The sequence below is a fragment of the Scyliorhinus canicula genome, chromosome 4 (genome assembly GCF_902713615.1).
Source record: "Scyliorhinus canicula chromosome 4, sScyCan1.1, whole genome shotgun sequence".
Classification (NCBI taxonomy): Eukaryota; Metazoa; Chordata; class Chondrichthyes; order Carcharhiniformes; family Scyliorhinidae; genus Scyliorhinus; species Scyliorhinus canicula.
Genome location: NC_052149.1, coordinates 105129915 through 105201162, shown reverse-complemented (window position 1 = coordinate 105201162; position 71248 = coordinate 105129915). Strand labels below are relative to the sequence as shown.

General features: G+C 49.9%; 3 protein-coding genes across 3 annotated transcripts; all 3 read right to left on the bottom strand.

Moving 5' to 3' along the window:
- Positions 1–15529: 15529 nt before the first annotated feature.
- Positions 15530–19287, bottom strand: LOC119964886 (tumor necrosis factor ligand superfamily member 6-like). The gene is made up of 4 exons (XM_038794972.1): positions 18814–19287; positions 18683–18725; positions 18482–18541; positions 15530–18122 (listed from the first exon to the last, which is right to left on the bottom strand). The coding sequence occupies exons 1-4, from the start codon at positions 19048–19050 to the stop codon at positions 17725–17727; spliced, it is 738 nt and encodes a 245-aa protein (XP_038650900.1). The 5' UTR covers positions 19051–19287; the 3' UTR covers positions 15530–17724.
- A 14006-nt stretch (positions 19288–33293) lies between these two features.
- LOC119964230 (tumor necrosis factor ligand superfamily member 6-like) lies at positions 33294–37847 on the bottom strand (the record flags this gene model as incomplete). Its single annotated transcript, XM_038793514.1, has 3 exons — positions 33294–33994; positions 37159–37297; positions 37782–37847. Coding segments are annotated over 3 exons (597 nt in total), but the record flags the coding sequence as incomplete, so codon positions are not given.
- A 5571-nt stretch (positions 37848–43418) lies between these two features.
- Positions 43419–63534, bottom strand: LOC119964885 (tumor necrosis factor ligand superfamily member 6-like). Its single transcript, XM_038794971.1, has 4 exons — positions 63202–63534; positions 63100–63124; positions 62830–62877; positions 43419–44073 (listed from the first exon to the last, which is right to left on the bottom strand). Exons 1-4 carry the CDS (start codon positions 63400–63402, stop codon positions 43670–43672), a joined length of 678 nt encoding a protein of 225 aa, XP_038650899.1. The 5' UTR covers positions 63403–63534; the 3' UTR covers positions 43419–43669.
- Positions 63535–71248: the final 7714 nt, after the last annotated feature.

Sequence of the window (71248 nt, the reverse complement as noted above, 5' to 3'; positions counted from 1 at the left end):
TGCGTGCAGGGGGTGGGGTGAAGAGTGGCCACCAATGTGTGTGAGGGGCGACAGAAGGTTGAGCTCAGGTGAGTGAGGCGTCCGACACCCCCCCCCCCCCCCCCCCCCCCGGGTCGCCCTCGCCACCCCGCCCCCTGGCAGACGACGGGTTCGTACGGTGCAGTGTCCAGGCCACATGCAGGGACGGTCCAGGTGGAGGGTGTTACTGTGGCCATGAATCAGACATTGTTTAACGATGTAGAGCCCGGAGCTCATCGCAGAGCGGGTTGTCATCATCCTCCATCCCATGGACCAGACCCGCTTCCACTGGAGAGCATGTGAGCCCTGCCCGTTGTGCTGCAGGTGGATGTGTGATGGAGGGGTGGTGTGCATGCGGGTGGTCAGTGGTGGGCAGGGTGAGGGTGGTGGGGTGGTGCGGTACTGTGCCGTCCATGCCCATGCTCAGCGATTCCCCCCTCCTCTAGGCTGTGAACCGTGCGGCTATCAATTCCTCCTGTGCCCTTCCTGTATCATCCCTGTCCAGCCCATATGTCCCATGCATCCCCCCCCCTCCACAGCCCCCTCATCTAAGGAGGCGTGCCCATTGTCGTGGTCCCCCTCCTCCTCCTCTTCCTTTGCCTCCAGCACATCGCCCCTCTCCTGGGCTATATTGTGCAGGATGCAGCAGACCACAACGATGTGGCTGACCCTCTCCGACGGGTACTGTAGGGCCCCTTAAGAGCAGTCCAGACACCTGAAGTGCATCTTCAGCAGCCCAAAGCACCTCTCGACCACACCCCTGGTCGCTGCATGGGCATCGTTGTAGCGGTTCTCCGCATCGGTCTGCGGCCTCCGTATAGGCATGACCAGCCACGACTGCAACGGGTCGTGTTGCCCAGAAACCAGCCCCACGGCCGGGGGGAGGTGTCCCTCGAACATGCCGGGGATGAAAGATTGTGCCAATATAAACGAGTCATGCACACTGCCCGTGTACCAGGCGCAGACGTGCAGGATCCTCATCCGGTGGTCACTGATCACCTGAACGTTCATGGAGTAGGTCCCCTTCCTATTCATGATCATGACTCTGTTATTCGCTGGTGGCGGAAGGGCGATGTGCACCCCATCGATCGCCCCCTCGACCAAGGCCGTGAAGCCCGCTGCCCGGGCATCCTGGTGGGCGCGGTCCACAGGGAACTGGATGTAGCGGTCCCCGATATCGTACAGGGCGTCAGTCACTGCACGGATGCACCGGTGCACCGATGTCTGTGAGATGCCGGAGAGGTCCCCACTCGGCGACTGGAATGACCCGTGGCGTAGAAGTTCAGGGCCATCTTCACCTTGATGGCCAACGGGAGAGGGTGTCCACACCCAGTCCCATGCGGTGCCAGGTGTACCATCAGGTGGCAGATATGTGTGGCGGTTTCCAGCCTCACCGGGAGTCTCCTCCTGCATGCCCTGTCCGTGAGGTCCTGGTAGAACATGCGGCGCCGGTACACACGGGGCCTCATTGGGTGCCCAGTCACCGCGGCACCACCTCCTCCTCCTCTTCATCCTCCTCCTCGTCCTATCGGGCGGCCAGCCATCCAGCCTGGGCGCCTGCCACCCGCCCCTCTGCAACACTCTCCTCTGCGTCAGCTCCGTTACCTCCCTGGCACGTCCCTGCTCCAGCTGCCAAAGGGCTACATGCAGGGCAGCAGCCCCCACCATGGCGGCCAACATTGCTGAATGATGACCAAACATAATGGCCTGCAGGTGATGGGGATAGGCGGCATATCATCATTGCACAAACCCACCTCCGCAACCAGGTGCCGTGGGCTGCATGGTCGCCACTGCTGACAGGTGCCACCTGGCCACACAAAACAACCCCACCCCCAATCCCAGACACTCTCTATCCCACCCACTCCCTCCCCAGACACCAGCCCCAACACACCCCACCCACCCCCACCAGAGACACCAACTCCGACAAGCCCAGCACCCCCGGCCCTGGGCAGCCTCCGCCCCCGCGAAACACACCTCAACCCCAAGCCACGGCACAGCCTTCCCAGTTCGGAGCATCACAGTCCCGGCATCGAAGCGGCGTGGCGGGATTCGCATGCCCCTCCCCCCGACGATTCTTCAACCTGGCGCGGCATCGGAGAATCCTGCCCATTGTCTAAGAAAACCTCGGTGAGTTACAGCAGTGCGTCTTGTAGATGGTACACACGGCTGTCACTGTTTGGCGGTGATGGAGGGTTTGAATGTTTGTGGAAGGGGGAAGCAATCGAGCGAACTGCTTTGTCCTGGATGGTGTCTAGCTTCTTGAGTGTTGTTGGAGCTGCATTCATCCAGGCACGTGGAGACTATTCTATTACACTCCTGACTTGTGCCTTGTAGATGAGGGGGTCAGGAGGTGAGTTACTCCCCGTAGGATTCCTAACCTTTGACCTGCCCTGGTAGCCACAGAATTAATGACTCAACCAGAGACAGAGGCCAGCCAGGCAGAACTGTGAACTGAGAGTGAGAGGGCTGGGCAGCGAGGGCGAAAGACAGCAGAGTCCAGGCCAGATAGCCAGCACAGCAGCCAGTCAAGAGCACATGCAGTTGTTGAGAGTCAAGGCTCGAGGCCCAGACACTCGAGAGGTGAGCAGAGCAGCAATCGGAAGGTGCAAAGAAGGCCAGGAAAGCACTGGCATCATGTCTCAGGGCATCGAGGAGCATATGACCAGTGGGAGCGGGGTGACTGGACCAGAGCCAGAGACCAGCCAAGCAGGAGCGAGTGAGAGGGCTGGGCAGCAACAAACATCTTCTTTCTTCTTGATCCTGAGAGACCAAGACAGCCTTCTGGAACTGTCCTGTGACAGTGCTTTAAAGCTGGATTTCTCTCCGAACTCCCTAACTGATATTTGGCTTAAAGTTGCCTCGGAATATCCAGAATTGTCCCATGAGGCAGTAAAGTTTCTGATGCCTTTTCCTACAACCTACCTGTGCGAGACTAGATTTTCAGGGCTTGTCACATTGAAGATCATATATGGAATACACTTACCACTGAACCAAATCTCCGAGCGAGACGGTCATTTCTGGATGAGTGTGATGTATTTGTGAGTGTGCATTATAAACTATTAGAAATAGCTTTGTTTTTATAACGTCTTGATATATTATGTAAGTTCAGGTCCCGTTGCCATAGGCTACTTCAAAGATAATGTTTAAAATGATTTGCAAACGTGGTGCCCCCCAAAAGCTTTTGATGACAATCGGTGGTCCCCATAAAGGAAAATGTTCGGAACCATTGGGCTAGCTCTTTGAAGGAGGGAGCTAACATTCCTTGTGAGGGAGACAATGCTCAAGATTTTTTATGATTCACAGTGATGACTGTCATCTGGACACGAGAAAATACTGTCTTGGTGTCTGCCATTTAAGGTGCGTTTATGGCGTTTAACTCCACAGGTTGCCTGTCAGTTCATGTTTACCTCATTGTAATTCAGGATATTAGAGCAGTGTTCTTCAAAGTCGGTGGGTCACGGGCGGGTGTCGGGAGGGTCGTGGAGCCATTGTCCGCGGCGCTCCCGATCGCAGAAATCCCCGCGCAGGAGCCGGCTTTTCATAGCGCCGGCTGCAAGCCGCCGCGAACATGTTTTTTTTTTTAAATTGCCCGCATTGCGAATGCGCACACGATGATCGGCATGCATGCGCATTCCGCGAACGTGTTAAAACAAAAATCAGCCGCATTGCGCCCGCTATTTTTTTAAACAGTTGCAGCTTTTTGTTTCACAAGTTCTGTAGTGGTTTTTATTCATTTATTTTATTCATTTGATTTTTTTTCATTTATTTTATTCATTTGATTTTTTTTCATTTATTTTATTCATTTGGTTTGTTTTCCAAGTTCGGGGGGGGGGGTGGGTTATTCATTTTTTTTCATTTATTTTATTCATTTTATTTTTTTTACAAGTTCAGGGGGGTTTTATCCATTTTTTTCATTTATTTTGCTCATTTTATTTTTTAATTTTTAATTACAATTCGGGGTGGGGGTTTATTTGATAAAACTTTACAGGAAATAAATTCAGAACTTTGGACAGATGGAGACTCCATACTTTCTGACACCAGAAGGCTTCCCCTTCATCCAACAGGTTCCATTGGAGGAGCGTGTACGAGGGCCAAAGGGACCCAAAACCATTTCCACAATTTTTGGCAGCAGCAAACAAGGTAAGAGAAAATGATGGGTCACGCAGATCGGCTGCCGTGGGTCGCGAAGGTCGGCCGGCGTGGGTCGCGAAGGTCGGCCGGCGTGGGTGGCAAAGGTCGGCTGGGTTGGGTCCCAAAGATTGGCCGGTTGGTAAAAATGGGTCCCCAGAAAAAAAGTTTGAAGAACACTGCAAAAGAGTATAAGATAGACAGTGTTGACTGCTGCTTTGCTACTTTACGTATGATAAAAGTTATTGGCTGGGATTTTCCAGCACTGCCGGATGCAGCGAGCCATTCAAATGTACATTAAGATCTCACTTGTGATTTCGGCCAAAACATTCCAGCCATTGTGTTTGCTTAACACTGTGGAATCATGAGGCTTCATTCTCTTTGAAAGTGGCTGGGAGTTCTAATTTTGATACTGTGGTGAATTATATGCCATCGTAATTCACACTGTATTGCCTTGCATGTATTGTGTCCTTGTGGGCTCTGTATGTGAGCCGTTGCTCGGCTCTGCCCATAGGGGGAGATGAGGAGTTTGTACAGGGCTCCACCCATGGTTACGCCCATGGCTCCTCCCACTAACCGGAAGTATAAAGCACTGCAGCCATAAGCCTGCTCTCAGTTCCTCAGGTCGCAGGCTGGCTTAGTTGTAAGACTATTAAAACCGCAGTTTGCTTCCAATCACGTGTCTAGTGAATTGATCGTCACATCAATTTAATAGTCTTAGAAAACTTGGAGAAAACTACTATGGAATCAGCCCTTAAACCTGACCGACTAGAACTCGACCCACAGGCTGCAGAAGCGAAAGAAATCTTTCTACACTGGCTCAGATGTTTCAAGGCCTACCTGGCTGAATCAAGCACTTCAGAAAATACAGAGGAGCAGAAACTCAGCCTACTGCACGCAAGGGTGAGCCATCGTATCTCTACGCAACTTAACTGTACTACCTCGTATACGGAGGCCCTGGCCTTGCTCGATCGAATGTATGTGAGGCCCATCAACGAGGTCTACGCGCGCCACATTTTTACGACCCGCCGCCAGCGCCCGCGGAGTCGCTGGAAGACTTTCTGCGCGATTTAAAAGCCCTAGCTCGGGACTGCAATTTTCAGGCTGTATCAGCCGCCCAACATATGGACCTCGCTGTCCGTGATGTATACGTGGCAGGGCTCAGGTCCAACTATGTGCGCCAACGGTTGCTTGAGAAAGGGGCCCAGAACTTGGAACTTGGAGAACTTGGAGTTTGCCGATGATACAAAGATAGGTGTAGGGGCAGGTAGTATTGAGGAGGTGGGGAGGCTGCAGAAAGATTTAGACAGTTTAGGAGAATGGTCCAAGAAGTGGCTGATGAAATTCAACGTGGGCAAGTGCGAGGTCTTGCACTTTGGAAAAAAGAATAGAGGCATGGACTATTTTCTAAACGGTGACAAAATTCATAATGCTAAAGTGCAAAGGGACTTGGGAGTCCTAGTCCAGGATTCTCTAAAGGTAAACTTGCAGGTTAAGTCTGTAATTAAGAAAGCAAATGTAATGTTGTCATTTATCTCAAGAGGCTTGGAATATAAAAGCAGGGATGTACTTCTGAGGCTTTATAAAGCACTAGTTAGGCCCCATTTAGAATACTGTGAGCAATTTTGGGCCCCATACCTCAGGAAGGACATACTGGCACTGGAGCGGGTCCAGCGGAGATTCACACGGATGATCCCAGGAATGGTAGGCCTAACATACAATGAACGTCTGAGGATCGTGGGATTATATTCATTGGAGTTTAGGAGGTTGAGGGGAGATCTAATAGAAACGTACAAGATAATGAATGGCTTGGATAGGATGGACGTAGGGAAGTTGTTTCCATTAGCAGGGGAGACTAGGATGCGGGGGCACAGCCTTAGAATAAAAGGGAGTCACTTTAGAACAGAGATGAGGAGAAATTTCTTCAGTCAGAGAGTGGTAGGTCTGTGGAATTCATTGCCACAGAGGGTGGTGGAGGCCGGGACATTGAGTGTCTTTAAGACAGAAATTGATAAATTCTTGATTTCTCGAGGAATTAAGGGCTATGGGGAGAGAGCGGGTAAATGGAGTTGAAATCAACCATGATTGAATGGTGGAGTGGACTCGATGGGCCGAATGGCCTTACTTCCACTCCTATGTCTTATGGTCTTATGGACACTGTAGAGTTAGCTACAACCATGGAGATCTCGTTCCGCAGCCTCACCTCGTTCCCCGCGGACCAAGCGACCCCATCATGGGCCCCCGACCAGCGACTGCCCCAGGCCTGCGCCGCGCGGCCACCCACTCACTATGCAGCACCAGCGTGCCATTTTTGTGGACAGCCCCAACACCCACGGCAGCACTGCCCGGCCCGCAATGTAACCTGCAGCAGCTGCGGTCGCAAAGGACACTATACCCGGGTATGCCTAGCGAAGAATACTCCAAACTATCCCGCAGCCCAGAACACTCGATTCCCAAACTCACAGGCCCGCAGGCCCTGTAATGCTGCAGCGTGTATGCCGACATGTGCGACTCATGGGGGCCGCCATCTTGGCAACCCTCCTCCACGCGGCCGGCCACGTGCGACTCATGGGGGCCACCATCTTGGATGCCATCTTCCTCACCGCCCGCCACGTGCGATCCACAGGGGAAGCTCAACGAGCCCCCAACTGCCCTGTCCGGCAGCACATGCACCAGCGCGCAAGACAACCGCCTGAAAGCTATCCACAATGACCTCTGCCACCCGGGGGTCACCCGGCTCGCCCACGACGCCAAAGCCCGAAATCTGACATTCTCCACCGAGGAAGTAAAAGCCACTTCTATAGACCAGACAAGGCCCACTTGGTAAAGGCATCCCGGCCCTTTGAACGCCTGAGCATCGATTTCAAAGGGCCACTCCCCTCGACCAATCAGAATGTGTACTTTCTGAACATCATCGATGAGTTCTCACGCTTCCCGTTTGCCATCCCGTGCCCCGATATGACCTCCCACACAGTTATCAGAGCCCTGCACAGTATCTTCACCCTGTTTGGTTTCCCCAGCTACGTACACAGCGACCGGGGTTCGTCCTTCATGAGCGACGAGCTGCGTCAGTACCTGCTCGACAAGGGCATTGCCTCGAGCAGGACTACCAGCTACAACCCCAGGGGGAACGGGCAGGTGGAGAGGGAGAACGCGACGGTCCGGAAGACTGTCCTACTGACCCTACAGTCCAGGAATCTCCCGACCTCCCATTTGCAGGAGGTCCTCCCCGACGCGCTCCATGCTATTAGGTCCCTCCTATGCACCGCCACCAACCAGACCCCTCACGAACGGCTATTTATTTTTTATTAGGGGCACTACCACGGGGGTTTTGCTCCCAGCTTGGTTGAAGACACCGGGCCCGTTCCCCTCCGGAAGCACGTCCAGGCACACAAAACTGATCCGCTCGTAGAGAGAGTGCTCCTACTCCATTCGAACCCCCAATACGCATTCATCGAATACCCTGACGGCCGTCAGGACACTGTTTCCCTCCGGGGCCTGGCGCCTGCAGGATCCAACTCCACCACCACTACCGCCGAGGTACCCCTCACACTACACCCCACCCAACCCTCCGTGCCCTGTGCCCCCGTACTTATAGGTTCACCGCCCATGCTCCGCGCCCCCATGCCAATAGGTTTCCGGCGCTCCCCATTGCCCGTCGCACCGGTCGGGTACGAAGCTCGGACCGAATCACCCCCAGAGTCCACCATGGTACCCTCACCGACCGCCACCACCCAGCCACCTGAAGAGGCTGCAACCCCATGCTCTGCCGATCCTAAAGGACGACTCGGCCACCGGACCGGCTCAATTTGTAGACCCGTCACCCCCGCCGGACTTGATTTTTTTACAGGGAGTGAATGTGGTGAATTATATGCCATCGTAATTCACACTGTATTGCCTTGCATGTATTGTGTCCTTGTGGGCTCTGTATGTGAGCCGTTGCACGGCTCTGCCCATAGGGGGAGATGAGGAGTTTGTACTGGGCTCCACCCTTGGCTCCTCCCATGGCTCCTCCCACTAACCAGAAGTATAAAGCACTGCAGCCGTAAGCCTGCTCTCAGTTCCTCTGGTCACAGGCTGGCTTAGTTGTAAGACTATTAAAACCACAGTTTACTTCCAATCACGTGTCTAGTGAATTGATGGTCACATCAGATACTTTAGCCATAAAAAGTTGCTGATAAAAGGGATGAAAAATGGTGCTGCTGGAGCAGGGGTGGGGGGCTAGCTCTCCCGAATTTCATTAATTACTACTGGGTGGCGAAGCTTGCGATGGTCAGGAAGTGTGACGTGGGGGAGGGGTTGGTATAGAACATAGAACATACAGTGCAGAAGGCGGCCATTCAGCCCATCGAGTCTGCACCGACCCACTTAAGCCCTCACTTCCACACTGTCCCCGTAGCCCAATAACCCCTCATCACCTTTTTTGGACACTAAGGAAATTTAGCATGGCCAATCCACCTAACCTGCACATCTTTGGACTGTGGGTGGAAACCGGAGCACCCGGAGGAAACCTACGCAGACACGGGGAGAACGTGCAGACTCTGCACAGACAGTGACCCAGCGGGGAATCGAACCTGGGACCCTGGTGCTGTGAAGCCACAGTGCTATCCACTTGTGCTACCGTGCCCCGTATTGGAGCGGGTAGAGGCGGCCTCATGTAAGGACACAAGTTTGGGGGCATTGTTAACGGCACCTCTGCCGTTCTCGCCAGCTCGGTACTCCACAAGCCCGGTGGTAGTGGCAGCCCTGAGGGTGTGGGGACAGTAGAGGCAGCACATGGGGTTAGAGGGGGCGTCGGTGTGGGCACTGATATGTGATAACCACCGGTTCGCTCCGGGGGGGGGGGGGGGGGGGGGGGGGGCGGGGGGCTGTACGGGGGGTTTCGGAGGTGGCAGCGGGCAGGGATTGAGAGATTTGGGGATCTGTTTATTGATGAGGGTTTTCCAAGTCTGGAGGAGCTGGAGGAGGAGTTTGAGTTGACAGGGTGGGAATGAGTTCCGGGTGAGGGATCTTATGCGGAGGCAGGTTTCGACCTTCCCGCACCTGCCGCCCCAGGGGCTACAGGATAAGGTGCTGTCGAAAACAGGAGTAGGAGAGGGGAAGGTCTCAGAGATCTCTAAGGAGCTGATGGATTGGGAGGGAGCCCCGATAGGGGAGATGAAGAGCTGGTTGGGGAGTTGGAGGCCGGGTTATGGGAGGAGGCCCTGAAGAAAGTTAATGCGTCCTTGTTGTGTGCCAGGCTCCGCCTGATATAGTTTAAAGTGGTCCACAGGGCACACATGACTGTGGCCCGGATAAGCAGGTTCTTTGAGGAGGTAGAGGATAGGCGTGGGCGCTGTGCGGGGGTCCTGCGAACTATGTCCATATGTTTTGGGTGTGTCTGAGACTGAGGGGTTTCTGGCAGAGGTTTGCTGATGTCATGTCATGTCAGAAGTCTTACAAATGAGGGTGGTGCCAAGTCCAAAGGTGGCGATCTTCGTTGTGTCGGAAGACCCACGAGCCCAGGGGTGAGAGAGGCCGATGTCCTGGCCTTTGCCTCCCTGGTGGCCCAGTAACGGATCTTACTAGGGTGGAGGGACTCGGAACCCCCATAGTTGGGGGTGTGGGTTAGCTACATGGCGGGGTTTCTCAAACTTGTGAAAATTAAATTCGCCTTGAGGAGGGGTTCATTGCAGAGGTTTGCTCGGAGGTGGCAGCCGTTCGACATCTTTGACAAAAATTGAGTTGTCAGAACTGGGAGACGGGGGGGGGGGGGGCTTGGAAGGAGAGGCATGGGAGAGACGAGTAAGGACAAGACAACCAAGTGGCTGGGGAAGGTGGCACTGTTTGTGTCAGCCATGTTGGCTGGGGTTTGTGCACGAGGTGGGGGGGGGGGGGGGGGCTGTTGTTACCATGTACTAGATGCTGTGGTATGAAGAGGCAAGAGTTCAGCTCCTTTTTCACCAACATACCTTCAATGGTTCAAACTCACTCTGCACAGATCATCACAAGCTCCAGAGTCCACCTGAAGCCCCTTTACATATCAGTGTCAATTATTGAACACTTAACATAAATGAGATAACTAATTGCAATGTCTCTTAACCCATTACCTAACAGCTGTTGGTTATATTGTTGTGTTTTTATTTTTGTTGACATTTGATGTTGGAAATTGTTAAAATTATAAATGCCTTAAAATACTTTCCAAAACACAAAAGGTTGCTGGTTCCGAACCAGATCCTAAAACACTTTGGGGCCTTGTCCAGAATCGTAATTAAATTTTGGAATCCAGTCTTGTTATGCAACAAGTTATAATGATCTGGATTGGTGGTAGATACAGACCTAATAATATCATGGGAACTAAGGGCAAGAGTAGGCCATTCAGCCCCTCGAGCCTGCTCTGCCATTCAATAAGGTTGTGGCTGATCTGATTGTGGCTCTAACTGTATTCTCCTGCCTGCTGCACCACCACCGCCCCAACCCCCCAATAACCCTTGATTGTCTCGCAGATCGAAAACCTGTCTAACTCAGCATGGAATATACTGAATGACCCAGTCTCTGCTGCTCGCTGTGAAAGAGAACTAACAGCAACAGGCAATTAAACTCATACTTGCAAAGCAAAATGGATTAGCAGCCCATCACCTTAAGCACTCAGCCACTTCACCCTATAATAATAACTTTCAAAAGGAGATTGGCGAATTACTTGCTGCCGTAATGTCCACATTTTGGGTGCATAACCAAATGGGAAAAATGTGCATTGCTATTGGGAATGAGCTGGGAAGTGGGATTAATTGGATAGCTTTACAAAGAGCTGGCACGGCCATCATTGACTGAATTGCCACTATTGGTGCTGCGCGATGCACTGATTCCACATTCAAATTGGACAAATGGCACCAAAGAATATTCATTACCATTCTCATACATTGTCGCCCCACTTATAGTGAGTTAAACATACCAGCCATTTCAGGCTGAAACAGGTCTTAAGTGAATAGATCACATCATGTTACAATGGAAATTAAGTGACAGAAATCAATTCAGGTGTAACTAATTGCACCAGCATTTTTAATAAAAGTTCATTTTTAACATCTGTACTTTTTTGCCATCTGCTCAACCTAAAACTCCCCTATTGCCAAACCACCCAGCATGCTTCATTCCTGTACTATTGCTTCTGATGTTCTTCTGCAGGCAATGTGAGAGATAATGAGCACTGTAATTAAATTGTAATTTGCAAGTTCTCCTGAAGGAATTTCTACTGTTCTCTTCAAGGTTAAAGTCATGTCAGAATAATTATTGTCATATTTGTCAACCCTGGCCTCGGGTGACTGTGTGGAGTTTGTATGTTCTCCCCATATCTGCTTGGGTTTCCTCAGGGTGCTCCGGTTTCCTCCCACAGTCCAAAGATGTGCAGGTTAGGTGGATTGGCTATGCTAAATTTCCCCTTAGTGTCCAAAGGATGTGCAGGTTAATTGGGGTTAAAAGGTTACAGGAATAGGGCGGGGAATGACCTTCGGTAGGGTTCTCTTTCAGAGGATCAGTGCCGAGTCGATGGGCCGAATGGCCTCCTTCTGCTCTGTAAGGGTTCTATGGTTTTATAAGTCGTCCAGGACCTGTACAGCCTATAGACCGACAATGTTACAAGAAAACCCATTGCAAACTGAGGTCTGTTGTGGATATGCTCTAAGGTTCTGTCACACATTACCTTTTATCTATTTTCATGATGGCATAACCCAAAAGTATAACCATTGTAAGCCCTTGTGATCTGAATTGGATATGCGTTTTTTGTATGTGTATTTTTTAAATCTCTCCAAAAACAAACATTTGGCTCGAGAAGTCATGATAAAAATCGATAAGCTGTTTTACTTCACAGTAATTTCAAAACAAAGAACGGGTTTTATGGTCAGACTCAGTTAATCAGTGCATCTTTATGCAAAAATAAAAAACAAAGACTGTACCAGTCTTCAGTACACTAGTGGGTATTCTAGCCTTACCGATAGAAGATTCATTCCAAATGTCTTCCTTGAACCGATAAGCATCTTGGTTTCGACCAAAGCCCTCACTGTATAACCGCAACATAAGTGTTGCTAATCCTAAAATAGAAATCTGAAAATTGGGATGAGAGAATGAAAGAAAAAAGAAAAGACGGGATGACATGAAAGGAAGGGAAAAAGTAAGAAAGGAAGGAAAAGTGCCTTTTTCCTACCAAGAGCGATGACCAAACACATAAGAAAACTCTAAAAGTGCTGCGATAATTTGAAACCACGCTTTGATCGATAAGCAGTGCCTTGGTTCGTGCCTGAAGGGTGGTTACTCTGCTGTACCAATGAGACCCTGCCATCCTCATCACTTCAAAGCAACTTGTGAAAAAACTAAGAGATTCATCTATTGGAATATACCAGACACAAAATAAATGAAGGGAGGGATTCTCCGAGCCCCCCCCCCCCCCCCCCCCCCCCCCCCCCCTCCCCCCCCGGCCGGGTCGGAGAATCGCTGAGGGGCAGCGTGAATCCCGGCCCCACCGGCTGCCGAATTCTCTGGCGCCGGGAATTTGGTGGGGGTGGGAATCGCGCTGCGGCGGTCAGGGGCCGTTGGCAGCGCCGCCCCCCCCCCCCCCCCGGCGATTCTCCGGCCCGCGATGGGCCGAGTGGCCGCCTGTTTTTAGCCAGTCCCGCCGGTGTATGTTACGCCAGATATTTGCCGGTGGGACTTGGCTACGCGGGCGACCTCGGAGGGGGGTGCAGGGGATCTAGCCCCGGAAGGTGCCCCCACGGTGGCCTGGCCGATCCGCGGGCAGGACTGTGCCATGGGGCACTCTATTCTTCCACGTCGGCCTCTGTGATCCTCGGCCATGGCCGACGTGGAGATGTTCCCCTCCTGCGCATGCGCTGGGATGAAGCCAGCACATGCTGGCGCTCCCGCGCATGCGCCGGCCAGCGGAGGCCCTTAGGCACCGGTTGGCGTGGCGCCAAGCCCCTTCTCCACCGGCCGGACTGGCGCAAACTACTCCGGTGCCGGCCTAGCCCCTGAAGGTACAGAGGTTCACGCCACTCCTTGGCGCCAGAGCTGCCCACCCCACCGATCCCATAGAATCCCGCCCGGGGATTTTGGTTTCCAATTAATTGCTTTTGGAGAGGGGGCGGGGAGGTATTTGGGTAAAATTAAGAAAATAGCCTCAAGAATTTAGGGTTTTGCTTTTCCAGCTTTATAACACCACTGCTAAGGCCAGACCCTCCCTGCCCAGCCATTTAGAAAAGTTTATGAGCTACAATCTGGTTTGGGGCGGCATGTGACACAGTGGTTAGCACTGGGACTGCACCACTGAGGACCTGGGTTCGAACCCCGGCCCTGGGTCACTTACCGTGTGGAGTTTGCACATTCTCGCCGTGTCCAGGTGGGTTTCACCCTCACAACCCAAAGATGTGCAGGTTAGGTGGATTGGCCATGCTAAATTGCCCCTTAATTGGGAAAAAAATAATTGGGTCGTCCAAATTTATTTTAAAAATACTACTTCTGGTTGTCTCTACAGTTTCCACAGAGAGTAATACTCCTTTGACTAGATGAAGCATATTTATGCCTATTCATTGGTTATACATATCAAAATCTTTTTCTGGCACAGTGTCCTGATTCACAGTCTATCATACAGCGGATGATATTTTTTTGTATATCTATAGTTGGCTGTGTATAATCCTGCTCAACATTTCTTCCTAACTTAGTAACAAACTATGAGAGTCTCTATCAGGGATAGTCAGCACGGATTTGTGAGGGGTAGGTCTTGCCTTACAAATCCTATTGACTTCTTTGAGGAGGTGACCAAGCATGTGGTTGAAGGTAAAGCAGTGGATGTAGTGTACATGGATTTTAGTAAGGCATTTGATAAGGTTCCCCATGGTAGGCTTATGCAGAAAGTAAGGAGGCATGGGATAGTGGGAAATTTGGCCAGTTGGATAACGAACTGGCTAACCGATAGAAGTCAGAGAGTGGCGGTGAATGGCAAATATTCAGCCTGGAGCCCAGTTACCAGTGGCGTACTGCAGGGATTAGTTCTGGGTCCTCTGCTGTTTGTGATTTTCATTAATGACTTGGATGAGGAAGTTGAAGGGTGGGTCAGTAAATTTGCAGATTATACGAAGATTGGTGGAGTTGTGGATAGTGAGGAGGGGTGTTGTCGGCTGCAAAGAGACATAGATAGGCTGCAGAGCTGGGCTGAGAAGTGGCAGATGGAGTTTAACCCTGACACGCATGAGGTTGTCCATTTTGGAAGGACAAATATGAATGCGGAATACAGGGTTAACGGTAGGGTTCTTGGCAATGTAGAGGAGCAGAGAGATCTTGGGGTCTATGTTCATAGATCTTTGAAAGTTGCCACTCAAGTGGATGGAGCTGTGAAGAAGGCCTATGGTGTGGTGCTAGCGTTCATTAGCAGAGGGATTGAATTTAAGAGCCGTGAGGTGATGATGCAGCTGTACAAAACCTTGGTAAGGCCACATTTGGAGTACTGTGTGCAGTTCTGGTCACCTCATTTTAGGAAGGATGTGGAAGCTTTGGAAAAGGTGCAAAGGAGATTTACCAGGATGTTGCCTGGAATGGAGAGTAGGTCTTACGAGGAAAGGTTGAGGGTGCTGGGGCTTTTCTCATTAGAACGGAGAAGGATGAGGGGCGACTTGATAGAGGCTTATAAGACTGTTCTCTTATAAGACAGTCAGAGAACTTTTCCCCAGGTGGAACAAACCATTACAAGGGGACATAAATTTAAGGTAAATGGTGGAAGATATAGGGGGGATGTCAGAGGTAGGTTCTTTACCCAGAGAGTAGTGGGGGCATGAAATGCACTGCCTGTGGAAGTAGTTGAGTCGGAAACGTTAGGGACCTTCAAGCGGCTATTGGATAGGTACATAGATTATGGTAGAATAATGGAGTGTAGATTAATTTGTTCTTAAGGGCAGCACGGTAGCGTTGTGGATAGCACAATTGCTTCACAGCTCCAGGGTCCCAGGTTCGATTTCGGCTTGGGTTACTGTCTGTGTGGAGTCTGCACATCCTCCCCGTGTGTGCGTGGGTTTCCTCCGGGTACTCCGGTTTCCTCCCACAGTCCAAAGATGTGCAGGTTGGGTGGATTGGCCATGATAAATTGCCCTTAGTGTCCAAAATTCTATGATCTATGATTAACCTAGGACAAAAGTTTGGCACAACATCGTGGGCCGAAGGGCTTGTTCTGTGCTGTATTTCCCTATGTTCTATGTTCTACCTTGAACCAAAGACATGGTAAATTCCAAGCTGGGCTCCAGAATCATTTGTTACTGCTCATTTCTGAATATTTTACTGCCATATGGCATCTAACTCGCTGCTAACATAATGTTAACAAGTATCATCTTTATGAATTCCAAGTCTTCACATAAAGATACAAAAAAAATGCAACTATTAAAGCTTTATTTTGAAATTACATCATATGCACTTTTTCCTATTACAAAGTGACCTGAGGACATGCAATAAATTTGATCATGAATATTGCTTGCGACAGTATAATAAAGAGCAAAGTTAGCAAAATATAAAACCATTCCGGTAATGTCAGAGCTTAACCGACATGTGCAAAGAGCTAAACCTATTTAATCTACCACCCTGGAAAGACAGTATGGAAATCAACCCCAGCCCCATCTCAGCATTCAGTTGTGGCGTGATGATTTGTGTTGGAAGAAAGCATTATCACCGTGTGAGACATTGAGGAGGAATGTAATGTGTGGCAGCTCCCATCAGCTTTTCTTACCCTGGATGGCAACAATTCCTGATTGTGCGATCTGTCCATAGACAGTACAATGGTGTGGCGCACTGATGCAATGCCATTCCAGGTTCCTTATTTACGCAGGAGTCAGTGAGTGAATTTTAACGGCTGTCCCAGGCTGGGAGACAAAAGAAAGCTCTGTTGCCATGGTATCATAGCACACCTTTTGGCAGCTTGGGAGATGTTTGGAGGCTGATTGCCACCCTGTCTAGGGAAGGTGGAAATGGTCCAGCACAACCCCGATAGGTAGGAAAGCAGGAGGATCACATAATCCTATTTTAAAATAAATCTTTAAAAAGGTGAGGCACTTTAGAAGTGATGGATTTTTGTTTCAATTGCTTTTTGCAAATTCACATTGAATCTTTGACTGGCTTTGAATTTGTGAAGTTCCCCCACCTCCAAATCATAGAAATCGATAGCACTGATGGAAGCCAATGAGCCTATCATATCCTTGCTGGCCAGCAAGTAGTCATTCAGTCTTAACCAAGTAAATCAGGAAACCACTCTTTCTGGGTCTGTGTTCTCCAAGTCAATAGTGTAATCATTCCTCAGTGCTGTTAGAAGTGTTGAATAGAAATCAGAAAACAGTACGCTCCATAAAAAGTAAGGACCTTGTGGTTGGAGCACTATTTAGGGGCAATCACATCAAGGTGTAACCTGCATTGCTTTGGAGTCGACATTCTTTACCCACACTGTGACACATTGTGGCACACAGGTTATCGACCTTTGTATCACCCAGCCAATTGACTTTTTTTTCTGAAGCACTTTCTTCATACTCTGTATAAAAAGTTTAGAACTACTGAGGAGTACAAAGATTTAGGTGTCCATGTTCAGGAATCACTAAAAGGAAGTGGACAGATACAAAATTGAATTATAAAGGTTAATGGAATGTTAGTCTTTATCTAAAGTAGGTTAGTCTACAAATGGATTGAAGATACATTTTAGTTGCATGCTTCATTAGACCTCACCTTGTACACTGCATTCAGCTCTGGGCACCACTACTCAGGAAGGATATATTGACAATGGAGTGGGTGCAATGCATATTCACCAGAATGGTACCAGCAGGGTTAAAAGGCTTAAATTAGGCTTGCATTCCCTGGAGTATTGAGGGGATATAGCAGAGATACTTAAGAAGATTTGACAGGTTGATAGAGAGAAACTATATCCTCTGATGGGACAGACCAGAAAAAGGGAGAATAACCTTAGCATTAAAACTGGACTGTTCAGCGGTAAAATCGGAAAGTACAAAAGATACCAAATATCTGGAAATCTCGCCGCCAAAAAGCTGCTGTGACATTGGCAGTTGAAAATGTCCAAACTGTCATTGATACGTTTCTGTTAGGCATAGATATTAAATGTTACTGAACTAAGGTGGGATGGATACAATAGACTACAGGGTTCAAAGATTATGCCCCCTACCTCTGGTGAAAATAGTTTGATAATGCACACTGTCTAAACTCACAGAAGAAAAATTATCACTATATTGGACACTTTTGAAGGCTATTCGTGTCCGTTGAACTGTACCTCAACTTAAGTTCTAAAGATCAAAAATTAGAAATGAGGAAAGTGTAAATGGACTATATATTCGCCTGAAGTATATATTTTAATTGCTAGATTACAGATGCTTAAATCTTACATACGTCTCAAACCGCAAATACTTCTCAAACTTGAAATACTCTTCTGCTTGTAATGATCATTTTTAAAAAGCGCGTGAGGAAAACAATTAGAAGATGGACACAGCGCCATCAGAACCTTTTGAACTGGCTGGTGTCACATTAATTATCACGCAGCATTGTGATTTGAAGTTTCATGGTCCACACGGGCCTGATCTAAAGCTTGTATACTCCAAAAAAAGTCATTAACTCATCAGTACTAACCATTCTTGGATGTGAGACACTGACAAACAGTTGCACTCCTTCACTCAGATGGAATATTCCTGCCTGGAAGGTGCTTTTCCCCCATGTTCCTATGCCACTGCAGTAGTTCATGACGTTGATTGTCATCAGATTCAGGTCGTTTAGGTAATACTCATTGCGCTTGACTACAGTTTGTTGCAACGGGACTGTCTCACATTCCATTCCACGGAAATAGATTTTTGCGTAAATAAAGTACTGTCCAGTTTCATTGATGATCAACGCTCCATCCTTGTACTGAATCCCTTGTAGAAATGCATGACCCAAAGAAATCTCCCACTTCAATCTTCCGGAATGATCAGTTGTTGTTTTTCCTGAAATTGCATATCAAAATTAGACAAACACATTATCTAATGCTTCTTTAAACATGTTGAATAACCATAACTGCTTTGGATATATACACTAACCTTTTATGGCCAAGCAGATTGAAACAATTGTCCAGAGTTTCAAGATATATATATTTTAATGTTTTCTGCTTAAAATAATCACCATTTCCCTTTTGTTTCTTTATATGGTTGTTCTGAATTTTCTTCAATTTTTTATTCTGCGATTTTCAGTCATCCACATTTTACTTAATTTTTTCCAGAAATTTATTTCCCCTTATTCTTTCCCAGTAACTGGCTTCCTCTTTCACTTGTCCATCCCTATGAAACACGCACGAATATCTACAAACCTGTGAGGTGGGCAGCCATTTTAACTTCACTCTTTGGCTTATCGGTCCTCTCCTCAGATCCTACAATGTAGCAAATTTAGATCTCATTAGCTTAATAGGTCATCATATCACCATTGAGAAATAAAGGCATCAGTTGCATGATTTCCTCACTCACCATGAATTTATCTTCATTCAAAATGTTTCTAAAAAATGAGTACTCACCAATTTGCTTCTCTCGTCTATTCTGTGGCGTGCCATCAATTTTCTGGAAATATTACAAATGTTTAGCCCAACCAGTTCTGATCTCTTCCTTTGTATGTACATTTTCAATACTCTACAAATTGATAACTTACCAGCTTCATCCCCTCAACTTCTTGTTGGAGTTGGTGTAAGTAATATGTACCAAACATAAGCCCAGCCAGTGCTATAAAAAGCATACTGACAATCACAAAATGGCAGATTTTCAGCCAGCCCAATTTCTTCTCAATTCTGAGCTCTTGAAGGGGCACAGGCCATGCAGTTGTCGGGTGACAAGAAGGGGGGTTCTCACCGTCAAGCATTTGCAAAGAATAAAGGTTCCTTCGCTGCATAACCTAAGACCAATTTCGATACGGACACAGGATGGTCCACTTCCTATTGAAGCTGCCTCTCGCTCTGCCGCTAGTCTGTTGTAAATTGTTTACAGTGACCTAATTTGTTTCCTTATTATCTCTTTGTAAATAGGTGACCTTTGCTAAAACAAAGATCACATGGGCCAAGTTTCCTTTGAAGCACATTTCGGCTCAAGCACCCATCTCCACCTTTCATTGCAAACAGTTGCACAAGACCCAAATGATAACCACATATATCACATGTAACAGTAATTCAGGCAACCGCCGCAACCTTTATTAATCTATTTGCTTTCATAATTTAATAATCCTTCCCAACATTAATTTTGGATACAATTTTACAGCCTCCTTTGTACAATGGTCTTTTTAAATTTGCATTTAGTTTTTAAAAAAGTATTAGCTTTTGTGCTGCTTTCAATTTTCATTCTTTATAACACTTGGGTTAAGGAAGGAAATAAAAGTGATGACTGATGTGGTGGATAGGCTGAGTCGATGTGGACTGTGCTTGATGCAGTGTAGCGAGAGACAGACTTCCAACACTTGATCAGTTACAACACAATTTTATTTAACATCTAAACTATAATACATGTTCAACTGTGGGTTGACACTCTGCTGACTTGAATGGAGACCTGACACTAGCCTGACCAGACTTACTAGCTGCCACACGGTGTTTGCACTGGCTAGCTCACGAGCTCTGACTGTCTCAGAGGCTGGGTCCAGAGAGAGCGGGAAAACTGGCTTTATAGTTGATGTACCATCAATTGGACGCGAGACATGATGAAGGTCCAAACTTAGGCTTTAATCAGCTAGAGGTTAGCCCGATGGTCGACTACAGAGAAAGGCCGACCGCCAGGAACTCTGGGTACTTATACCCCGCCTCGGAGGCGGGGTCTACTTGCCTCTCGACCAATTGGTGAGCAATCACATGACTAGTCCCAGCCAATCAACCGAGAGACACATGACCAGCCAGAGCCAATGGGAAACCAGTGCTCTGCACCAATGGCAGTGCTCGTATCCATACCACCACATTCACCCCTCGTGGAGAAAGAAGCCGGGGGGTGGGGGGGGGGGTTTGCAAGGGGAAGAGCTAGGGGGGGGGGGCGAGAACTGGTGGTATGAGTAGAGACAATCGAGAAGATGGGGGCTGCCCACTGGCTCGTGGCAAGAGTGAACAAAACGAATACAGTTGGTTGCAAGAAAATTACAATAGAGTCCAATAAAGTCCCATGGTTGCATCAGATGGACACAATCAGCCTGTTGGGTGCCCCTGGTGTTCTGGTGGACCGTCGCAGTGGAGCCAGTGACGTCGGGCCGGTGGTCGTCCTTGACTCCGGGAGCGTCGGTCGTAGATGTGTCTCCGTATCTCGGTCCGGTGGTGGAGATGCTGTGATCGGGGAAGGGGGGGTTTGTGCGCTGGGTCCGGGGGGCACGGGGGGCGCTGGGGGGAATTGGGGTTGGGGGGGAGGTGTTGATGTAGGGGGAGAAGGCCGCACGCCGGCGGGTGCCAGGTCCCGAAGCGAGATCGTATCCTGCCGACCGTCGGGATACTCCACGTACGCATACTGCGGGTTGGCGTGGAGTAACTGGACTCGCTCAACCAACGGGTCGGACTTGTGCACCCGCACATGCTTCCGGAGCAAGATAGGCCCGGGAGCGGCCAGCCACGTCGGGAGAGGGGATCCTGAGGACGACTTCCTAGGGAAAACAAGAAGATGTTCATGAGGTGTTTGATTGTTGGGAGTACAGAGGAGAGACCGGATTGAATGGAGGGCGTCGGGGATGACCTCTTGCCAACGGGAGATAGGGAGATCTCTGGACCATAGGGCCAGCAGGATGGTCTTCCAAATGGTGCCATTCTCCCGCTCGACCTGCCCGTTACCCCGTGGGTTATAACTGGTCATCCTGCTAGAGGCTATGCCCCTGTTGAGCAGGAATTGACGCAGTTCATCGCTCATAAAGGAGGACCCCCGGTCGCTGTGGATGTACGCGGGGTAACCGAACAGGGAGAAAATGGACAGGAGGACCTTTATGACGGTTGTTGTGGTCATATCGGGGCAGGGGATGGCGAAAGGGAAGTGGGAGTACTCGTCAATAACACTCAAGAAATATGTGTTGCATTTGTTGGCGGGGAGGGGACCCTTGAAGTCTATACTGAGACGCTCGAAGGGGCGGGATGCCTTGATCAGATGCGCTCGCTCGGGGCGGTAGAAGGGCGGTTTGCACTCGGCACAGACGTGGCAGTCCCTGGTGACGGCCCTGACCTCCTCAACTGAGTAGGGCAGGTTGCGGGTCTTGATAAAGTGGTAAAAACGGGTTACCCCTGGATGGCAGAGATCCGTGTGGAGGGGGCGGAGGCGGTCAATCTGCGCGCTGGCGCAGGTACCGCGGGATAGGGCATCAGGAGGCTCATTGAGCTTCCCAGGACGATACAAGATGTCGTAGTTGTACGTGGACAACTCGATCCGCCACCGCAAGATCTTGTCGTTCTTGATATTGCCCCTCTGTGCATTATCGAACATGAAGGCTACTGACCGTTGGTCCGTGAGGAGGGTAAACCTCCTGCCGGCGAGATAATACCTCCAACATCGCACAGCTTCGACTATGGCCTGTGCCTCCTTTTCCACCGAGGAGTGGCGGATTTCGGAAGCGTGGAGGGTCCGGGAGAAGAAGGCCACGGGTCTGCCCGTTTGGTTCAGGGTAGCCGCCAGAACTACATCGGACGCGTCGCTCTCGACGGTGTACTTGCGGTCACTCGCGCGGATGGGGAGCTGGTGGTAGGCAGACTTAAGGTCCGCTGTGGAAAAACGTTGTATTTCGCGATCCTGTTAACCAGGTCGGAAATACGGGAGAGAGGATAAGCGTCCAGCTGCGTAAACCTGTTGATGGTCTGACTGTAAAGAATGACCATCCGGTTTTTCTCCCCAGTCCAAACCACCAGCACTTGGGCTCACCAGGGACTGTTGCTGGCCTCGATAACTCCTTCCTTAAGGAGCCTCTGGACCTCGGACCCGATGAAGGTCCGGTCCTGGGTACTGTATCGTCTGCTCCTCGTTGCGAAAGGTTTACAATCTGGGGTGAGATTAGCAAACAAGGAAGGGGGGCCCACTTTGAGGGACACGAGGCTGCAGACAGTAAGGGGGGGAATAGGGCCGCCGAATTGGAAGGTCAAGCTCTGCAGGTAGCACTGGAAATCCAGGCCCAAGAATTCCGGAGTGCATAGACGGGGGAGGATGAGGAGTTTGTAGTTTTTGATAACCCTCCCTAGACCGTGAGGTCGGCTATGCAGCACCCGGTGATCTGGACGGGGTGCGAACCCCAGGCTAACTCGATCTTCTGTTTGACTGGGTGGAAGAGGAGCGCGCAGCGTCTTACCATGTCGGGGTGGACAAAACTTTCCGTGCTCCCGGAGTCCAGTAGGCATTTCGTCTCATGCCCGTTGAGCTGGATCGATGTCGTTGTCTTGGCGAGCGTGTGTGGTAGCGACTGGTCGAGCGTGATGGAAGCAAATCGTGGCGAGAGTTCCAGATCGTCCTCGGTGGCAGAGTAATCGCTGGCAAGGCCTTCCGTGTTGGCCCAAGATGGCGGCACCCAGGACCCGCACATGGAGTCGGGCCCCAAGATGGCGGCGCCCAGGACCCGCACGTGGAGCCGAGGCCCCAAGATGGCGGCGCCCAGGACCCGCACATGGTGTCCGGGGCCCAAGATGGTGGCGCCCGTGGGACCCTCGTGACGGCTGGAGGCCGAGTCAGCGGCGTCTGCGGGCCGGTCAGGGCAGCCGGGAGCGGGGTAGGGAGGACCGTGGGCCTATTGCGGGGGCCGGGAGGCGGGCCGGAGAGGTCGGTACGCGGCGCTGGGCCCTGGGGGGGCCTGGGGGGGGGGGGCGATCCGTGGTCGCTGCGCGGAACAGCAGCAACCGAGTTGATCTGGCAGACCACAGCGTAGTGGCCCTTCTTCCCGCAGCTCTTACACAGAGCGGAGGGGGCAGCGCGGGTGGGGGTGCTTGGAGAGACCACAAAAATAGCAGCGGGGCCCCGCTAGCTTGTCGGAGCGTCCCGCAGCGCAGGCCTGGGTGTGTCAGGGTCAGCGAAGGATGGGGGTGGCGCGTGCCATGAAGTCCAAGGGGTTACCGCGCGGCCGGGAGCGTATGCGCGGGCATTCAGGTCGGCGACCTCCAGGGAGGTTGCGAGAGTCCGTGCCTCAGCTAGGCTGAGGGCGTTCTTCTCCAGCAATCACTGGCAGATAGAGGAGGATTGCATTCCGGCAACGTAAGCGTCTCTAATTAGAAGTTCCATGTGCTCTGTCGCAGAATCTTGGGGACAGGCGCAATTTCTCCCCAAAGCCGTGAGGGCCTGGTAAAACTCGTCGAGGGACTCACCAGGGAACTGTTGTCTAGTAGTCAGGAGATGCCGTGCATATATTACGTTTACCGGCCGGAGAAAGTGTCCTCTTAGGAGATCCATGGCCGCGTCATAATCTTTTTCGTCCTCAATCATTGAGTATACCGCCATGCCCAGGCACGGGTGGAGGATGTGGAGTTGCTGCTCCTTGGTGGGCTGGCTGCCTGCAGTCGTCAGGTAACTGTTGAAACACGCCTGCCAATGTTTAAAGGTTGCAGGCGCTTTAGAAGCATGATACGGAGGCAATCAGGCTTGATGCGTAGCTCCATTTCAAAATTCTAGCTGATAAATTGATGTACCATCAATTGGACGCGAGACACGATGAAGGTCCAAACTTAGGCTTTAATCAGCTAGATGTTAGCCCGGTGGTCGACTACAAAGAAAGGCCGACCGCCAGGAACTCTGGGTACCTCTACCCCGCCTCGGAGGCGGGGTCTACTTGCCTCTCGACCAATTGGTGAGCAGTCACATGACTAGTCCCAGCCAATCAACCGAGAAGCACATGACCAGCCAGAGCCAATGGGAAACCAGTGCTCTGCACCAATGGCAGTGCTCCTATCCATACCACCACAATAGTTGTCGTGTCCTGTCTGGTGATTGGCTGCTCTGTGCTGTGTGCTTCCTGGTCATCCTGTGTGTCAAACACTGCCTGTCTGTACTCCATTATATACATAGATGTATATTATGACATCTCCCCTCTTTTTTGTTACATTGTTTGTGTTCAGATAATAAATATTAAGGTGCATGTGCGTGTGGATGTGTATATGTGCATGACTATATACAGAATATTCAAAAAGGAACTTATATACATAGGAAGGTGTCGCTAGTGCAGATATAGGGCAGATGAAACAGTAGAAACAATATTTACAGAGGTCAAAATGATGAGGTAACAAAATTGTGCAAAAGTTCAGTCTATAAGTTTAGTCTTTGTGGTGGGCGATGAATTCTGGTTGACCACCTCAAGGGTGGATCAGGGGCCGCCTGCACTTGGATGGGTGGGTCTGCTGCCAATGCGGCGGGCGCAGAGGTCGGCAGGGTTGCTGGTAGATCGGTGGCCTCGTGGTAGGGCACGTCCGGAGGAAGCATTGTGTGAGGTGGGACATCACGGTTGGGTGACGGGCGTGGAAGTCTGCGTATGCAGCGCCCGCCTGTTGCGTCGTAGGAAGAAGCCATCAGCCAGGCGGACAAGGAACGATCTCGGGGCCACTTGCTTGACCACCACAGCTGTGGCGGACCAGCCGCCGTCAGGCAGCTGCACACAAACACGATCATTTTGGACCAGCTCGGGGAGATCTGTGGCATGAGCGCGTATGCTGATTTCTGTTGGGTCCGAGACTGCTGCATCTTTTGTATGACCGTGAGTTGGTCAAGGTCTGGAATGTGGATGGCTGGAACCGTGGTTCGCAGAGTGTGGTTTATGAGCATCTGCGCTGGAGACAACCCAGTGGACAGCGGGATTGCCCTAAATGCCAGAAGCGCCAGGTTGATGTCGGGACCTGAGTCTGCGGCCTTGCATAGTAATTTCTTGACGATATGGACCCCTTTTTCGGCCTTCCCGTTTGACTGCGGGTAGTGGGGGATGGAGGTGACGTGACGGAAATTGTACAGCTGGGCAAAATCAGACCATTCCTGGCAATACAAACAGGGGCCGTTGTCACTCATCACAGTGAGCGGTATCCCATGTCTGGCAAATGTTTCTTTGCATGCTTTAATCACCGCCTTCGACGTGAGATCGGACAGTTTCACCACTTCTGGGTAATTGGAAAAGTAGTCGACCAGGAGGACATAGTCACGCCCCTTGGCGTGGAAAAGGTCGACACCGACTCTGGACCATGGGAAGGTCGCTATCTCATGTTGCTGCAGAGTTTCTTTGGGTTGGGCGGGCTGAAATTCTGACATGTAGGGCAGTTGAGGACCGTGTTGGCAACGTCCTGGCTGATGCCCGGCCAGTAGACTGCCTCCTAAGCTCTGCATTGACATTTCTCGACCCCCAGGTGACCCTCATGGATTTGGCCGAGCACCATAGCTCGCATGCTGTGCAGAATCACGATCCTATCGAGCTTCATGAGGATGCCGTCCACCACTGTCAGGTCGTTCTTGACGTAAAACTGGGGACACTGTCCCTTCTGCCAGCCATTCGTGATGTGCTGTATCACCCACTGGAGCAGAGGATCCTTGGCTGTCTCCTCACGAATTTGAACGACCCTCTCATCAGAGGCCGGAAGGTTGGAGACACACAATTGCACCTGCGCGTCGATTTGGCAGATGAAGTCAGTTTGCTCACACGGTGTGGTGATAGACCTGGAAAGGGCATCTGCAACAATGAGTTCTTTGCCTGGCGTGTACACAAGTTCAAAATCGTAGCAGCGGAGCTTGAGAAGTATTTGTTGTAACCGGGGTGTCATGTCATTTAAGTCCTTCTGGATTATGTGGACTAATGGCCTGTGGTCCGTCTCAACCGTGAATTTTGGGAGGCCATACACATAGTCGTGAAACTTGTCGATTCCCGTTAGGAGGCCCAGCCATTCCTTCTCAATCTGAGTGTACCGTTGCTCAGTGGGTGTCATGGCTCTGGAGGCATACGCAACTGGGGCCCAGGAGGAGGAGTCATCCCGTTGGAGGAGCACCGCCCCAATATCGTCCTGGCTCGCGCAGTGGATATTTTGGTCTCTTTGGTAGGATCGAAAAATGCCAGAACCGGGGCTTTGGTGAGTTTTTCCCTCAGCTCATGCCATTCTTATGAGCGGGCAGCCACTGGAATTCCTTTGACTTTCTGACAAGATGGCGGAGGGCTGTGGTGTGGGAAGCCATGTTGGGAACGAACTTCCCGAGGAAGTTGACCATCCCTAGAAAGCGAAGGACCGCCTTCTTGTCCTCTGGGGTCTTCATGGCGTTGATCGCCGAAACCTTGTCAGCATCTGGCCGCATGCCTTGCTGCGAGATGTGGTCGCCAAGGAATTTGCTTTCTGATTGACCGAACGAGCACTTGGCCCTGTTGAGTCGGAGGCCATGCTCGTAGATTCTGTGGAATACTCGCTTGAGGCGTTCGATGTGTTCTTGAGGAGTTGTGGACCAGATTATGACATCATCAACATACACGCGCATCCCCTCGATACCCTCCATCATCTGTTCCATGATGCGGTGAAATACCTCTGAGGCAGAGATGATGCCAAAAGGCATCTGGTTGTAGCAGTAGTGACCAAACGGGGTATTGAATGTGCACAGCTTGCGATTGGATGCGTCCAGCTGTATTTGCCAGAATCCCTTGGAGGTGTCCAGCTTCGTAAATAATTTGGCATGAGCCATCTCGCTGGTCAACTCTTCTCGTTTTGGTATCGGGTAATGTTCCCTCATGATGTTGCGGTTTAGATCTTTGGGGTCGATGCAGATTCGAAGCTCCCCTGACGGCTTCTTGACGCAAACCATGGAGCTGACCCAGTCGGTGGATTCTGTGACCTTTAATATGACGCCCTGGTCCTGGAGGTCCTGTAATTGTGCTTGAGGCGGTCCTTGAGGGGTGCCGGCACCCGGCGTGGGGCATGAACCGCAGGGGTGGCGTTTGGTTTGAGCAGGTTTTTTATTGGTATGGGAGTGTGCCCATTCCGGCGAACACACTGTGGTAATGCGTGATGATGTCATCAATTTCAGCCTGGAAGTTTTCATCAGGTGAGGCCGTCTCCTGTGAGGATGACATGGTGTGGACTCGTTGAACCAGGTTCAGGAGTTTGCAGGCCCGAGCACCGAGCAGGGAAGCTCTGTCAGGTCCTACAATCTCAAATCGCAGTGTCGCTTTAAATGATTTATTGGAAACTCCGAGTTGGCATGAGCCACTGGCAGCTATGGCATTGCCATTGTCGTCAAGGAGCTGGCAGGCCGGTGGAAGAATGCTTGGCTTGACGCGGATGGTGTCGAGATCGGATTTCGAGATGAGGTGCGACGATGCGCCGGTGTCCAGTTTGAACCGGATGCGAGCCTTGTTAACTGTGAGGACAGCACACCACTCATCGCCGGGATCCACGCTGAGGATGGGGAGGTGCTTCACTATCTTGGAGAAAGGCAGCGCATGCTTTGTAACGATGCCCACCCGGAATGGGGATTTGAGGCACTCGGCATCAGGATCTGTTGGGCTGTCGGGGTTGGAGTCTGGCATGGCCTGCTGTATGGAACGGACGCTTCTGCGTTGTGGCTGGGATCGCTGGATGCTGGGCAGTGGAGCAGATCTGCAAAGGGCTGCGTAGTGGCCAAGCTTGCCACACTGTAGACACCATCATGATTTTGCCGGACATTGCCGCTTTAAATGCGCGGAGCCACAATTTGGACACATCATGACGCCAACGACAGCGCGTTCCGTGCGCCAACGCGCATGCGCAGTGCGGTCGAACAGCGTACGCACCTGCACAGGCTGGTCTTCTGCCTCGCCGTCCCCTCGGTCGTGGCGCGCATGCGCAGGGGCCCAGGAAAAGCGCGCGAAATGGCCACTCTCGTTGATGCTTAGGCCTTGCATTTGTGTGATGGCCTGCACCCGTTCCGCCTCGTGGGAGGTTAGCTTTGCCGTTTCTGCTGCCCTGATCTGGGAGTACCAGTTGTTAGCATGTTCGTGGAGAACGCACGTTTCGATGGAGATGGTGAGGGTGAGCTGCTTGACTTTCAGGAGCTGCTGGCGAGTGGACCCCGAAAACGATCTGATCCCGGATCATGGAATCAGTTGTCGAGTCATAGTACATGACTGCGCGAGGATGCGGAGATGAGTCAAAACGGATTGAAAAGGTTCATCCTTACCCTGAAGCCTCTGCTGGAAAACATACCGTTCAAAGCTCTCATTCACCTCAATGTCGCAGTGGCTGTCAAACTTCAGCAGGACTGTTTTAAATTTTGTCTTGTTTACGCCTTCAGCGAATATTAGGGAGTTGTTGATGTGGATAGCGTGGTGCCCGGCTGTGGAGAGGAATAGTGCGATCTTCCTGGCTTCCGATGCGGCCTCGAGGTCGGTGGCTTCGAGATAGAGTTGGAACTTCTATTTGAAGATCTTCCAATTTGCACCGAGGTTGCCGGCGATGCGGAGCTGCGGAGGTGGGCGGACGTTTTCCATGTCACCGGATGGCTGTTTGCTGGTCAACGCTGATTCACTCAAGGTAGGTCCATCAATTTTCAGCATCACTCTCTGCTACCATGATGTATTGGGTAGGCTGGGTCTATGTGGACTGCATTTAATGCAGTGTAGCGAGAGACAGACTTCCAACACTTGATGAGATGCAACACAATTTTATTTAACATCTAAACTGTTATACATGTTCAACTGTGAGTTGACACTATGCTGACTTGACTGGAGACCTGATGCTAGCCTGACCAGACTTACTGACTACCACATGGTGTTTGCGCTGGCTATGCTTACGAGCTCTGACTGTCTCAGAGGCTGGATCCCGAGAGAGAGCGGGAAATCTGGTGCCCTCTGGCTTTATAGTGGTCGTGTCCTGTCTGGTGATTGGCTGCTGTGTTCTGTGTGCTCACTGGTCATCCTGTGTGTCAATCACTGCCTGTCTGCACTCCATTATATACATAGATGTATGTTATGACAATGACCAGGTTGTAACTTGCAAAATGCTTTCAGTAGTTAATTTTTTATAATAAATTTAGAACACCCAATTCATTTTTCCAATTAAGGGGTAATTAGCCTGGTCAATCCACCTACCCTGCACATCTTTAGGTTGTGGGGGTGAAACCCACGTAAAAACTGGGGGAATGTGCAAACTACACATGGACAGTGACCCATGGCCGGGATCGAACCTGGAACCTCAACGCAGTGAGGCAGTAGTGCTAACCACTGTGACGTCATGCTGCCTTTTAAGTTGTTTATTAACCCTTTCCCAACCTCAAGGCGGCTGAATTGACTGAATAGAGGTACAAGATAATAATATAGAGAAAGAAGCATTCATTGATTTAGTTCCAGAAAATAAAGCGGGATAGATATCTTAACCGAATAGGAGAAGTTGAAAATAGTGGCTATGACATTACATAGAAATATGGGGCGGGATTCTCCGTCAGCAGACACCGAAACCAGGAAAGGCAATTCGGCGAAGAATCGGTTCCAATGCCGAAATCGCGGCAGCTGCCGATTTGACGTCAAATCGCAATGCTCCAGCATCTTAACCGCAGCGTCAATGCATTCTGAAATGTGTACAGTAGACACCGTTTGCATATTATTAACGGGCCCGACCTGGTTTTCTCCAGGGCCTCCGCGATTCTCCTCCTCCAATGGACCGAGTTCCCGACGGCGTAGTTCTCTTGTGCCTTTAAAATCGTGAAACCGGTGAGAGAGAGGGGATACGGAAGGTGTCCAACATCCCATAGTTTGCTGGCAGTTGTGCCGCTGGCTGGGGGGTTTCTGCCTGGGCCGGGGGGAATAGTGGGGGTTGGCCATGAGGTGGGGTGTGGGGCTGGGATAGACGGGCGTGGAACACCATTGCCGCAGCTGGCAAGGCAGCCATGCAGCTATGCAGCTGTGCACACCACTAACAGCCCACTTTGAACCTAGTGCCACGGGTCATAAAGGTGTGTCCCCCCCCCCCCCCCCAGGGCACCCCCCCTTGCCGACCCATCAGCTCCAGCACAATAGGTGCCATCCTTTTGGCTGAGATGAGTGTGTAGGAAGTGTAATGTGTATATGAGGCTGCACCTTGTCAGCCGCCCGGGTGTCGATCACGGAGAGTTTTTCATTGGAATCGATTGTGTTCTACGTGGAACCGCTGCTAGCCCCTCAATGGTAGTGGAATCGGACCAGGTGCGGTGCCAGTTTTTCTGTCATAAAAGTCCACAGACACTGTGTTGGTGTCAACTCTTAGTCTCAGAAATGGAGAACCCGCCCATAGTTTCTATATAATGTTGGATTAGGAGTAGGTCATTTGGTCCTTCGAGCCAATATGGCTATGTCTTTTTTTTCCATAAATTTAAAGTACCCAATTATTTTCTTTCCCAATTGAAAAAATGAAAAATGAAAATCGCTTATTGTCACGAGTAGGCTTCAATTAAGTTACTGTGAAAAGCCCCTAGTCGCCACATTCCGGCACCTGTTTGGGGAGGCTGGTACGGGAATTGAACTGTGCTGCTGGCCTGCCTTGGTCTGCTTTCAAAGCCAGTGATTTAGCCCAGTGTGCTAAACCAATTAAGAGGCAATTTAGGATTGCCAATCCATCTACCCTGCACATCTTTGGGTTGTGGGAGTGAGACCCTCGCAGACACAGGAACCATGTGCAAACTCCAAAGATGTGCGGGTTAGGTGGATTGGCCATGCTAAATTGCCCGTAGTGTCCTAATAAAAGTAAGGTTAAGGGGGGGGGGGGTTGTTGGGTTACGGATATAGGGTGGATACGTGGGTTTGAGTAGGGTGATCATGGCTCGGCACAACATTGAGGGCCGAAGGGCCTGTTCTGTGCTGTACTGTTCTATGTTCTATGTTCTATGTTCCACACAGACAGTGAACCGGGGCAGGATTGAACCCAGGTCCTCAGTGCTGTGAGGCAGCAGTGCTACCATTGCGCCACTGTGCCACCCTGTGACCATGGCTGATTCTCTATCTCAATGCCAAATTCCCCTTGAAGCCATTAGAGCCCAGGAAAATATATATTTCCTTCTTAAATGTATTCAATGACTTGGCCTCCATAGCTTTCTGTGGTAGAGAATGTCACACGTTTCTCCTCATTTCAGTCCATTGTTAGGTTCAAAGTTATAGGGTGAGATCTTCCGGTTCTTCACGCTAGTAGGACCTTCTGGTCCTGGATGGTGCACCACGGCCGCGGGTTTCCCAGCAGTGTGAGTGGATCCAGTAGGAAATCCCATTGACAGTGGCAGGACCAGAAGATCTCGCCACCGGCCAACATTGCATCGCCTCCCGACACCAAGAAACATGCAGTAGGGAGGCTAGAGAACCTCACCTTAAAGGAAGATAATGAAGTGTCAACTGTAAAGGGGCTGAACTGGAAAGAACAAAGTTAGTCAGATAAGAAGAGTTAGCCGATCTTGTGAAAAAGTTCCATGTACCCTTAGACCAATTTGTCCCTTAATACTTGGGGTTAACAAAAATCTGTCAACCACAAGTTCTAGATTAACTCAATGACCTGACAGTTGTTGCTATTCACTAAACAATTCCAAACTTCTACCACCCTTTGTGCGTCAGAGTGTGAACTTTCCTCCTGATTTTCTTTAGGCTATGCCTATTTACCCAGCTGGTTTGCCTAAACATCTTGAAAACATCCGTTAAATCGCCCCTTAACCTTATAAAATTTGAGGGAAACCAACCCTAAACAGAGTTATTATCTCTGGATTGTTGCCCGTGCCACGTGCTAGCGAGATGAGGAATAGGGAGAGAGAGCAGTTGAACACGTGGCTACAGGGATGGTGCAGGAGGGAGGGTTTCAGATTCCTGGATAATTGGGGCTCATTCTGGGGTAGGTGGGACCTCTACAAACGGGATGGTCTACACCTGGACCAGAGGGGCACTAATATCCTGTGGGGGAAACCCAACAGTTGATGTGCACTTAAGTGGAAGCGGGATAAGCACACAAGGGAGATGCGGATAGAGGGTTAAGCTGGCACAGTTAGATGAAGAATGGTGAAAGGAAATTTGATTGAAGCATAAACACCAGAATGGGCTTTTGGTTGAATGGTCGGTTTCTATGCTGTATGTTCAATCCAATGTCAGTCATCGATTAGAAAGAGGAGGTTGGGCAGCACGGTGGCGCAGAGGGTTAGCACTGCAACCTCAAGGCACTGAGATCCCAGGTTCGATCCCGGCTCTGGGTCACTGTCCGTGTGGAGTTTGCACATTCTCCCTGTATTATACGTATTTGGCGCTGTAAGGATTAAAAGCCTGGGTTAGTGTGTGTCTGACTGCTGCAATATTTTTTAAAATCCTGGTTTGCAAGACAGCTGGGCTTTTTGAAGCCAGAGGTGCAATTAACACATCGTAAAAGTTTGGGTTAATGGATTTTTGATCCATCTAAAGTTAGCGGTTAAAGATTATTGTGTCACTGTATTGATTAGCATTGTTTAAGGGGTAATTGTAAGCTATTTTCTTGTGTGACATTAAATATATTTTAATATTGTGCGAGTAACAAAGTTTGTTGAACATAATATAACCCTATTTTGTGTGAAATCACTCCGGAGCGAAGTATCCTTTCCTCACAGTCTTACAAATTTAAAATAAAATATTGGGGCTTCTGATTTGATTTGATTTATTGTCACATGTACAGAGATACAGTGAAAGGTATTGTTCTGCGTACAGTCCAGGCAGTTTGTTCCGTACATGAAATACATAGCAAAAAAGATAAATCCACAATGTAAATACATAGACATGGGATGAAGCATACGAAGTATAGTATTACTCAGTAAAGAAGATGCATAGAGAGATCAGTTCAGTCCATAAGAGAGTCATTCAGGAGTCTGGTAGCAGCAGGGAGGAAGCTGTTTTTGAACCTGTTAGTGTGTGTTCTCAGACTTTTGTATCTCCTGCCCAACAGAAGAGGTTGGAAGAGAGAATAACCCTGTCCAGTATCCTAGCAACTGTTGGGGTCTGGTCTGGGATTGTAATGCTATATTGTTTGGCACTAGTGCGCTAATAAATTAAAAACTCATGCATTATATTCAACCAATCCATTTGGCCTTATAATAATAATCTTTATTGTCACAGGTAGGCTTACATTAACACTGCAATTAAGTTACTGTGAGAAGCCCCTAGTCACCATCTGCACCTGTTCGGGTACACAGAGGGAGAATTCAGAATGTCCATTTCACCTAACAGCATGTCTTTTGGGACTTGTGGGAGGAAACCGGAGTATCCGGAGGAAACCCACGCAGACAGCGGAAAGTGTGCAGACTCCGCACAGACAGTGACCCAAGCCGGGAATCGAACCTGCGACCCTGGCGCTGTGAAGCAACAATGCTAACCACTATGCTACCGTGCTGCCCAATCAGGACAAAAGATGATCTGAGTAATTATAGGAGGAGAAATTGAAATATTAAATAAATGACTTCATGGAGCACTCCAGCTTTACTCATACCAACTAAATAAAAGTTCCGGTAAGCACGTCGATAACTATATGCCGGAGAATTATGTGCAAGAATACAGAAAACTGGCAATGCAAACTAAAGCCAGTACAACTCAAAGTAAGTAGAATGCTCATCCCCAACAAAGTCTGGGTATGACACACTGACATAAATGTAATCTCCTTCGCTTAACATAAATATTCCTGTACTTTCAGACCAAGCATTTATATTCATGGCACAATAATTATGTTTTATTATTCTCATTAGAGATATGTCTCGATGATACTGCTTGGTTTTTTTGAACACATTTTGTTCTTGAAATCTGTCGTTTACACTGTTAACATCCCTAAAAAGAATCCTTGAATAAATAAAGAAAAGTCCAGGTGCATGGACAACCAGCCCTTCATCTTGGTAATCGACTCCTCTCATGAAGGCAGTGCCAGTGGTTCCTTTCCATGTCAGCATCTTGGAATTCTCAGTGAGGCCATATCCTGGAGTAAATTTTTGAAATAAATCAGAAAATCACACATCCAATTCACACGCTTTGCAAACATGTCAAACCGGGCTGCTAAGCAGGGCTGGAATTCTCCTGCTTTGACCCCCAGTGCCCCTGTCAGCGGGGAATTGGGAGTGTTGTCCGCTGGTGCTGGGAGCGATGCGGACATGCCATTCAGGGGCACTTAGAAACTTATTTTCACAGGATTGGGTTTCATGTTGGACTTGAGAGGGGTGGGACCTAAACTCGCTGACAGGTCCCACTCCTCAGAGGTGTTGTAAACCCCCCCTCCCCCCAAATTGTTTGCCCACTCCCCCCCAATTGCTGGAAAAGCCACACACACCCCCCCCCCCCCCAAAATGAGTAATACCCCGTTATGAGCATGCCAAATGCACCCCTCTTCAGGCCCCTGCCCCTCAGACTACCTTCTGGTTCTGCTCTTTGGCATTGATAAACTGGCGCCTTGGACTCTGAGTGGGGGGGGGGGGGGGGGGGGAGGGGGCCAGTACCCTCCCTACACTTGCCTCCAGGGTGCCGAATGAGGTCCTTCTGGGGAGGTGGGGGTCGTTGGACTTGGGTTGGGATGGCAGGGCCAAGGCTGAGGGTACACATGTCAGGACTTGCACCAATTAATGTCAGTGTGACTCCCAGCTGGAGAATCCCAGGAGGCTGGTGAATCAGGCTTCCTGCCCGAAAATGATATGGGAATGATGTTTAATTGGGTGTTTGTTTGTTCTCACCCGCTCTGGCGAAAAGCTCGTTGAGATTGATGGGAACCTGATCAGGGCCGGCGGAGTAGACCGAAAGGCCTGCAAGGTGTTTGACGCCCAGCAAGAATCCTGGGCTGAATTCTCCATTCCGGAGAGTAAGTCCCCCCGCCGACGTGAAAACGGTGGCGTTTTACATCAGGAATACCGGCAAAAATGGCCACCGATTTCCCGTTTTGCTGGGGACGAGCAGATGGGCAGCGTAGAGCACCCGGCTCTAGCTGGCGATAAGGGCCGGGTCCGTGGCCGGACATGCGCCGTGCTTCATGGCTGATGCCGCTCATGGACCCGGCCCACGTAACAGCCCCCCTATTCGGCCGGCTCGCATGCCCCGGACCGCCCACAACAGTGCCCGAATACGTCCATCCCTGCCCTCAGATTGGCCCTCCCCGGCTGTGGTGGCGCTGGACTGAGTCCGCAGCTGCCACACTCAGTTCCTAACGGGCGAGACCACCCGTGTCCCATGCCGCCAGAAACTAGGCAGGTCGGGGACGGAACATCACGGGGCGTGCCTCAGCCAACGTGCAGAGGCCGTGGAAATGGCGCAAGAGTACGCCGCTTTTCGGGGTGGAGCATTGCAAAAGCAGCACCGCCCCCGATTTCGCCGTCATCGAGGATTCTCAGCCCCGTCGCCGAACATGATTTCGCTGTCAGGGATCGGAGAATCCAGCCCCCTGTTTTTTCCTTTGTGCCTGATTTAGCAGGCCACCTCTAGCTAGCAGTCCACAGAATTCCTCTCCAGGGGCAGGATTCTCCCCAACTCTGCACCTTTAGGGCTAGGCCCGCGCCGGAGTGGTTGGCGCCAGGCCGACTGGCGCCAAAACCGATGCCAATGGCCTTTGATGCCCGCCGGCCGGTGTCAGGGGCTGGCCGAAAGGCCGTAGCCGGTTCGCGCATGCGCCGGTGCATCAGCGGCCGCTGACGTCACCACCGGCACATGCGTGGTTGGGGGGTTCTCTTCCGCCTCCGCCATGGTGGAGGCCGTGGCGGCAGCAGAAGAAAAAGAGTGCCCCCACGGCACTGGCCCGCCTGCCAATCGGTGGGCCCCGATCGCGGGCCAGGCCACCGTGGGGGCACCCCCGGGGTCCGATCGCCCCGTGCCCCCCCCCCCCCAGTTCCTCAAGGGCCCGCTCGTGCCGCCAATCCCGCCGGCACAGAGGTTGTTTAAACCACGTCGGCGGGATTGGCCTGTCAGCGGCGGGACTTCGGCCCATCGCGGGCCGGAGAATCGCCACGGGGGGCACGTCGATCGGCGCGGCACAATTCCCGCTCCCGCCGATTCCCGGGTGGCGGAGAATTCCTGCCACGGCGGGGGCGGGATTAACGCCGGCCCTGAGCGATTCCCCGGCCCTGCAGAGGGTCAGAGAATTCCCCCCATGATATCGGATGGAAAGGGAGTTAAACTAAAAGTTTGATGCTTTAATACTAATAATAATAATCACTTATTGTCACAAGTAGGCTTTGTTTTGTTGTGCTCCTGACATAGCATAAGCTGCTTCCTTGATCTGCACCCTGACAAAGGAAGGTTCAGACTTGGTTATAGCCTTAATACATTTATTAAACTGTTAACGATTCTCCTACTTGGATTTGACTCTCCTGTTAATCCTGCTGTAGCTACTCAGAACCAGTCTGCTACAATCCACGTGGTGGTTGTGATGTGTTTCAATCAACCCTATGTACTCACTAAGTTCCTCCACTGGAAAGAGGAAGATCATATGTGCTGTGTCTATATATGGGTTGGTGTAATGCCCTCCTGTGGTAGTGTCACCTCTGTGTGTGTCGTGAAAGCCCATTGGTCGTGTCCTATCTTACTGACCTATTGGTTGACTGTCTTTGTGTCATGATGTCCCTGGTGCTCCCTCTAGTGTCTAGCTAGGTATATTGTGTATTTACAGTGATGCATATCACCACAGGCTTCAATAAAGTTATTGTGGAAGGCCCCGAGTCGCCACATTCCGGCACCTGTTTGGGGAGGCTGGTACGGGAATTGAACCTGCGCTGCTAACTTGTTCTGCATTACAAGCTAGCTATTTAGCCCAGTGTGCTAAACCACCAGGTTTAAAGCCAATTTTTTTTTCAGCAACTAATTTGGCCACTGAACTCAGGCATGAGCCTCATTCACATATGCTAGTTAGGGTAATATGATCCTCATGCCATTTTAATGGCACAGTGGGATCTCATGCAGTACATTTTCGTAGAATCTAAGAGACACAGCCCTAAAAGTTAACTTTATATCCGTGGAACAAGGACGAGCAGGAGGGCTCCTCCAGGCCACACAAAGAAAGGCCTCAGTTTCATTCTGCTGTACCACAAGGCACGTCCCCATGACATTACCTTCAGCCCATTTCCTTTCCCTAACATTCGATACTGAATGAAATATTAGAAACCAAACCGTGTACCATTCCCCTGTTGTCTCCCTTAAGCTTGAAGTAATAATTCACAATGAGTGCCAGGGTGCATTGGCTGTCCTGTACTGGCCCTAGTGACCATTCCTCATTTGTGATCCCAATGTCAACTATTGATGCATGACCCTGGACCAGATTTTCACATTGATAGAGAGGCTCTCTGTCATAGCAAAATGGTGGAAGTCGCCAGAGATCCAGGGCGCGATTCTCCGCACTCACGCCGGTTCAGAGAATAGCGGGCCGCGCAAATTTTCACGGCGACGCTGGTCCGACGCCCTCCCGCTATTCTCCGAACCCCACACAAACTACACGTCGGCATTCCCGACAAAGGCCTCGAACGCGCCCCCGACACGACCAGAATCGCTACTTATTGGCCCCCCGCTATTCTCCGGACCGGATGGGCCGAAGTCCCGACGTCATCACGCACTGTTTTCACCCTGGCCAACACACCTGCTTTTCAGGTTCGTCAACCAGTCGTGCTGGCTGACGAGAGCTTCGAGGAGGTGAGCGCACCGCTCAGCGCACTGCTGGAGTCTGGCCACAACGGGGAAGGCATCCTCGAGAACGGGAGGGGGGTCCAGAGCGGGGGGGAGTGGGGGAGACGGAGGGGGGGGTGGGGGAGACGGAGGGGGGGTGGGGGAGACGGAGGGGGGAGTGGGGGAGACGGAGGGGGGAGTGGGGGAGAAGGAGGGGGGAGTGGGGGAGACGGAGGGGGGAGTGGGGGGGTAGGGAGAGAGTGAGCGAGTGACCCGTCCGGCCGCTGGTTCCCCTGTGGCTTACGGACACAGGCCACTGACGCACCGGTGAAGAGGACGTACTTAACTGCCCGTTGGATGCAGAAAGTGACCAGGGGTTAGGCTGCCCGCGTGTCAGCAGCGCGACCAGGCCACCGGGACACACAGGTATCCCGTGGCAGGCGGCTGCCGAGGTGTCGACTAACCTCCGTCTAACATGTCCCGTTTCTCTGCCCCCACCACCCTTCTGTAGTTTATTTGTGCAGGGTATAGCGAGCAATTTTCCATATTGCCGGGTCAATGTCAGTTGTGTAGCTTGTGGTGTTCGTCCCCTTCATGGGGCAATCTGCCAAAAGGGTCACGTGACCGGGTAACCAATCAGGGACCAGGGTGGGGTTCACTCTGGCAAGCGTGGGTTTCTATATCAGTTTGATCCTGCAAGCTGACTTGTAGCCACGAGGCTGCACGTCTCTATATTGTAGTTATATATAAATAAATGTTGCCGTTCTTATTTATTTAACTGGTGAATGGGAAGTATTACATTGGCGATGAGAATAAAAGGAATAAATCAGGGGTATTAAGTCATATTGAAGTTCAGTTCAAGTTGAGAAATAGAAGAGTGCTTGCAGATATGCCCTTATTCAGACGGATAGATCCTTTTGATGCCTCTGTGAAGGATTGGACACAATACATCGGACGTTTGGGAGAGACACACAATCCTTCTGAGCCCTCCTGCTCGTTCTGAGTTGTGGGACCCAAGTCTCCAATTTAATATGCAGCCTTACATCCCCAAGCAAGCCCAACTCCAAGTCATTCACTGAGATAGTTGAATTGGTGAAAGCACACTCCCACCCAAAGCCATCGGTAATATTGCAGCAATTTAACATTATTGCAACTTATATGACCAAGTTAAGACAGATCGCAGAGCACTGGGACTTTGGAGTCACTCTCAATGATATGTTGCCGGATGAGTTAGTCTGCGGGATAAATAATGAAGCTGTGGTGAGCGTATTGCATTAACCATTCACCATGTATGTAACTGTATCACACTGTTGCCCATAAGGGCTCCATCTATGGACCATTGTAAGGTATTAACTGGAATGTATCATGTTGGTGCCTTTGTGGGCTCCGGCTCTTGAGGGGAGGTATAAAGAGCAGTAGCTCTGTAGGCGGCTCTCAGGAGCAGAGCAGTCGCAGGCAGGCACTGTTCTAGTCTATTAAAGCCACAGTTTACTTCTACTCCTTGTTTCGCGTGAATTGATGGTCGCATCAATTTAATCGACTACAACACCACAATGGAATCAGCCCTCAAACCTGACCGACTGGAACTTGACCCACAAGCCACAGAGGCGAAAGGGATTTTTTCGCACTGGCTCCGCCTCCTCATCGCCTTCCGTCTCCGACGATCAGAAACTGAGCCTCCTCCACGCCCGGGTGAGCCATCGAATCTCGGTACAACTTGAGGAAGCCTCCACCTACGCAGAGGCCCTCACGATGCTGAAGCGTCCATAGGTAAGGCCAGTGAACGAGATGTACGCGCGGCATCTCCTCACTACTCAATGCCAATGCCCCGGGGAATCGCTGGAGGAGTATCTACACAAATCTCCGCAAATCTCACCACCAACTGTAAGCCAGTCGCCACCAGAAGCAGGCAGTATAGCATCCAGGACAGGACTTTTATCAGGTCCGAGGTCCAGCAACTCTTGCGGGAGGGCATCATCGAGGCCAGCAATAGCCCCTGGAGAGCTCGGGTGGTGGTCGTCAGGCCCGGGGAAAAGAACCAGACGGTTGGAGATTACAGCCAAACCATAAACCGGTATACGCAACTCGATGCGTACCCCCTTCCCCGGATTGCAGACATGGTAAACCAGATCGCACACTACCGGGTGTTCTGCACGGTGGATCTGAAGTCTGCATACCACCAGCTCCCAATCCGCCAGGGGGAACGCGACTGCACGGTCTTTGAGGCAGACGGCCGCCTCTTCCACTTCCTCCGGGTCCCCTTCGGCGTCACAAACGGGTCTCTGTCTCCCAAAGAACCATGGACCGTATGGTGGACCAGTACGGGCTGCGGGCCACATTTCCGTACTTGGACAACGTTACCACCTGTGGCCATGATCAGGAGGATCACGATGCCAATCTCCAGAGATTTTCTCCAAACCGCCCAAATCCTTAACCTCACTTACAACAAGGAGAAATGCGTTTTCCGCACAACCAGACTAGCCATCCTCGGCTACGTCGTGGAAAACGGAGTTCTAGGACCCGACCCCGACCGCATGCAACTCCTGCATGCGGCTACTGCAACTCCCACTACCCCGCTGCCCCAAGGCCCTGAAAAGGTGCCTCGGATTCTTTTCCTATTACGCCCAGTGGGTCCCCAACTACGCGGACAAAGCCCACCCACTAATCAAGGCCACCATCTTCCCACTGGCGGTCAAGGCCCGCCAGGTCTTCAGCTGCATCAAGGCGGACATCGCCAAAGCCATGAAGCGCGCGGTGGACGAGTCCGTCCCCTTCCAGGTGGAGAGCGACACGTCAGAGGTCGCCCTCGCCGCTACCCTCATTCAGGCAGGCAGCCCAGTCGCATTTTTTCACGTACCCTCACCACCTCCAAAATTCGACACACCTCGGTCGAAAAAGAAGCCCAAGCCATTGTGGAAGTTGTGCGGCACTGGAGGCACTACCTCGCTTGTAGGAGGTTTACCCTCGTCACTGACCAACGATCAGTAGCCTTCATGTTCGATAATACGCAGCGGGGCAAGATCAAGAATGATAAGATCTTGAGATGGAGAATCGAACTCTCCACCTATAATTACGATATAGTATATCGTCCTGGGAAGCTCAACGAGCCCCCAGATGACCTGTCCCGCGGCACATGCGCCAGCGTGCAAGAGGACCGACTCCGGGCTATCCACGATGACCTCTGCCACCCGGGGGTCACCTGGCTTCTCCACTACATCAAGGCCCGCAACCTGCCCTACTCCACCGAGGAGGTCAGAGCCATGACCAGGGACTGCCGATCTGCGCGGAGTGTAAGCCGCACTTCTATCGACCGGATAAAGCCCACCTGGTAAAGGCATCCCGGCCCTTTGAGCGCCTCAGTATCGATTACAAATGTCCCCTACCCTCCACCAACTGCAACACACATTTGCTCAACTTCATAGACGAGTTCTCCCGCTTCCCCTTTGCAATCTCCTGCCCCGACATGACCGCCGCCACTGTCATTAAAGCCCTACATTGTGTCTTCACCCTATTTGGTTTCCCCACGTATGTTCGCAGTGACCGGGACTCATCGTTCATGAGCGACAAACTGCGTCAGTACCTGCTCGGTAAGGGCATCGCTTCGAGCAGGACTACCAGTTATCACTGTCATAATATACACCAATATATCATGGTGCAGACACACACTGATGGACACACACAGGGACCAATCAACATGCACAAACACTGCAGCCAATCACCAGTTAGAACACACACACTATAAAGGCAGAGGGCACCACGGTTCCCGCTCATTCTGGGTGCTGCCTCTCGGTGTAACAAGAACTCATCCAGCCCAGCACAGACTCACACCACGTGCTGAGAGAATCAACTGGTTCGGACAAGGATTAGGTCTCTAGTTTAAGTTAGCATCATTTAAACCCGCAGTTCTCGTGTGTCAGTTAGTTAGAAGTTAGTTGATAAAATTGAGTTGAACCTTCCTCAGTGTTGGTAGTATATGTTCATCTCTCAAGTCTACACTATCCAACACTTCAATCACCCCTGCGGAAACGGGAAGGTGGAGAGGGAGAACGTGACGGTCTGGAAGGCTGTCCTCCTGGCCCTACGGACTAGGAATCTCCCAGTTTCCCACTGGCAGGAGGTCCTCCCCGACGCACTCCACTCTATTAGGTTCCTCCTTTTCACGGCCACAAACAGAACACCTCATGACCGCCTGTTTGTTTTCCCAAGGAAATCCACCTCCGGGACCTTGCTTCCGTCCTGGCTGAAGACACCAGGGCCCATCCTATTCCGGAAACACGTCAGGAGCCATAAGTCCGACCCCCTGGTCGAGAGGGTCCAGCTCCTACACACCAACCCCCAGTATGCATACATAGAACACCCCGACGGCCGACAGGATACGGTTTCCCTCTGGGACCTGGCACCCGCAGGTTTCACTACTACCGCCACCCAAACTTACCCCGCCCAACCCACGTTGACCAGCGCCCCCGCCCCTACATGTCACCCGCACCCCCTCCCGCCCTCCATTTCCCCTTCACTGACCCACAGGAACGAAGCTCCAGAAGACACGCTCCTGGAGTCCGCGTCTGTACCCGCACCGGCGACTTCACTACCCATGCCCGCACGGATGAGTTCGACACCCGGGCCAGCTGCAATGCCAGAGCTTCGGCAATCACAGCGCATGATCCGGGCGCCAGACAGGCTGAACTTGTGAACCCTTCACCCCCATCGGACTTCATTTTTTTAACAGTGGGTGAATGTGGTGAACGTATTGCATTAACCATTCACCATGTATGTAACTGTATCACGCTGTTGCCCATGAGGGCTCCACCTATGGCCCATTGTATGGTATTACCTGGAATGTATCATGTTGGTGCCTTTGTGGGCTCTGTCCCTGGCTCCGCCCCTTTGAGGGGAGGTAGTAAGAGCAGCAGCCCTGTAGGCGGCACTCAGTAGCAGAACAGTCAAAGGCAGGCACTGTTCTAGTCGATTAAAGCCACAGTTTACGTCTACTCCTTGTTTCACGTGAATTGATGGTCGCATCAGAGGCTAACCAAAAGAAGCTATTAGCAAAGGCAAATATACATTTTAATAAGGTGCTGGAGACAGCATTGGCAATGGAGAACACTGAGAAGGGGCTTAGGAGCTACAGAGTGCTCAAAATGGAATGGACCGCCAGTTACAGTGGGAAGCTGCAGTCTGCAGTAGCACTAAAAATGAAGATGTAATTTTAAAACAGGAAGCAAATGCAGCCCTAAGTAAAGGGAGAAGATATAAAAGAGCCAATCAATTGCCTGGGATTGAAGTAGTGTTACTGGTGTGGGGTTAATCACTCTGCTGAAGCCTGCCGGTATATAAAAGCTGAATGTTTTTTCTGCCACTGGAAAGGTCACTTAAGGCACCGAGAGTTAGTAACACATCACAAGTTCCAAGATGGAAGAGTCCAGTACTATGTATTGAAATGTTCACTCATTGTTCAACATAATAATAATCTTTCTTGTCACAAGTAGGCTTACACCAACACTGCAACGAAGTTACTGTGAAAAGCCCTGCGTCGCCACATTCGTGCACCTGTTCGGGTACAGAGAGGGAGAATTCAGAATGTCCAATTCATCTAACAAGAACATCTTTCGGGACTTGTGGGAGGAAACTGGAGCACCTGAAGGCAACTCACGCAGACATTTGTCAGAAACTTCACTCAATCTCTATCCAATGATAGGAGGTAACTTAGCACAGGCAAATCCAGTCGTGACCAAACTCAACGTAGGCAGACGCTAAAAATAATGGAATCATTATCAAGTTCCAATTAGTTTATTAAACATTAAAACCATTGTAAACCTTGTTAAGAATTGTTCTCACCTTCCTCCGAATACTTCTCAATATATATTCAATTGTTTCAATTACAGGCTTGACTAACTAAGACAAAATGTCATTTAATTATTTTTTTCCCTGTATAATTCTCTAATGTCGAAAATAAATTACAGGCTTAATTAGGCTCATTGATCATTGACCCACAGTAAATGAAAACAGGCATTAAAAATGCAAATTAAAGTTTATGTAATCCAAAAAATGTGCTGACCTGCCTAAAGTTAACGAAGGCTGGATTTGACACAGTCACATATATCCGATCGCCTTTTCTTAATTGAAATATTCCTGATTGAAAGCTATCTCTTGACCACTGTCCATTATTCCCAGGACAATTATTGCGGTTCCTGGTTTTCATTATTTCAATAGCTACATGATAACGATCAGACCGCTTTAAAACAGTATGCTCGAGCAACATGTCCGATTGGCACGCATGCCCTCTGAAGGAGACTTTGGTGTAAATCAAGTAAAATCCAGCTTCAATAATGATCAATTTTTCAGCGCTGTGACTTACTCCTTGGACAAAGGCAAGGCCCCTCACAGAGTCCCAGATGAGTGCCGTGGAACTGTTAATAACATTCATTCCTGTGTGATAATCAAAATGTTAAAAGTCAGTACAAATGAGTGCAATACGTCGGTTTTCTGATTATGTGGCCTATGGATTCCTGAATAACTTTCAAATTTTACTGCATGATTTAATTTATGTACAGTAAAAAACTGGTGTGACAACATTTGTCATCTTTTTCTTGTTTTCTGAACTGATTCGCCCCATTTTTAGCCCTTCTATCTGTTTTCATTAATATTAATTTTACATTTCTCCATCAGTTTTAATGCTGTAATGAACCACTGTATGCAAGTGTGGTGGTATGATTTGCATAGCGGTCTGCCATTGGTGCAGAACACCGGCTTACCATTGGCCCTGGTCGGTCATGTGCCTCTCGACCGATTGGTTGAGACCAGTCATGTGACGGCTCTCCGATTGGTCGAGAGGCTGAGTTAACCATGCCTCCATACCGAGGTATAAATAGTCAGAACGCCCGGCGGTCGGCCATTTACTGTAGTCGACCGCAGGGCTAACTTCTAGCTTATTAAAGCCTAACTTTTGTACAGCAACTCGTCTCGCGTTCGATTGATGGTTCATCAGCAAGCAAGCAAGTCCATTTTTTGAGATATTGGGCTATTTCTCCGTAACATGATGCCGAAATCGCGAAACGCAATTGGCTGGAGAATCGGCTCCAACGCCAAAATCAGATTTGACGCCGGTTTCGCGCCGATTTGGAATTCACCGGAACCCCAAACCCGATGAAATCCCGGCACCCGCCGAGCGGCCCGGAAGAACAGTACCCATCTCATTATCGGTCCTGACAACCGAATCTCCAGGGCCTCAGCGATTCTGCGCCCCAGATGGGCCGATTTCCCGAGGGCGTGTTTCTAACATCCTTTAAAAATTCGTGAAGCCGACGTGCTGGCTGAGGAGGCTGCGAGAGGAGATAGGAATTGGCATGGGGTGACTGCGGACTCCCCTATTGGACACCAGCCGTGCTTTCTGAAGGAGGTCTGCCTACAAGGGGCTGGAGAGGGGAGGGGAGGCTGGGGAGCGGGGGACAGGCCGAACTGCGGGGAATCCCCCAACATGTGAAGGACTATCCCTCCCTGGCCACCCGGCCACCCCCCTCTCCTCTCCCCAGCGACACTCACCGGGGGACCACCCAGGGCCACAACGACGGCAGCCCCCAGAAAAGGCAATGCCATCAAACACTGGCCCTGGCAGCAGGGATGGGCACCAAGACCGGGGGCATTGACAGGGCCAGGGTGCGGGGGTGGGGGACATGCATGGTTAGGATGCGCTGCGACAACCAGGGTCAACATGTAACCTATGGTACCTGGTTGTGCACACATGTGTGCGCCATGATGACATGTGTTCCCCTCACCCCCTGCAGATAATCATGTTTGGTTATCAACCAGCAATGTTGGCCGCCGTGGCGGCGGCAGCTGCCCTGCAGCAGAAGAGAGAGCTGCAGAGGGGCAGGTGGCAGCCACTCAGGCTGGCGGGCCACCCACCTGACAGGCCGAGGAGAAGGAGGAGGAGGCGCAGGAGGAGGTCAAGCGTTTACCACGACCACGTGTCTTTTGAGGAACTCCCGGACCGGGCATGCAGGAGGCAACTGCGGATGAGAAGGAAGACAGTGCAACACACCTGCCACATGATGGTACACCTGGCACTGCGGGGGTATGGGGGAGGACATCTGCTCCCGGTGGCCGTCAAGGTGATGGTGGACCTCAGCTTCTACGCGACGGGGTCTTTCCAGCCGCCGAGTGGGGATCTGTCCGGGATTTCACAGGTGAGGCGATCCGCATGCGAGACGGGCAAAGGGGGGATTATTTTGCGGGCCTGGTCCACGAGCGACATCCGCCAAGAAGCAGGGCGCAGCCGCTGCCGGCGTGTGCATGCGCCATTACGGATGCCTTGTATGCCCTTGCGGACCAGTACATCCAGTACCCCGTGGATGCCAGGGCAGTGGTCTTTGCCGACATCACCGGGATGCCCCGAGTCCAGGGGGTAATTGATGCGGTGCATGTCGCCATGCGGCCACTGGCGGACAACAGGCTGTTCCCCAACCTGAGGAGTACCACTCCATGAACGTTCAGGTGGTTTGTGATCACCAGATGAGGATCCTGAACGTCTGCGCCCGATACCCGGGCAGTGTACATGACTCATTCGTTTTGGCACAACCTGTGATCCCCGACATATTCGAGGCCCCCCTGTGGTATTGTGTGAAGCAAATAATGGCATGATGGGAAAACTAGTCAAGTCTTCTTGGTACAAGTGAATTTAAACTGATTTTCATATAACCTAAGGCCCAGAATACAGAGACAGCCGAGGTCAGCATGTCTTGGGAACTGGGTGACTCTGAGAGTCTAGATAAGGCTTGGAGCTAGAAGTAGTCTTTATACATAACAAGCTGAACAACTGTCTCTTTCTGTATGTAAACAACTTCTTCCCTTTCTTAAAACAAAGACAAGATAATGATATGAAACTCAAGTCCCCTAAAGGTCAGAAGGTGACGCCATTGTAACGATTATTACTTATGTTTTACTTTCAATCAAATTCCTGACCAAGCTGTATTCATGTTATCTTGATCCTATAATGTATAAGAATCGCCTTCTTTTCTGTACTATCGCAGACTTGGGACGGACTCCGCAGTTTGTAATTGACTGCCTTCCGACTTTCCAAGTATCAGCCAATTTCTGCTAGCAGTTCTAATTAGTGAATAAAGTTCAGTTTTGCTTACCTAATGAATGCTGTTTGAATTTCTCTATCACAGTCAAGACGCGGGGATAATATAGAATACAACATTTGGCGCTGCGAGAAAAAATCCAATATCCTGAAGTGAGCTTCCATGAGGGACTGAGAAAAAGTGATCAAAGCCATGGCCGGAGTAAAGAGACGGACGCCGGCACAAGGTAAGATTGACCTTGGTCTCTCTCTCTCTCGGATCTGTGCTGCGACCCCTCATCCCTGACGGAAGTAACTAAACAGGTGACGGTTCTCGAATCTAAATTTGACTGTGAGTACATTTTTTTTGTGTAATTAGCAGCAGGTCAGGGACCTTGTTGATCTCGTTTTTCATCCGCATCAGATTTATACAGGCTGTCAATAAATTTGGGTCAGGGACCCTTTGATTAAGTTTTTGGTGTCAGGGACCCTGTCAATAAGTTTTGGGGTCAGGGACCCTCTCAGTAATGTTTTCGGGTCAGGGACCCTGTCAGTAATTTTTTGGGGTCGGGGACCCTCCAATTTGATTTGGTACCAGAAATTTTGTTTGAGCGTTTTTTTTGCCTGGGGCACATTTTACTGACATTATGCGACAAACTTTAGACAAAACTAGCGGCAACTCCCCTCTATTTTTCATGTGTTTAGAAACCTCTTCTCAAGAACGTAATATTCGAAGATTGGCTGCAGCGCTGCTTTAAACAATAAATTAGGTAACGATATCTGGCCACTAGGTTACACAGGGATCTTGGAACTTTGACAATAGCATTGATGCAGAAAAAAAAGCAATCTGGAGAAAAAAATGCTGGTTTCAAATTGTTTAATTTTACAGTGGAAAAAAACAGTCCACTTAACGCAATGAACAATCACAATGAGTTGGAGAGATAACGCCCGCAAAAGAGATATTAATGAGTGTGTGAACGGTAAAGCGAAAGATTGGGAGACTTTAAAATTGTAATGTGAGCTTTGGGATAAAGACAATCAAAATGATAAAAAGCAATTCGGCAATAACAAATCTCCTGTCGGCAGAAAAGTAGCACTGGCCAATAAGATTATAGGAAAGGAGGATCCTCCCAGTTGCTCTGGCATGCCGATGTTCCCCTATTCAAGCGATACGGAAGACGAGGAGAATTTGAACCCTGGACCCCACCCTCATTTTGCGCTCCCCGGTCTTACAATTCCACTTTCCCAAGTCCTGACTCCCACTTCTGATCCCATTACCAATGAAACTCCTGCTAACGTATCCCCCTTAGCGACACGCACTCGGTCACAGACGCAAGCCGTAAATATCGAACAACCCTTCTCTACGGAAAACATGATAATTGACTAAAAGGTATTGATTAAAAGATCCACAATAAGGAAATTTTAGAAGTGAAGTTAATAAGTTATCAATTTAGAAGCATGCTGGCAATAATGACTAAAGTTTAACATTGCTTTTGAACGAAATTTAGTAGATCAGATGATGTTAACTAACTACTGCTTGGAATGTTGTACTGGCCTTATTATGATAACAAGTGGTTCTTCTGAAGGACAACAAAATGCGTACTCGAATTGTTTTTAAACTAATGGCAAAACATTCATATTTCCTCTTGCAAATGTTCCCAAGCTTCCCAAAATGTTTTCAAAGTTGTTCAGTTCACACTATATCAGTTTAAAAGAAAGTAACTTTACGAATAAGAGTAATTGAAATGTGAATAAGTTTTTAGATTGCGTGAAAAGACGTAAATGGCATCACGCCAAGTTCTCCGCTCCTTAGATTCTGCAGGAAACACTAACCATTTCAGCAGACAGTTGGTCTTTTCTGAATTGACAAACGAAAAAATACTTCTCAAAGAATAGCTAATACCTCTAAAATTAATCAGTGCAAATTGACTTAAATGGAAAAACACAGATAAAGTTTTCGAAAGAGAATGAAAAATTTTTGTTCAAAATTTGTCCGCAAGGACAAGGGCTGAATCCAAGAGAGAGAAAGAGAGACAGAGGAAGAAATTGAAGGAGAGAGAGAGAGCCAGCGACAAGAAACAGGAACTGTTAGAGAGAGCGAAAGAGAGCGAGCCCGGGAGAGGCAGAGATGGAGAGGTAGGCAGATAAAGAGAAAGAGCAACAAGAGTTCCAAAGACAGATAGAGTTATGTAGAGAGGGAGAGAGATAGATAAGAGAGAGAGGGAAAGAATTCATATTTCATTTTTCAGACTTTGACTTTAAAAATTATGTTTCAAGCTGTGATGATTTGAAAGAGGTAAAGAGATATCGATGCCAACATGGTCCTTGTTATTACTTGAAACCTTCGCGATAAAAGGTTCCCCTTAACTTTGTAAGGCGGGTGGCATAGAATCTTTACAGTGTCACTTTCGAGCTGTTAATTAGTTTGTACGGAGCGCGATTACTCCGTGATTTAAATTATAATCTCCTGCAGATGCGGATAACTCTGCTTAATAACACATAAACAGGGCAAAAAGCGTGCGGACCCTGACATAAAACATCACACACGTAATTTCCTTAATCAATTGTTAAAATTGTAATCGGAAGGACCATCTGGCATCAGACAAAGTGTGCAATGGGTAAAACTTTAGATACAACTTTTTAAAATGGCAGTGTACTGCAAACGCTGTGTGAACAACTAAAAGCCTATCAACAGTAATAGAAGCTCAACAAGTGATTTAGGAAAATAATAGGGCGTCAACTGCTAAAAAGTTAGTTGCTCTATGGAGGGAATATTGTCCAAAATTGAAGGATGCGTCCTTGTTAGCCAGCTGGCAGGATAAAGAATTAAAATTGAGTATAGAATTGACAAGTCTTGAAAACGGAATGCGCATATGGAAAAGAACCAAGTTAGGCTATCCACCTTGATTAGAAAGTTGCTGATTAGACACTGCAAATTCGGAGCGGTAATACAGTGCATTGATAATGGTATGTTTATAGAACTGTCTCAAATACGAGGTCACCAGCTGCAGAATTTAATAACTTCTGTGCCTGCGCCTGATTGCTCTGTGTTCTATGCTGGCAGCTAACGTTAACCCTGAGTACCACTGTTTAAAACACCCGATAGAGTCCAGATGAGAGAATATAGTGACCCAAGCCTTGATAACCGCATTACCATATCACCTATCCCGCAGGCCCAGCTTCGAAACTTTCCCCTATTCACTACTCCACAGTGGTGGTCGATTGATTTTGATCCCTCACACTTTTCACCTCCCTTAGATATTCCCAATCCACATGTCACTCTTTGCTACGATCATACAGTAACCTCGCCCGATTTGGAGAGCATTTACCAAGACAAAAGAAGGGTCTGCCTTTCTTGTCGATTTACCCCACAGCCTATGACGTCAGTCGAGACTTGTGTCACCCCACGTGACCCTTTCTGTCAACGAAGGCTACAGTGCCAAGTCCTTGGGATTTCTGGCAGCTGCACTACGAGGACAAGCTGATCCTTTCCTTAATGATAGTCAAACCCTACCCGCAGGCACTTTAGAATATTTTAAACGCCCATTTGTCCACATTGGCACACTGCACCATCATCATTCAACCCAATCTACAACTTTTGAACTACCCACAGATTTATGGGCAGCCTCCAAACACGAAGTTGTTCTCACTAATGTCCCTCCTGTTGTTATTAGAATCAAACCTGATATGCCCTTACCCTCTATTTCACAGTACCCTTTGCGGCCCGAGGCTGAAAAAGGAGTCTCGGTTCTGATTCAATCGTTCCTTCTACAGGGAATTCTGATACCGTGCCAATCGCCCTGTAACACCCCGATTCTTCCACTTCCTAAGATAGGAAGACCATCCGAATAGCGTTTAGTCCAAGACCTCCGGCTTATTAATCAGATAGTTGAACCTTACATCCCATTGTCCCAAATCCAGCGACAATCCTTAGCAATGTCCCACCGGAATTGACTATTTTTACCCTTGTTGATTTGCAACATGCCTTATTTGCGATACCCCTCGCCCCTGAATCACAGTATTTGTTTGCCTTTACATTTAAGGGGACGCAATACACTTGGACTCGACTCCCACAGGGCTTCATTCATTCTCCAACCCTTTTCTCACAGGCATTGCACCCCCAGTTAGCGATATTAGCACCTCCTGGTGGCTCCACCATCATTCAATATGTTGATGACTTACTCCTTGCCAGCCCTGATTTCATCGCTAACCAACGTGACACCTTTTTACCTGCTCATCAGTCTCCATTCATGGGGATATGTGATCCCGCCCGCTAAAGTTCATAAAGGCCAACGACAAGTCAAATTTTTGGATGTCCTAATTAGTGCTACTGATCGCTCCCTTACTCAAGAACGCATTACTCCTATACTGCAGACCCCATTTCCTATATCGCCCAAGCAGGTGCGAGCCTTTTTATGATTAGTGAACTTTTGCAGACAATGGATTCCTAATGTTACTGTGCATACTAAAGAATTAACTCCGTACTCCTTTCAAAATGCTCCTCTTAAGTTTGAACTACCTGATTCAGCAAAGCTATCTTTTATTACTCTGAAAAATGCCCTGGCTATCGCCCCAGCACACGACCTATGTATGACAGACCTTTTCACCCAAATTCTTACTGCTGTCCATTTGTTAGTCCAGGCAGCCTCTAATCTAACCCTTCACCAACCAGTACAAGTGCATACTTCACACTCTATTGTGGCTCTCCTAACGTCTCAGCAAACGCAGCATCTGACTCAAGCACGATTGAGCCGCTATGAGGTTTCACTATTGCAAAACCCCTACCTCTCTTTTCATTATTGTTCAACCTTAAATCCAGCTGTGTTCCTCGAATAGCCCCCCGATAACCTTAACCACCACACGATTGTTTGCTTCGGAATCACTTCCTTTCCGCACCTCGCACGGATTTAACAGACAGGCCTATTGATAATCCAGATCTAATTTTTTATATTGACGGCAGTTCTTCCATTTCCCCATTTCCTGTCCCACAGTCGAAATATGCCGTGGTAACCGACACTGACGTGCAGGAAGCAGCAGCCTTCCAGACCCCTGTCTCTGCACAAAAAGCCGAGCTATTCGCCCTTACTCAAGCATGTATTTTGGCCACAGACAAAAGTACTAATGTTTACACTGATTCTAGATATGCCTTTGGCATGACCCCATGATTTCGGCCGCCTCTGGCAACAGCGAGGTTTTCTCACCTCTGTGGGAACTCCCATTCAAAATGCACTTTGGGTTAAAAATCTCCTCGATGCTATTCAGCTACCCCGTCAATTGGCAGTTATTAAATGCATTGCGCACACGAAGGGTGACACTCCTGTTCAATTAGGAAATGCCCGTGCTGATTCAGCTGCTAAAACTGCAGCTTCATCAACCTCTTTAATTGTTCCCAGTGGGGCTAATCAGGCTCTAAACCAGGTACCTACATTACAGACGAAGGGCATGCCAGAGATAGCTGAAGTTCAAAATTTACAGAGGGACGCCTCTGATTCTGAGCGAACACTATGGAAGTCAATGAGGTGTTCGCACTCCTTGACACGAGACCTCTGGCTGACTCCAGTTGGTCGAGTTTGTATTCCGAATTCTTTATTGCCGTTACTTGTTAATTATTTGCATTCTTGTACCCATCTTGGTAAGGAGGGAGTGGTACAGCTACTCCTAAAAACTTGGTGGCACCCAGATTTGAATACAGCAGCGCAAACGCGGCTGGATCGATGCGTCATTTGCATGAAACATAATAAGAGTAAAGGTCCTCCGGGACCACCCCCTTGCCAGATGATCCTTTTGCTTGTATACAGCTTGATTTTATTGAATTGCTAAAAGCACAGTGCTATAAATATTGTTTAGTAATAATTGATGTGTTTAGTAAATGGATTGAAGCCTTCCCCACCACTAATTGTATGGCACATACAGTAGTGAAGTTGTTGTTAACGGAAGTCATTCCTTGTTTTGGGGTACCCAAAATGGTGAGCTCAGACAATGGACCACATTTTGTAGCTCGGATCAATACTGAATTGTGCAAAGCTCTTGTAAATAAACAGCAACTGCACTGCGCGTATCACCCGCAGGCAGCAGGAATTCTGGAAAGAGCCAACGGGACTTTAAAAGAAAAATTATCTAAATTAACTGAAGAAACTGGGTTAAATTGGCTAAAAGTATAACCCTTGGCACTGTTTCACATGCGAGTGACTCCCCATTCGCGGACCGGACTGTCAGCTGCAGAGATAGTCTATGGTCGGCCAATGAGGACTCCCTGGGATGCCCATGAAAAACCCCTAGAGGGAGTAGACCTCCATGTGATGGGGGAACAAATGCAGAACTATTTGAATCAATTAACACTTTCTTTGAAGTTTCTTCACTCACAGGTAAAACAGGTACATCTACCAGTAATGACAGGGACAGCTGTACCTCGATATCCAGTGGTCAAACCCGGAGACCTCGTGTTGGTAGAAAAACTGGGACAGAAAGAAACTAGGACAACGCTGGAGCGGACCCTTCCTCGTATTACTGACGACGCCAACTTCGGTCAAACTTGAAGGACGTTCAAGTTGGATACATCTATCCGATTGCAAGAAGATAGTCTCCAACCCAGACGAGAACACATGATGAAGATCTTCAGTATAATTTTTGGACTTTCTGGACTATTTAGCCTTAATGGCCACTCGGTAGTAAAAAAAACGAACTAAACGAGACCTGCCTTCCAATACCTATTTACATATGTCATATCTTTACGCCAAAAAATTGAATATTAGCAAGTGTTGGGTTTGTACCCACATCCCTGTCCATTCAAGGGAAGGAATACCTCTCCAATCCCTCCCCTTTCATACTGCAGAAACAGTTGAATGGATTTTACGACAAAACCAAACAGGAATCAGGGGAGATGGGGGAATATGAAAATATGGAGATCTGTTGGCTATGACATGACTAAATTTTCAGCTTCATATCAACCTAACTATAATCATGCCCTAACTCCACCCTCCCTCACTGTCCACTCGTATAATGTTCAAGGTTCCATATGTTTTAATAAATCAGGGAAAGGAAAGTTAATGGGGCAAAGTAGGTGCAACCTACCAATATTGTCCCCTGGATGACATCAGCTGATGATTTTACAGCCTACAATGGAGCCTATTTCATATGCAGCACTAAAGCATATCCGTGTCTCCCCATTGAATGGACAGGATCCTACTTTTTGGGATATGTCATACCCCAAATGCATCACCGACCCATCCTTAAGCACTCCCCTATCGCGAGCAAAAAGAGCAATTTCTAAAACGGAACGGGCAAGGCATGAACGAACTGATCTACATGGCCTCAGCATTGGAACATCTGGCAAACGTAACGGCAACAGAAGCCAGGGACACTAGACAGGCACTGGCCGAGGTCTCAGCTGAGTTAGTGGCTGTCCAGACCGTGGCATTACAAAATCGACTGGCTTTGGATTATCTGTTAGCCTCGCAGGGAGGAATGTGCGCTATCATAGGCCAAGAGTGCTGTACTTATATTCCAGATGGCTCTGAAAATATCACTAACCTGGCCGACCATATTAAGAGACAGGCTGCTCAAATTCAAGAAATTGGCAGTGAATTTCACGACTATAACCCGCCGGGTCGGCTAGGATGGTTGGGTCATGGATTATTTGACTGGATCTTTAAGGCCTTTATTCTACTTCTACTAATGCTACTAGGGATAGGATTGCTTTCCTGCTTGTGTAAATGCATTTTCAAACGAATCATGGATATACCTATTTAGCTAGTTGTCATGATATGACAAAAGGGGGGAGTGTGGTATTGTGTGAAGCAAATAATGGCATGATGGGAAAACTAGTCAAGTCTTCTTGGTACAAGTGAATTTAAACTGATTTTCATATAACCTAAGGCCCAGAATACAGAGACAGCCGAGGTCAGCATGTCTTGGGAACTGGGTGACTCTGAGAGTCTAGATAAGGCTTGGAGCTAGAAGTAGTCTTTATACATAACAAGCTGAACAACTGTCTCTTTCTGTATGTAAACAACTTCTTCCCTTTCTTAAAACAAAGACAAGATAATGATATGAAACTCAAGTCCCCTAAAGGTCAGAAGGTGACGCCATTGTAACGATTATTACTTATGTTTTACTTTCAATCAAATTCCTGACCAAGCTGTATTCATGTTATCTTGATCCTATAATGTATAAGAATCGCCTTCTTTTCTGTACTATCGCAGACTTGGGACGGACTCCGCAGTTTGTAATTGACTGCCTTCCGACTTTCCAAGTATCAGCCAATTTCTGCTAGCAGTTCTAATTAGTGAATAAAGTTCAGTTTTGCTTACCTAATGAATGCTGTTTGAATTTCTCTATCACAGTCAAGACGCGGGGAAAGTATAGAATACAACACCCCCCCCTTCCCCGCCCCAGCTTCAGGGTTGGTTACTCGGTGACAGGGCTTACCTGTTGCAGTCGTGGCTGATGACACCTATATGGAGACCACAGACCGACATGGAGACCCGATACAATGATGCCCATTGCGCAACCAGGGGTGTGGTCGAATCATGCTTCAGGTTCCTGAAGATGCGTTTCAGGTGCCTAAACCACTCTGGAGAGGCCATCCATTACGAGGCAAGGAGGGTCGGACTCATCATTCTAGTCTGCTGCGTCCTCCACAATATAGCCCATCAGAGGGGCGATGTGCTGGAGGAGGATGAGGAGGAAGGGCAGACCTCGTCAGACGAGGAAGATGAGGGGGAGAGGGACAATTAGCGGGACATGTGGGCTGGCCAGGCATGGGAAGCTGCACAACAATACCGCCAGGGCCAGCGCGCACGGGACACATTAATCAACACACGTTTCACCAACTAGGGGGGAAGGGGGTTGCTGGGCAGTGGCACAGACACCACAGTACCACACCACTTCACCATCAAACATCATCACCATCCATCACTGGGTTGGCAGTGACAGTGGGTCTGGTCCATGGGATGGAGGATGATGACAGCTCTGCGATGAGCTCCACGCTCCACATCGTTTGACAATGCCTGACTCATGCCCACAGTAGGACCTGCCACCTGGGTGATCCCTGCATGCCAGGTCCAGGGGTTGATCGACGGGCTGCATGTCCACCTACGAGCACCGGCCCATAACAGACGGCGCTACACAAACCAAAAGGGGTTCCACTCGATGAATGTGCAACTGGTGTGTGATCATCAGCTGCACATCATACATGTCTGCGCCCAATACCCTGGCAGTGTGCAAGATGCCTTTTCCTGACACACTCGATGATTCCGGAGATGTTTTAGACGCCCCCACGGCTGGGGACAGAGTGATGGGGACAGTCAGGGGAGGGGGAGGCTGTAGGGTCCACCCACTGGGCCTCACCCATCCACCACCCCTCACTCCCAGTGGCCATCACTGACTGCCTCACCCCCACACCCATCAGACAGAGCATAGAGGCAGGTTTCAAGGTGTTAACAGGTGTTTAATGTGAAGAGGTGTATACAGTCTGTGCTCTAGCCCCTATAACTAAACTGTGCCCTGCACCCATGCCAACTTAACTGGTGTCTAACTTTCTGGCCTTATGGGCCCTAACACTACGCCTGGGTGATTCCCCAAACGGTACAGCAGGAGTGGAGGAGGACTGCTGCGACTCCTGCCCTGCGACGAGGGTCCCCGTTGACGCACATCTCCTGGGGCGGCCTGGCCTGGATGGAACCAGCTGGTCCTCGGACATCCCGGGTGGCGTGGTGCCACCCTGTTCTGCCTGCTGCCCAACAGATGCACCGGGGATAGGCAGGGGAGGGGGGCGGGGGGGGGGAGGAAGTCCGAGGTGCAGGCCCCCCAGTCTCTGCTCCTCCCTCGGGGTGCCCGATGGCCCCCCAGGTTTCTCCATGGGAAGGGAGTGCGAGCAGAGCCATCCCCCGAGGCCGCCCCCGACACCTGGCGCTGCCAGTCCTTGATGCCCACTCTGGTAGCGACAGGGGTCTGAACGTTAGCAGCCGTGGAGCACACGGAGTGGACCATCTTGCTCTGGGACTGGACCACCTCCCTCTGTGTCTGTACGACACCGGCCAGAACCTGAGCAATGCCGCCGATGCTCTCAGCAATGGCCTGCTGTGCCTGGGCCATGCTGAGGAGCGCCGCTGCGATCTCCAGGTGGCTCTGGCGCGTGGTTGTCTATGAGTGGGTTGCCCTGTCCTAGGCCATGGCCCCCGCCTGCACAGAAGGCCCCAGGCCTAGCACACCTTGACACATGTCCGACACAGACCCATTGCCTCCACCGTGGATGCAACTCGTGCGGTTTCGGCCTGGGTGGCACGCATGACCAGCACCACTCCCTGCTCCAGCACGCGGATGGACTCCTCCACTTGCGACTGCAGGTGCTGGACACCGGCCGTCATCCCCTCTCCTAGTCTCTGGGTCTCTGCCTGCACCTACAATATGGGTGGGACTGGATGTTCTAGGAGCTCGGGATCCGTCAGGGTTGCAGCTAGTTGCTGGGTCCGGCCTGATCTCCGACTGTCCAGCCCCTCGGCTGCTCCTACCTCCACCTGCTGTACTGGAGTGACTGTGTGGTGCTCACCAGTGAGTGCCCCAGGACCCTCTTCAATAATCTGCCCAACCGAGGTGATAGTCTCTAAGATGGTGGAGGGTGTTGGAGCTAGCTGTGATGGAAAGTCAGTGTCTTCCTCCAACCAAACTCCAGGTTCTCCTGGGTGGTGGTGTCCTGGGTTGTGGTGTCCTGGGTAGTCTCAGGCAGAGGGCCGATGTTCCGACTTCTCTTCCCATTGGTGCTTAGCTGTCTGGCTCTAGCACTTGCTGGGAGCAGTGGGCCCCGGATGGGCCGGGACCATCCCCGGCTGATCCTGTAAGACACAAGACGGCATGTATGGTTAGACAGCTGGACGGGGATGAGGCGTGAGGGGGAGGGGTGGGAGGGATGTGGGGTAATGGTGGTTGGGTTGTGGGGTGGGGTGGGTGAGGTGTGGGTGTTGGTATGGGCACACATTTGTCATGAGGACCCACAACTAGGCAAGGGGGTCTCACTTCGTGGCGTGCCGCCGGCGTCCGCATCAGTGACTTCCTTCTCCTCCGGCCCGCCGACAATGTCTAGTGCACTCTGCTCTGGCACGTTGAGGGGACGCAGGTCTGGTTGTCCCCCTCCGGTCCTCTTCCGCTCCCGGTGGTTGAAACCCACGCAAACAAAGGGAGAACGTGAAGACTCGTACTGACAGTGACCCAAGCTGGGATGGAACCTGGGACCCTGGCGCTTTGAAGCAACAATGCTAACATAAGAACTAGGAGCAGGAGTAGGCCATATGGCCCCTCAAGCCTGCTCCGCCATTCAATAAGATCATGGCTGATCTTTTGTGGACTCAGCTCCACTTTCCGGCCTGAACACCATAACCCTTAATCCCTTTATTCTTCAAAAAACTATCTATCTTTATCTTAAAGACATTGAATGAAGGAGCATCAACTGCTTCACTGGGCAAGAAAATCCATGGATTCACAACCCTTTGGGTGAAGAAGTTCCTCCTAAACTCAGTCCAAAATCTACTTCCCCTTATTTTGAGGCTATGCCCCCTAGTTCTGCTTTCACCCGCCAGTGGAAACAACCTGCCCGTTATGAACAATTCCCTTCATAATTTTATGTTTCTATAAGATCCCCCCTCATCCTTCTAAATTCCAACGAGTACAGTCCCAGTCTATTCAACCTCTCCTCGTAATCCAACCCCTTCAGCTCTGAGATTAACCTAGTGAATCTCCTCTGCACACCCTCCAGCGCCAGTACGTCCTTTCTCAGGTAAGGAGACCAAAACTGAACACAATACTCCAGGTGTGGCCTCACTAACACCTTATACAGTTGCAACATAACCTCTTTAGTCTTAAACTCCATCCCTCTAGCAATGAAGAACAAAATTCCATTTGCCTTCTTAATCACCTGTTGCACCTGTAAACCAACTTTTTGAGACTCGTGCACTCGCACACCCAGGTCTCTCTGCACAGCAGAATGTTTTAATATTTTATCATTTAAATAATAATCCCTTTTGCTGTTATTCGTACCAAAATGGATAACCTCACATTTGTCAACATTGTATTCCATCTGCCAGACCCTAGCCCATTCACTTAACCTATCCAAATCCCTCTGCAGACTTCCGGTATCCTCTGCACTTTTTGCTTCACCACTCATCTTAGTGTCGTCTGCAAATTTGGACACATTGCCCTTGGTCCCCAACTCCAAATCATCTATGTAAATTGTGAACAATTGTGGGCCCAACACTGATCCCTGAGGGACACCACTAGCTATTAATTGCCAACCAGAGAAACATCCATTAATCCCCACTGTGATACTGTGCCATCCATGAAAGTGGGCAAAGTAGCCCCCATCACTGTGATGCTTTTGGTAAATGGTAGGCCCCTAAAGATGGAAATTGACACAGGAATCTCTGCAGGCTGATAGGAGAAGACACATTCCGATGTTTACAAGAAGGAGATCAGCCATTGAGTTTGAGGGATACCACAGCAAAACTAACAACTTATACAAGATAAACCATCAAGATAAGGAGTACTGCCAGAGTGCCTATAAGCTATCAGCAGCAATCCACTCAGCTCCCAATAATAATAGTGTCAGGCCAAGGTCAACTCGTTTGGGTTGTGATTGGCTCAATGTAATCACTTTCAACTGGATGGAGTTCTTCCAAGTACGGGAAGAGGGACTGCCTGAGTTAATGAAGAAGTAGCAGAACATTATTTGTGATGGTTTGGGTAAAACAAAGGACTTCCAGGTGAAGATCTATGTAGATCCAGAGACCAGCCTTATTTATTTAGAGCGACACCAGTGTCATACACCTTGCAAAAAAGGTTGGACATGGAATTGAAGAGATTGGAAGAACCAGGTAGAATTCTACAGTACAGAAGGAGGCCATTCGGCCCATCAAGTCTGCACCAACCCTCTCAAAGAACGACCTACCTAGGCACACAACCCACGCTATCCCCATAACCCAATAACCCCACCTAATCTTTTGAACACTCAGGGTTAATTTATCATGGCCACTCCACCTAACCTACATATCTTTGGACTGTGGGAGGAAACTGGAGCACCCGGAGAAAACCCACACTGACATGGGGAGAACGTACAAAGTCCACACAGACAGTGACCCAAGGTGGGAATTTAACCCGGGTCCATGGTGTTGTGAAGCAGCTGGGCTAACCACTGTGCTATCGTGCCGCCCTAAAAGGAGGGTTACGCTTGAGCGAGAGCACAACGAGGCCAGAGAATTGCGCCAAAGTCAAAGCAATAAAGAAGACACCGGCCCTTAGAAAAACATCTGAGCTCAAGTCATTCTTAGGAGTGATGGATTACTATGGCCGTTTTCTGCCAAATTTGTCAATATTATTGGTCCCTTCGGAAATGCTACTAAAGAAACACCAGCATAGGGTTTGGAAGATGCCCAAAGGAACAGAATAAAGCAATTTTTTCATTCAAGTTTATTGGTGCATTTCAGCCCATCTAAGGAATTGGTGTTGACCTGGAACGCCTTTCCATGTGGTGTTGGTGCAATATTGTCCCATAAGATGGAAGACGGATGTGAAAGATCTATAGGGAATCTCTTGAGAACCCTTTCAGATGCCAAAGAAGGCTATGCTCAAATTGAAAAAGAAAGCCTGTCAATAGTCTATGGGGTAAAGAAGTTCCACCAGTATGTATATGGGAGGTGCTTTGCCATTGTTACAGATCACAAATGACTCTTTGGTCTTTTTAATGACGATGAGGCTATTCCGCCAAGAATTCAGCAAAATTAGGCGACAATTCTGTCCACCTATAAATATACATTCAAGCATCAGCCTGGAACACACGTCACAAATGCAGATGAGCTTAGTCACCTGCCTTTACCAGAGTGGAGCACCTCCCCCAGTACCACACAAAATTGTAATGGTGTTGAATTTCTTGGACGTGTTACCAGTTTCGGCGCAGCAAATCAAGTACTGAACCACTAGGAATCCTCTGTTTCCAAAGTGAGGCACAGGATTCTAAGAGGTTGAGCCAGTGCGCCAGTTTCTGAAGAAATTAAACGTTACTATTTATGAAAGGATGAATTCAGTTGCAAAGATGGCATCAGACTTTGGTGAGCCAGAGTAGTCATCCCTGTACCAAGAAGGGAGTTATTCTTAGCTGACAGCACGGCGCCCATTTGGGTATATCTAAGATGAAGATGCTTGCCAGGAGTTATATATGGTGGCCTGGCATCAATGCCAACATTGAGGGCCTGGTGAAGCGCTGTGAACAGTGCCAAATGGAAGAAAGCTTGCCTACAACAGCCCCACTGCACCCTTTGGAATGGCTGCACCAGCCATGGGTATAGGATCATGTTGATCATATGGGGTCATTCTTGGGCACAACGTTTTTGTTCCTTGTTAACGCTCATTCAAAGTGGATGGAAATGTTTGAAATGGAGCGTACAATGTCACATGCCACAATTGAGAAATTGCATCAGTGTTTTTCAGCCCACGGGATACCTGAAGTCATAGTGTTGGACAATGGAACAGCCTTCGCGAATGCTGAATTTCAAAATGTCACCTTCTTAAATGGTATCAAGTACACCAGGACTGCATCTTACTGCACAGCACCCAATGGTCTGGCTGAACCTTCAAAGAGGGTCTTAAGACGTAGTCAGGGGAGATCCTGGAGACCAGAATCTCACAATTTCTTCCGGTCCATAGAACCACTCCACACTCTACAATGTGGGTGCTGCCAGCAGAGCTGTTGATGGGCTGGCATCAGAGGACCAGACTAAGCCTGATGATTCCTAATTTGCCGGGGAGTTTGAGACCAGCCAGAAGAAAAATCATGATTCCGGCATTAAGTAACTTAATTATTAGCAATGTATGAAACAACTGAGAAAGGAAGGGATGTGGTGTGTGTCCCATTTATAGGGCGATCTGCAGAGAGGGTCACATCACTCGGGAAACCCATCTGAGCCCAGAGTGGGGGAATCACCCAAGCAAGCACAGGTTTCTGGATCAATTCGACCCTGGAAGCTGACTTGCAACGACAAGGCTGCCCGTCTCTGCAGTGTAGTTATACATAAATAAACACTGCAGTTGTTATTTACCTAACAGCTAACTGGAAATATTACATAGCTGTACTGGAACAGCTTGGCTATGACCACGCCAAGTCTTCAGTACTATTGCCAGGGCCCAAAGCCTTTGGAGTATATAGTGCCCTTGGTCATTTATTGATCTCGTGGAGTGAATGAAATTGGCTGAAGGCTATACCGGTGATTAATTAAAATTTCACTACCTATTTTGGTGGGATTCAAACCCAGGTCCCCAGAGCATTACCCTGGGTCTCTGGAATACTAGCCCAGTGACTAAACCACAACACCACTGTCTCCATCTTTTAAATCATCAGCTGCCTCCAATCAAGTGTGGATTTGGTACACCAGGAGTGTCAACCTTTAAGTGCGCAGAGTAGACCAGGTAAGAACAGGTCTGAACTTTGTGGTTCCCCTTGAATAGCCAGGGTAACCATTTTGAAAGGTAAACTACCCCTTTGAATCTGATCCTGGAACAACTATGGGGGAGGTAAAGTGTTCTTTGTTTGGTGAAGGTTAACTGCCCTTTGAACAGTCAAAGTGTCAGATCCCAGAGGCTGGCCTTCCAACCAGCCTTCCTCCATATCCGGCAGACTCCTCTGTTCTTCTAGCGTCACCCATCCTGATTTCTAATCCAATCCATCCTCCCCGATTGAATCCAAACAAAGCCACTTTTAAAGGTCGGGTTCCCAGAGCGAGGAATTCTGCCAACTTTGCAAACCCGACCCAGGAGCTAAAAGTCTGGCCCTTGTTTTTCTAGAGTAGTCTTCACACTAGCTGAGTAAGATCAGTAACCCAGACTGATTTTGTTTAATCCCTGAAGCTAAAATAACTTAATTCAGCGAAAGTGTTGTGGCTTAGAGTCAACTGAGATTGCTTCATTAAGTACAAGCAATATCCATCGCAATGTAGAGTTCATGATCACACTGGCCTAATTACATTCACTTACTAAAGCATTCAAATCACCCATACGTTGCATTATTACATGTTCTTTCTCAGTCAACAACTTTTTCTTCGATATACGTGAACAGTCAACATAACAAACAAACAATAAGTACTAACCTGTAAGGTGTGCAGCATTCTTTAAAGCTTGCCTTTGATTCTGCATTTCTATAAGATAACAAAATAAGTAGAACAATGAATCAACATCAGAAAAGCTTGGAGGGCTGAATGGCCTATTCTTTTGCTGTATTTTTCTTTGCTCTTTGCTCTTTACTTTGTCTTATTTTTGGAGGTATTCAATGATGAGTGAGAATTTTAAATTCTATTCCCAGTTTTTGTACAATTGATTTTTGAAATGATGTCAAAAAGGGAAGAAAGGTTTATTCTTACCGGTTCTCTGCTTGCGAGAATTGACCTACAAAATAATAATAAAAACAGTCAGTTTTTCACATTTGTTTCAACATTGCCAACTTATGCTGCAGCACAACGTACCTGTTTTAGTTGTAATTTGGAGATGTTAACTGCATTCCAAGTAGATAACATCAGCGTGACGAGAATCAACAATAAGGCGATAGCAGTGAACAGCTTCTGTAGCTTTTCTTTCTTCTCCGGTTGTGCAATCTTATTATTAGGTGGCATTGCATTGGTCAAGGGGTTTGAAATGTCTAGGGTTTCCATCAACACCTCTGCCATGATCAAAAGCAGAGTCTCACAATGCCAAGCTCAGTTGTAGGCTTTGTGCAAACTAACTTACAGCTCTTTAAGTGGACAGATAACATGCACACACAACTGCTCCCAATCTTCAAGTGTGGAGAAAATCAGATTGGCCTCTAAGGAACAGAAACTCAGAAATTATTTTGCAAGTGTGCAAGAAAGAAAAGGAAGTGAGTTCAGTTTTGAGATTTGAATCACATTGTGTTAAGTCATAATCCAAGACCGTCTTAACCTCAGACATCACATCCTCCCAGTCCAGGGGTGGGCAAACTTTTCCGTGGAAGGGCCACATTCAGAAATTCACAATTTTAAAGGGCCGCATAGTATATTAAGTAAAATAATTACTTCACCCGGTTATGATTCTGGGCGCCTCATATAGAACATAGAACAGTACAGCACAGAACAGGCCCTTTGGCCCTCGACATTGTGCCGAGCAATGATCACCCTACTCAAGTCAACGTATCCACCCTATACCAGTAACCCAACAGCCCCCCACATTAACCTTAAAAAAAAATTAAAAATAAAAAAAAAAACATTTTTTTTTAAAATGACTTGGTGGGCCGCATAAAGACCTTTGGCGGGCCGCATGCGGCCCGCGGGCCGTAGTTTGCCCACCCCTGTCCCAGTCTGATTAGTTTATCAGCTATCCTTTCAGGGAGTCATTAAAGTAGAAGATACCATCCAATCTCTCCTGTGGGTCTAAAAGATCCCATGGCACTATTTCAAGGAACAGCAGGGGAGTTCTCCCTGACCAATGTTCATCTCTCAGTCAAAACCCAAACAGATTGTCTGTTCATTGTCACATTGCAGTTTGCAACTCGCTGTGTGCACATTGGCTGCTATATTTTCTACATTATAACGGGTGAATGGGGTCGGTTGGGGATTGCAGAGATGTAGTAATCATTGAGGGGGAGTGGAGAGTTGAATGCAAGGACACTGAGTGGCACTTAGTGGGCACCACTGTTCCTGATGCTCTGCCCCTCAATTGAGCATGTGGGCCTTTGAAAGAGAGACCCCCATGGAGGCAGCTGGCAAACTCAACAGGGTTAGCTGGGTGCCCTTTAGGAAACGACTAAGGGATACCCACATGAGTCTGGCAGAGTCCCTGAGCCACCACTAAATTCTGGCTCAAGAATGATTCGAAAGTACTTTGTTGGACAGAAAGTGTGTTGGAACATCTCGGTCGGGATTAATGGAGCAAAGCAGAGTGGTCTAGTTGGCAGATGACCCCGTATAATCATAGGAAGGCAGTACAGCCCATTCCTGATGGCAGGAAAGCTGACCCCCATTTAATTTGCGTGGGAATAGGCTGACATGTGGTACCCACCCAGTGTCCAAGTGGCTCGTTACTTTTTTTTAATGAATTCAAATTTCATCATCTGTCATGGCGTGATTCAAACCCAGGTCCCCAGAGCATGACTCTGGGCCTCTGGATTACTCGTCCAGTGACAATACCACTACGCCACTCGCTCCACTCCCTCACGCTCTCATTCCAACCAGGAAGATGGCTCCACGAAGACCTGCTCTGAGATTCACCAAGTCAGAGCTCAATGGTACGCTGGAAGCAGTGGAGGAGAGGAGGAACACCTTGTTCCCCAGGGTGCGCAGGAGACTCAAGCCCACCATTGTTAATGGTCTGGGAGGAGGTGGCAGAGGCGTCCAGTGCTGCCAGCCTCACCAAGAGGACTGATACCTAGTTCCGCAAAAAGATGAATGACCTCCATAGGACAGCTCGGGTTAGTCACCACCTCTGTCTCCCAGCATCAGTCCCATCCCTCACTCCTCACATCACCCCCCCACATGTCTAACCAAAACCCTCCTGCCTGCATCTCCCTTACATCCCAACCTTCATCAAACCCCAACTCCTGTATTGTCCTCTTTGGCCAGGTGCCTTGCGCACACCTGCCACCAGCTACAGAACTCACCTCCAAGCATTTCACCATGCCCTTGATGTGTCCCCTAGGACAAGATGGCCCATAATCACAAAGAATGCCAGACAACCGGAGGGGGCATCCCAGACCTACAAGTGCAGACCCCTGCAGAGCAGAGGACAATGGAGCAATCGGTGATGCTGAAGAGAGGGCAGTCTCGGAAGCGGAGGTTGGCGTGCGGCAACCAAGTGAGGTCCCAATGCAAACTGAAGTCCCTACAGCAAGCGAGTCGCCCCATTCCCACAGACCACTCCTTCCCAAGATCTCATTATTTCTCTAGTCTTTTGCTTTGCAGGATCATCATCAAACTAGGCTGAGCCATTCGGGATTGTTCCCCCCAGTACAACCGAAGCACCAGTCCGAGGAATACACCAGCTTCTCGTCATTGCTGTCCCCTGCACCCTCCACCATCACAGAGACTATCACCTCAGTGGGGCATTTTAGTGAAGAGGCACCTAGGTCACCTTCTGGTGCACACTTCACACAAGCTGCAGCACATCAGTTGGAGGCAGGAACTCCATGGAAGCGGACTGACGGAGGAGGCCTACCTGATTCCAGGAAACAGCTGTAGTCTAGACAGTTATCGCACTTCTGGAAGGTATGATCTCATCACTGGTAGAGATAAAGACACAGAGTCAGGATTTACAGGAGGAGGTGTCAGCGGCTTTCTAGCACCTGCAGGTACAGCTGGAAGAGTTCAACCTCCTTCAGACACAGGAGACTTTGCCGACAATGAGTCGTATCCAAGCCAACACTGAATGGGTGGCATCTGTCGTGGAAGCCTTGGAGCAAGAAGTCAGAGTCATGGGTCAGGACGTCCAAGGTTTGGGGCAATCTGTGCTGTCAGTGGCTGAGGCGCAGGACAGGAGGGCCCAGTCACAGGCAGACATGTACTGGGTCGACATGGCCATTGCTGTGGTGCTCCAGAGCTTGGCCCAGTCACACAGAGCCATGGTTGAGGGCATGAAAAGCATTGGCCAGTCACAGAGGAATATGTATCAGGCGCAGAGGGATATGTAGCAGGTGCAGAGGGACATGGCACAGTCTTAGAATCATAGCATTTACAGTGCAGAAGGAGGCCATTCAGCCCATCAAGTCTGCACCGGCTCTTTGAAAGAGCACCCTACCAAGCCCACACCTCCACCCTATCCCCATAACCCAGTAACCCCACCCAACACTAAGGCAAATTTTGGACACTAAGGGCAATTTAGCATGGCCAATCCACCTAACCAGCACATCTTTGAACTGTGGGAGGAAACCGGAGCACCGAGGAAACCCACGCAGACACGGGGAGAACATGCAGACTCCACACAGTCAGTGACCCAAGCTGGAATCGAACCTGGGACCCTGGAGCTGTGAAGCAATTGTGCTAACCAAGGGACATGGCACAGTCTCAGAGGGACATTGCACAGTGCCAGAGGGACATTGCACAGTGCCAGAGGGACAAGAGTGAGGCAGTGAGGGACACATCTCAGTCGCTGAGGGATGTATCCCAGTCTCTGCTCCATGGTTGAAGGCTTCGAGATCATGGCTCAGACGAGAGTGGGGTCCTGCAGCGGCAGGTGACGGTGGAGCCTACAGAGCTCATGCCAGCCTTACCTCCATCCCATAGAGGAGGCTAGGGGCCACCCAGCACCCTGAGGGAGGAGGAAGTGAAGGGGCCGATGTCGGTACCTCCTGCAGGGGAGGTGCTGGGACTCCTCAGCATTTCCAAATCCCCCACACCTGACACTGGCGCATCTGATGGCCAGTGGGCAGAACAAGGTGACACATCATCACCAGTGACACCCAAAGGTAGATGGAGGCCATCCAGGTCTAAGCATCTCAGGTCAGAGGGCGAGACATGCAGCTGGCCACCTCCACGTCTAATGTGCTGTCTGGGGTAACACCTAGAAGGAGTGGTACAGCTGTCTAATTAGAAAGTTAGACATCACTTAATATGACATGAAGTTAGCACATAGGTGATAGTTAAGAGCCAAAGCACAACAATGTATATCGTCACCAGTAAACATTTTTTTCACCAACATCCCGACCTGCTTCCATCCTCTGTTTGCAAGATGCTAGGGATAGGCTGGGGCTGGGTGGCGAGGGTGTGCCAGGTTGGGGTGTGTGTGAGGTTGTGGGGGGATTGGGAGGTTTGGGGGATGGGAGCTTGGTTTGTGGGTGGAGATTTGGTGGCTGGTGAATGGCACAGGGCAGGGCCCCCATAACACTTGAACATCCCGCTTGGGGTCACCCTCAGTTAGAGGTGGCAGGGTATGGAGCCAGTCTTGTATAACAGCTTACCCGGTGAGTGCACTGTAACTGCTCACCATCTCAAGAACTTCCAACCCTCCCAAAGGATATATGGGCCCTTGAGATGGATTGGCCAACACACATGCAGGGATCACCGGGGTGGACAGTGGAATGTGATCCTAAAGGCAGGATTCAGAATTGGTTAAATGACGAGGAGCACCAGAGCACATCTTAAGCGAGTCGGCATCACTCTCCATCCCATGGCATGACCCACTGATACTGCCAATCCAGGGCCATCACCCTGTGGTGATGCTGATGGGACACATAGAGGGGATGCTGGGTGAACTGGGGTAGTGAGAAGGAGTGAAGGGCTGTGGGGTAGCAGTGGAGAAGGAGGGACAGGGAAGGTGGAGTGATGGGAGGAGGGACAGGGAAGGTGGAGTGAAGGGAGGAGGGACAGGGTAGGTGGAGTGAAGGGAGGAGGGGCAGGGAAGGTGGAGTGAAGGGAGGAGAGGCAGGGAAGGTGGAGGGAAGGGAGGAGGAAAAGGAAGGTGGAGGGAAGGGAGGAGGGACAGGGAAGGGAGGAGGGACAGGGAAGGTGCAGTGAATGGAGGAGGGACAGGGAAGGTGGAGTGAAGGGAGGAGGGACAGAGAAGGTGGAGTGAAGGGAGGAGGGACAGGGTAGGTGGAGTGAAGGGGGGAGGGGCAGGGAAGGTGGAGTGAAGGGAGGAGGGACAGGGTAGGTGGAGTGAAGGGAGGAGGGGCAGGGAAGGTGGAGTGAAGGGAGGAGGGGCAGGGAAGGTGGAGGGAAGGGAGGAGGGACAGGGAAGGTGGAGGGAAGGGAGGAGGGACAGGGAAGGTGGAGGGAAGGGAGGAGGGACAGGGAAGGTGCAGTGAATGGAGGAGGGACAGGGAAGGTGGAGTGAAGGGAGGAGGGACAGGGAAGGTGGAGTGAAGGGAGGGGAGGCAGGGAAGGTGGAGTGAAGGGAGGAGGGACAGGGAAGGTGCAGTGAAGGGAGGAGGGACAGGGAAGGTGCAGTGAAGGGAGGAGGGACAGGGTAGGTGGAGTGAAGGGAGGAGAGGCAGGGAAGGTGGAGGGAAGGGAGGAGGGACAGGGAAGGTGGAGGGAAGGGAGGAGGGACAGGGAAGGTGGAGGGAAGGGAGGAGGGACAGGGAAGGTGCAGTGAATGGAGGAGGGACAGGGAAGGTGGAGTGAAGGGAGGAGGGACAGGGTAGGTGGAGTGAAGGGAGGAGGGGCAGGGAAGGTGGAGTGAAGGGAGGAGAGGCAGGGAAGGTGGAGGGAAGGGAGGGACAGGGAAGGTGGAGGGGAAGGGAGGAGGGGCAGGGAAGGTGGAGGGAAGGGAGGAGGGACAGGGAAGGTGCAGTGAATGGAGGAGGGACAGGGAAGGTGGAGTGAAGGGAGGAGGGACAGGGAAGGTGGAGTGAAGGGAGGAGAGACAGGGTAGGTGGAGTGAAGGGGGGAGGGGCAGGGAAGGTGGAGTGAAGGGAGGAGGGACAGGGTAGGTGGAGTGAAGGGAGGAGGGGCAGGGAAGGTGGAGTGAAGGGAGGAGGGGCAGGGAAGGTGGAGGGAAGGGAGGAGGGACAGGGAAGGTGGAGGGAAGGGAGGAGGGAAGGGGAAGGTTAAAGGGGCTATGGGAAAGGAGGTCCCTTTTGGAAGAGTGGGAGGGAATGGGAAGAGTTGGAGGGAATGGGAAGGTGGGATAAGGCGGCAGAGCTGCCAGTGGCCAGGCCTCTTAGCTGGCAAATCAGGAGGTAATGAGTTTGTCCTTTGTACAGCGACCCTGGAGCACACGTTAGGCGGACTGCCCTGCCAGCCCAGGCTCCATGCCTGGTACTTCCTGGACACCGTCCTCAGGATGTGAAGCCTGACGTTCTTCCTCCTCCTCCAGCAGGCCTCCCCTCTGATGTGCAGTGTTGTGCAGGATGCAGCAAGCCTGATGCTCAAGACCCTCCTGGGGCTATATTGGAGAGCCCCAATGGAGCAGTCCAGGCTTCGGAAGCGCGTCTTCATTAAGCTGATGCACCCCTCATGATGATCCTGGTTGCTGCATAGATGTTGTTTTTACAGGTCCCCATGTCAGTCTGGGGTCTCTGGACAAACGTAATTTGCCAAAACCTCAGTGGGTAACCCTTGTCTCCCAAGAGCCAAGCCCTCACCCGAGGGAGCGCCTCAAAGGTGCCGGGAACGTCCGAGTGCGCAGGGTGGAAGCGCTGTGCCGGCTGCTTGGATATCAGATGCAGGCGGGTCTCAGTTGCAGACGTGCATGATGTGCAGCTGGTGGCCATACACCAACTGCATATTCAGGAAGTGGAACCCCTTCCTATTGATGAAGGGCATCTCCTGATGACCCTGATGCTGATAAGGGGACATGCGTGTCATCAATCGCCCCCTGGAATTGGGGCATGCCAGCGATGGCAGTGAATCCTGCTGCCTGGGGATCCTGGTGCACCTGGTCCAGGCTAAAGGTTACATAGTCAGCTGCCCAGGTGCAGAGGGCATCTGTCACAGCGCAGATGCACCTGTGTGAGGGCATTTACGATATTCCACACAGATCCCCCAGGAAGCCCAGGAAAGACACAAAAGTTGTAAAGGTTCAAGGTGACAGTTACCTTGATGTGTGTCCTCCTCCAAACTCCCATGGTACCAGGTGTGCCACCACCTGGCACAGGTAGTGCACTGTCTCAGTGGTTAGCCGAAGTGTTCAGCGGCACAGGTCCGCACCTCCTCGAAAGGACAGGCGCCGATGGTGTATACGTGCTCTGATTCATCCTTTGCACCTCCTCCTCGGCCTGTTTAACAGCCGGCACCTGAGACTCACCACCTGGACCCTGCTTTTCTAGGGCAGGCTTCTCTTGTGCAGGGTCCTCCCTGTTGCACGTTTTGCTATGGGTGTAAAACGCGTTTATTGGGGTGTATTAACTTGCCTCTGTTAAAGGCCGTGTGCTTAACACCACTAGGCTCTGTCTATGTATCTTTCAGCTCAGGAGTCGCCAGTTGCCGTATAGACAACTCACAAATATCTCAAGGTCAGGTTCAAAGTAATAAAACGATACACCGATTAGTAAGTTCCAAACGATCAATATTTATTATACAATTATAATAAATACGCATGCACACAATAAGGGACTAAGCTATGACTAAACTAAGCAAACAGAATACTTAACTACACAGGAACAGGCAAGGTCAGGGAGCGAGGCCTTCGTCCCGGTCTTGGTCTGCAACCTTCAGAAAGCGTGCTGGTCACTGGGGGTCTAGCGGGCTTGGTTCGCGTAGCGAGCGTCGTATTGGCACTTACGGTTCGGCGGCTGGTGCTCAACGGCTGGAGTCAGGATACACGTTCAAGGTCTTGGTCAAAGCCGGAGCACGAAACAACAGACAGGACCATGTGTGGGGGTCTACTTTTATAGGGGTCCCCAATGTCCTTGCCTTTTCCTGGGCGGGCTTTACCTTCAGGTATCGATTGGATCGCTTACAATCGATATCTTTTGAATTCCTCCAATGTAAGGGTCTTTCTCGATGGTGGGGGCGGTGTCTATAGTGGATACTTCTGGTGCCGCTCTGTCTGGACATCCACTCAAGTATCTTATTCAAACCCAAATGTTGCCATTGTGTGTGCCTAGATCTGGACTGCCTCATT

Bases quoted from the DNA above. Each gene is read 5' to 3' on its own strand.
- LOC119964886 (XM_038794972.1), bottom strand. From the start codon at position 19,050: ATGCAGCGAAGGAACCTTTATTCTTTGCAAATGCTTGACGGTGAGAAC. The intron at 18,542-18,682 runs GTGAGTACTCAT...GCTACATTGTAG, and splicing joins TAGACGAGAGAAGCAAATTG to GATCTGAGGAGAGGACCGAT. The intron at 18,123-18,481 runs GTTTGTAGATAT...ATGCAATTTCAG, and splicing joins AATGGCTGCCCACCTCACAG to GAAAAACAACAACTGATCAT.
- LOC119964885 (XM_038794971.1), bottom strand. From the start codon at position 63,402: ATGGCAGAGGTGTTGATGGAAACCCTAGACATTTCAAACCCCTTGACC. The intron at 63,125-63,201 runs GTACGTTGTGCT...ATTATTTTGTAG, and splicing joins CCAAATTACAACTAAAACAG to GTCAATTCTCGCAAGCAGAG. The intron at 44,074-62,829 runs GTTAGTACTTAT...ATTATCACACAG, and splicing joins GAATGCTGCACACCTTACAG to GAATGAATGTTATTAACAGT.